The 66734-nt window shown below is 52.0% G+C and overlaps 3 non-coding genes across 3 annotated transcripts; 1 reads left to right on the top strand and 2 right to left on the bottom strand.

The window, feature by feature from the left end:
* Positions 1-20934: 20934 nt before the first annotated feature.
* Positions 20935-21006, bottom strand: TRNAQ-UUG. Its single transcript has one exon. It is a non-coding gene; the product is annotated as a tRNA-Gln (tRNA).
* Positions 21007-24287: 3281 nt separating this feature from the next.
* TRNAL-CAA lies at positions 24288-24369 on the bottom strand. The gene has a single exon. It is a non-coding gene; the product is annotated as a tRNA-Leu (tRNA).
* A 15168-nt stretch (positions 24370-39537) lies between these two features.
* Positions 39538-39631, top strand: TRNAI-UAU. The gene is made up of 2 exons: positions 39538-39575; positions 39596-39631. It is a non-coding gene; the product is annotated as a tRNA-Ile (tRNA).
* Positions 39632-66734: the final 27103 nt, after the last annotated feature.

Below are 66734 nucleotides of genomic sequence, written 5' to 3'. Positions count from 1 at the left end.
GCCCCCAGGGTCACACTTGCCAAAAGCTAAAACTAGGCCCAGCCCATGAAAGAAGCACTCCCAGGAGAGACTGTATAAAGGCTGGAGCATCCAACAACTTTGTAAACCCGAGACAGCTGCCTTGGGGACAATGACAGGGAGAATCCCCCAAAGTGACTCCTTTGATTCTGCTCTTCTCTGGCCTTTGGTTCACAGAATCATAGAACTGGAAGGGACCTTGAGAGGTCACCAGTCCAGTCCCCTGCCCTCAAGGCAGGACTAAGTATTATCTAGACCATGCCTGAGAGGTGTTTGTCCAGCCTGCTCTTAAAAATCCTCAGTGATGGAGATTCCAGAACCTCCCTACGCAATTTATTCCAGTGTTTAACCACTCTGACAGTTAGGAAGTTTTTTCTCTAATCTCCATCCTAAACTGCCCTTGCTGCAATTTAAAGCCATTGCTTCTAATTCTGCCCTCAGAGGTTAAGAAGAACAATTTTTTTCCCGCATCTTTGTAACAACCCTTTATGTACTTGAAAACTATTACCATGTCCCCTCTCAGTCTTCTCTTCTCCAGACTAAACGAACCCAATGTTTTCAATCTTCCCTCATAGGTCATGTTTTCTAGACTTTTAATCATTTTTCTTGCTCTTCTCTGGACTTTCTCCAATTTGTCCACATCTTCCCTGAAATGTGGCACCCACAACTGGACACAGTACTCCAGTTGTGGCCTAATCAGTGTGAAATAGAGCAGAAGAATTATTTCTCATGTCTCACTTACAGTACTCCTGCTAATACAACCCAGAATGATGATTTCTTTTTTTGCAACAGTGTTACACTGTTGACTCATATTTAGCTTGTGATCCACTATGACCCCCCAGATCCCTTTCTGCAGCACTCCTTCCTACGCAGTTATTTCCCATTTTGTATGTGTGCAAATGATTGTTCCTTCATAAGCGGTGTACTTTGCAGGTGTCCTTATTGAATTTCATCCTACTTACTTCAGACCATTGCTCCAGTTTGTCCAGATCATTTTGAATTTTACTCCTATCCTCTCAACCACTTGCTACTCCTCCCAGCTTGGTATTGTCCACAAACTTGATAAGTGTAAAAGAGACTGTTACTTGGAGGGTTTCACGATTTCTCAGAGGGTTACACCCTGGTGCGAAGGGGCTAGGCCTGTACTGGAATAAGGTCACTCTGTGCTTCACAGTGTGGCAGAACCTAGAATGTCCATTATCAGGGAAAAATCCTGGGGGGAATCGGCTTGTGGAATGGATGAAAACCCCGTCTGAATTCTCTCACATTGCCCTTCTCGCCCTGACAGGCTGCAGACTAACGTCCACGTTTGCTCCAGGTCATCCCGTCCTCCCAGGGGGCAGGAAATGGCTGCAATGGAGCTGGCTCAGGTAAGAGATTATCATGGAGCTGATGGTGGGCTCTGCTTGGAGGGAGAGGAGCAGTAAATGCATAGGAGGGTGGGAGCTGCTGGAGGTGGTGGGAAGCAGGAAATATTGAGGGTGGAGAAAGGGAGGGGACAGGATGTGACAAACCCGCTGAGACTTGTGTAATGTAGGGTATGATGGGTTGTCACCCCTGGGTGCAGTCTGGGGGGCTTCTGGGAACCGCTGTGCCCTCAAGCTGGGCTGGCCCTTCTCACACTGCTTTGCTGGAGATTGTCAGCCTCTCCAGGCCCTGTTATCACCCAACACGACAGCAGGTGGCGCCATACACCCAACTAAGCCACTCAAGGACAGATAGAAGACGACAGCCAATTTCCCATCTCCCCAACCTTGCACACTTGCTGTAGTATAAGTTCAGAATTATACCATTTTATAGTGCACAGGGATCTCTATAATGTAATCTCATTAATATAATTCGCCTTCCCCTCAATATGGGAAAGATATGCACAACAAGCTTGTGCTAACCAAGCTCAGATTTTCCCCCGACACTTCATTCAAAATACTTAACACTGGTTAAGATAAAGCACAAAGCGAGTTTATTAACTGCAGAAAGATCGATTTGAAGTGATTATTGTTAGAAGAATAAAGGAGCAGGTTGACGCGCAGGCAGATACGAGTACAGGCTTCTTTATTGCAATACTTGTTCCCCTCGACCCAATAGTTGAGTAAGCACTGGATTAGTTACATCACTCTCCTTTTATCTCAGTTAGAATGTACACACCTACATCCATTACAATACCCTCCAAACCCTTATTAAGTAATAGAAATAGCCATACTGTTAGTATACCCCACCCTATCTATTATTCACAGGATTACACATGTCATACAGGTTTCAGAGTAGGAGCCGTGTTAGTCTGTATCCGCAAAAAGAACAGGAGTACTTGTGGCACCTTAGAGACTAACACATTTATTTTAGCATAGGGAAATAGATTCAATTAGTGTAATGACCCAACCATTCCTGGGCTCTGTTTAAACCTAAGTTAATTGTATCTAATTTGCATATTAATTCAAGTTCAGCAGTCTCTCTTTGGAGTCTGTTTTTGAAGTTTTTTTGTTGCAAAATTGCCACCTTCAAGTCTGTCACTGAGCGGTTAGAGAGGTTGAAGTGTTCTCCCACTGGTTTTTGAATGTTATGATTCCTGATGCCAGATTTGTGTCCATTTATTCTTTTGCGTAGAGACTGTCCGGTTTGGGCAATGTACATGGCAGAGGGGCATTGCTGGCACATGATGGCATATATCACGTTGGTAGATGTGCAGGTGAATAAGCCCCTGATGGCATGGCTGATGTGATTAGGTTTTATGATGGTGTCACTTGAATAGATATGTGGACAGAGCTGGCATCGGGCTTTGTTCCAAGGATAGGTTCCTGGGTTAGTGTTTTTGTTATATGGTGTGCGGTTGCTGGCGAGTATTTGCTTCAGGTTTGGGGGCTGTCTGTAAGCGAGGACTGGCCTGTCTCCCAAGATCTGTGAGAGTGAGGGATCATCTTTAAGGATAGGTTGTAGATCTTTGATGATGCGCTGGAGAGGTTGTAGTTGGGGGCTGTAGGTGATGGCTAGTGGCGTTCTGTTGTTTTCTTTATTGGGCCTGTCCTGTAGTAGGTGACTTCTGGGTATTCTTCTGGCTCTGTCAATCTGTTTTTTTCACTTCAGCAGATGGGTATTGTAGTTTTAAGAATGCTTGATAGAGATCTTGTAGGTGTTTATCTCTGTCTGAGGGATTGGAGCAAATACGGTTGTATCTTAGAGCTTGGCTGTAGACAATGGATCGTGTGATATGTCGTGGATGGAAGCTGGAGGCATGTAGGTAAGTATAGCGGTCAGTGGGTTTCTGGTATAGAGTGGTGTTTATGTAACCATCGCTTATTAGCACAGTAGTGTCTAGGAAATGGACCGCTTGTGTGGATTGGTTTAGGCTGAGGTTGATGGTGGGATGGAAATTATTGAAATCATGGTGGAATTCCTCAAGGGCTTCCTTTCCATGGGTCCAGATGAATGTAACGTAAGTAGAGTAGGGGCGTTAGGGAACGAGAGCTAAGGAAGCATTGTTCTAAGACAGCCATAAAGATGTTGTCACACAGAGGCACTGCTATGGGTACCCGCTCCACCAAGCCTTTTAAAACTCTTGGATACAAGTTATCTGGACCTGCTGATTTAAACATGTCTAACTTTAATAGCTGCTGTTTAACGTCCTCGTGAGTTCTTGTTGGAATGGAAAGAGTGTCGTTGTCAGCATCTTATGATATGAGTGACAGCATCTGTTTTTCTCCAAATCCAGGAGAGAAATATTGATTGAGGACTTTTACCTCTTCTGCATTATTTTTGATAATTCTGCCATTTCCATCTAGTAATTTACCACTACCATTGTTAGGATTAATTTTGTACTTAATATACTTTTAAAAACTTCCTTCGTATTTCCATTGATTTCTTATAGCCAGTTGTCTACAATTCTGACCTTCTCACTTACATTCTTTACTATTGACTTCCCCTTTCTTCCATGTATTTTATTTGGAGAGTGTTGGCATTCCTACCAGGGAGACACCAGCAGGGTCCAGAGACAGCCCCATCTCCTATATCAAGCTCTGGCTAGTGGGTATGTGATAAATGTGAAGACCCTGCCTCCATCTGTCAGCTGGGAGACACAAAGTTTCTCGCCTCGCGGAGCTTCCATTTACCTGGTGCTGCTGTTCTGTGAGTAATGGGACTGTGAGTGGGGCAGCAGGTACTGAGTGTTGGACTCTTTCTCTTTCAGGGGGCGGTGACCTTCGAGGAGGTGGCTGTGTATTTCACCAGAGAGGAATGGGCTCTGCTGGACCCCGCTCAGAGAGCCCTCTACAGGGATGTCATGCAGGAGAACTATGAGACGGTGGTCTTGCTGGGTGAGGAGTCCTGTCCCCTGGGTTATTAGAAGTTGTGGGGTCTCTAAAGAACCCGAGTAGTGATAACTTTATACATTTATTTGTCATACAAGTTTTGACAAGTTTCCTTGCCCCCCTTTTTTGCCTTATCTCCCATACATAAGTATCATTTTTGGACATGTGCCTTTTTTGGTGCTGTCAGTCCTTTTAAAATTGCATTGAATGCATCCTTATTGGCTACATTAGCAACTACATTAATAACTGTAGCTCTGATGCCTTTTCAATAGGAAAATATGCTGACTGTAGAATTCTAAAGTAAATAGGTGTGTGACTCATGCCTGGCTTGTGTGACAGGCAGATGAGCTCCTCTTTTGGTAGGAGATGCAGCTGAAGAAGTGAAGTTTTTTACCCACGAAAGCTGATGCCCAAATAAATCCGTTAGTCTTTAAGGTGCCACCACTGGACTCCTTGTTGTTTTTGATAGGAGACCGTATAATGTTGCCATTCAGGACCCCAGGGGTGAAGGGAGAACAGAGCTATGGGAGGGGAGGAGAAGCGGGGAGTAGATAATTCTGGGGTGCCAGGACATGGGGAGGGGGTGTGCAGGGTTAGAGCTAAGCAGCAGCAGGGAGGGATGAGGTTGTGAGAGACGAGGAGGAAAGGCAAGAAGTTCCCAAGGTGCCGGGAGGTGGTGCCGGCTGAGAGTAATGGGACGAAGAGGAGGGGAGTGTGGAGGAAGGGCACCCAGGACGTGGGCTGGGTGGGTCAGTGGGAGGGAGGAGAGGTTTAGGGATCTGGAGCTGTGGGGAATCCCAGATCTTTAACCCCGAATCCCTACCCAAGCTTTAGAGCCTACACTCCGGTTTTATTTCTGTTCAGTTTCGCTTCATTATAGATTTTTTTCCTAAATATTATTATTTTAACTCTTGACCTCCCTCTCCCGCTCATTACCCCCCTCCCCATATAACCTCCCCACCTCTATGCACAGCGACCCCGGCCACCGATCCGGAGTCCTTGCTGCATCCTCCCTCCCATCGCGGGGCCGCGACCCAGGCACAAATGGGCACTTTGTTCATGATGTCACAGGGTGGTGGTGTAGCCTGTACAATTTTTATGCCTATGAGGGTACGTCTTCACTACCCGCCGTATCGGTGTGTAGCAATCGATTTCTCAGGGATCGATATATCGCGTCTCATCTAGACGCGATATATCGATCCCCGAACGCGCTCCTGTCGACTCTGGAACTCCACCAACCCGAACGGCGGTAGCGGAGTCGACATAGGGAGCCGCGGACATCGATCCCGTGCCGTGAGGACGGTAGGTAATTCGATATAAGATACTTCGACTTCAGCTACGTTATTCACGTAGCTGAAGTTGCGTATCTTAGATCGATTTCCCCCCATAGTATAGACCAGCCCAGATATCAGTATTAAGAGCCCTTTATATCGATATAAAGAGCTTCGTTGTGTGGAGGGGTGCAGAGTTAATGTGATTTAACGCTGCTAAATTTGATATAAAGTCGTAGTGTTGACCTGGTGAGGCTAATCATCTAGTGGAACAAGCTCCGCAAGGGACGTGGTTAATTCCCCATCACTGTCCTGTGTAAATCAAGACCGCAGCTCTTGCTGCAAGACACCTGGTGTGTGGGTGTCCCTGTTCCCCCTTCAGAACCTCTGGTACATGGTGCTTCCCTCCTCCCAGTTCAAGATCCCCATCATGTGGGTGCTCCCATCCAGGATCTCTGGTGGGTGTCTCTGTCCCCCACTCCATGAACTAGCTCCCATGTGTGGTTTCCCCTGCCTGCTCCCATCCGGGATCTGTGGGTGTCTCTGTTCCCCTTTTCAAGATCCGTGTTGCTTGGGTGCGTCCCTCCCCCCAGTCAGAATCCCCAGCGTGTGGGTGCTCCCATCCCCCCCTCCAGGCTCTGTGGGGGGGGGGGGTGTCTAAAAAGAAACCATGTCTCACTGCCTTGCCCAGGCTACACTGCAGGGGCTATTCACAGGTGCAATCCCACTACTGATCCGCATGGGAGATTTGACCTGCTCCATTTCTGACCTGGTCCGGTTCACCGCTTCTTAGGCAACCTGGGGACCCCAAGTTTCCTCAGGACCACCATATTGATGCCAAACTTAGTGCAGACACCTGCTCGGCACAGCCCGCTGCAGCCCAGAACTCCTGAGCTCAAGCGATCCACCGGCCTCAGCCTCCCCAGGAGCTGGGATCACAGGCACCAGCCACGGGGCCCGGCTGGTTACAGGGTCTCCCGCTTCCAATTTCAGTCTTAGCCTGTGAGCTCTGTGCAGGCTGAGCCTGAACGGGTGGAAGTGGAGCCTGGAACTGAGCTGATACGCTGAGGGTTATTTGCACTGTGCGCCTCACACGGAGCACAGATCTTTGAGCACAACCCTCGTCCTGAGGAATGGGGGGGGGGCCTCCATAAAGAGAGACCGGCTCTCCCTGGCGGGGCTGCAGCGGCTCTTCACAGGGGCAGTCCCACTGCCAATTAGTACCAGAGTTTTTCCGGCCTTCCTTCCTGGGCTGACCTGGCTCCCTCTCTCTAAAGGGACTGGCGACCCCAAACTTCCCAGAAACCATCATAGCGAGGCCAACCTGAGCACAGACAGCTGCTCAGCACCCCAGGGTGCAGTGCTGAACTCCGGCAATCAGCTACGCTCAGCTGCCCACCCAACAAGCGTTACACGCAGGAGCCTTCATGCCCCGCGTGTTCAGGTCCCTCCCAGCGCCAGCTTTAAACTGCGCTGCTCAGTTCTAAGCTTTGGCCACACGGGGGCAGCCTGGAGCTCAGCCAACGCCTCCCGTTGCTGGTTGCGTTTCACATCGTGCAGGGAGATCTCTGAATCAGAGCCGAACCGTTCCCCAAATCCAGCGCTTTAGCAGCAGCTTTGCTAGGAAAGTGCTGACGTCCCCAAGTAAAGTAAGAGCCAGAGCGCTGTGTCCAGGATCTTCTATTGGGCCCCTCACCGTGGTGTCTGTCAGGCGCAAGGAGAAACCAGGGAAATGTTTTCATGACGTTTAAGGGCAGAAGGGGCCATTAGCTCAGCTAGTCTGACCCTCGAATAACACAGAATTACACCATGACACATATTGATCCCACAGACCTTAGACAGATCAAAGCGTTTCAGCCCTCAGGAAGGAGGCTAAACTGGGTACCAGAGGCAGCGAACAAGGGGCCCCAAGGCAATGGCAGGGAACTGATGAGGTGAAATATGCCCTGATGATCCCAGCAGGCGACTCACCCCCATGCTACAGAGGTGGGAGTCCCTGTTCCTCCTGCCCTTAAGAATCTCTGGTGCTAAGTGGGTCCCCCCAGTTCCCCAGATAAGAATCCTCCATGTGGTTTCCCTGGCTTCACCTCCAGATAAGAACATTGTGTGGAGGGGGTGGGAGGAAGGTTGTCTGGCAGATATGTAATGAGGCTGCAGTGCCTCCTGGTCCCCTTTTCCCACCCACACAGGCAGGCGGCTGCTGCGGGAGAACACGAGGGACCAAGCCCCTCCACACTGAGCAGAGGCAGGGGAGACAAAGCCTGAGCCCTGCCCCAGTTAGGGGAGGGCAAAATCAGAGCTTGAGGGATTCAGCCCTGGGTGGTGGGGCTCAGACTTTTGGCTTCAGCCCAAGGCACCAACAAGTCTAATGCCAGCCCTGGTGACCCCATTAAAACAGGGTCACATCCCACTTTGGGGTCCTGACTCACAGTTTGAGAACCACTGCTCTATGCTGACGGGAGAGAGTTTTCCTGTGGGTGCAGTTAATCCACTTCGCAAGAAGTGGCAGCTATGTCAGTGGGAGAAGCTATATCAGTGGGTGTGCAAGCTGCGGTGTTTGCCACATTTAAGAAGTTTAATCAAACCCCATTTTTAAAACCACCTGTGATCTGGGAATGGCAAAGGAGCTTGATGAAACAGGGTCTGTCCTTCAAAGTCCTGGAGATCACAATTCCATACTCTTGTCGTCATGGGGGTTTAGCTCAGTGGTCAAGTGCTTGTCTGTAACTCAAGTACTCCTCAGTTCAAACCCCCGTGTTCTCTTATAAACTTTCCTTTTTTTTAAAAAAAAGGAAAACATTTTCATTTCCATTCTCCATTATGTTCAGCGGCTCCTCTATACGGGGGTGCTTGATATGAATATAGACACTCAACATTTCGCTGTCCAAATGCATAAAAACCTAGCAAAGCTGTCCATCCGCTGAAATCAGTTCCAGTCCTCTAAGTGTCTAGTTTATGTTTTCATCAATTAAACAAAGGTATCATATGAATGTACATTTGCAGATCCCTCTTCTCCAGGAGCTATGCTGTGCAGAAGAACAAGAACCACATCCAGCTGCAGTTCAGGAGTCTGATGACAAATGTTCTGAGGGCTGGAGAAAAATGCCTTCTAGTGAGCTATTGAACAAGCTCAACCTTTTTAGCTTATCAAAAGAAGATTGAAAGGTGACTTCATTGAAGTGTTGAAGGGCCTTAATGGAGAGAAAAAGTTGTGTATTAAAGGACTCTTTAATCTAGCAGAGAAAGGCATAACAAGACCCAGTGGCTGGAAGATGAAAAGAGACAAATTCATATTACAAATAAGACACAAATATTCAACAGCAAGGATGATTCACTGCAGGAACAAGCTACCAAGGAAAGTGGTGGATTCTTCATCTCCTGATGTCATTTAATGAAGACTAGATGCCTTTCTGGAATGTGTTTGCCCAAAAGTAGCTCTTGTGTCATACAGGAGGCCTGTGATATGCAGTGGGTCAGATTAGATGCTCTAATGGTCTCTTGTGGACATAAAGTTGACTAATTTCTGAAAAACTGAGTGTAGCATTGAGAGCAGCGTCTGATGTGTTCCTGTCTAACCGGCTTGCTTCCTAGAACGAACGCTCCTTGAGTGGAGTGATCCACAGGGAGTAGCTCAAACCTCCAAAGTGCCTGGCCAGGGGCAGGACATTAGCACAGCAAGGGAGGGGTGTGGCAGTGACATCACAAAGGCCTTTTGCAGGACTTCAGACTATTGGTCAAAGGTTGTGGGGAGGTGGTGACCTCACAGAGAGATGCTGACATCAGGCAGGCAGGACAGGGGTGAGGGGCCAGGGAAACCTCAGAGACCCCTGTGGCTTTGCTTCAGCAAGTCTCCGTCTCCAGGTCTCTCTTTGAGGACTGAGAGAGTATTCAGGTTCACGGATGTGAGCGCCAGGAGGAACCTCTTTCGAGTTTTCTCCTTCCCTTTTCCTGATTTTACTAGAAAACAGCCGTCCCTGTTTAGAAGGTAAGAGCCTCCTCAAGGTTTGAAACCTGTTCAGTCTGATCCATCTGGTGACAGTTGAATTCTAGGCATGGAAAACACGAGCTTAAGGAGGCAGAATTTTATTGCGCACCTGGGATTTTGTCCCATAGAATCAGTGGGGACATTAGGGTTTGTCCTTTTTGTTTCACCTTTTCTCCATCCACCTCTCCCCTCTCCTTTCTCTTCATCTCTTGCTTCTTTTGTCCTTTCACCTGTTCCCCTCCCAACACCAGGAGCAGGATGTGTGTGTGTATGTTGCGGAGGAGTGCTCTGCAGCTCCCACTGTGGGAGGTCCACCCAAAAATGTGGGGCTGAAATAGTGCTCGGGCAGTGATCCCCACCGGTGACCTGGGCCATCCTTTGGGCTCTCTAGTGAGAACCCTCAGCCTCCCGTACTCTGTCTCTACCCTGATTGGCTGAGCAGGGGGTTTTGACAGGGAGGAGACTCAGGTCCTTGTTGTTCTCTTTTAAGACCAAGTAAATAAGTCAGAACCAGTCATATGTTTGACAAATTTTGCTGCTTCTCTGTATTAATGGTCTCTGAGCAGTTCATGATTCTAACCTTGCAGTTCTCCTCAAATACTTGCTGAATAATTACTATGCGCTGTTGTTGGTCTGGAGCTCATCTGAGAGCACTTTATTCAAGTCATTCAATGTGTGAAATTCAAGATCCGATGGTTAGTTTGAAAATCAGGGCTCTTAGGTCCTATTCCCAACTCTGCCACTGGCTGGCTGTGTGACCTAAGACAAGTCAATTCTCCTTTCGCAGCATTAGCTTCTTCCTCTTTCAAGTAGGGATAATAATGATCCGCTCCTACCTACCTCACGGTGGATGGAGGATGGGGATCCATTGGAGAGTGTCACTAGGAGTAGAGCATAATATGAGGTGTCCTATCACATTTACTCAGAGCAGATTATGACATAATAGAAGAGCTGAAATAGTCTATTGCATTTGTATTTTTTTATTTTGCAATTAAGAGCAGCAACTACTTAGCTCAGACTGAAGCATCTTATCTAATGTTTGTGATCTAAGTGTCTCCTCTTTGTGTGTGATGAGACAATTTAACACACTCTGACAAACAGGAGATGCTTTTGTTTTGCAACAAAATATTTTTGCAAAGACCTTTCATCCCACTTGTTTTGATTTCGAGAAACAAACTGGTTTAGTCTGAAGGGGCTTTTCTGACATTGAGCAGGCGCAGTGTGTCCCGTGACACCCGCCCGCTATACGGCGGCCCCTGGTGAGGGCGCCCTTGCTGCAGCTGGTTCTGCTGGCGCCCTGTGGTTGCCCTCATTCGTCCAGGAACAAGCCTCAGGTGAGCTGAAAAGAATCCTGTCCGAGTCTGGCAGCCGCCATCATGTAGCCAGAAGTCCCCACACCTGTCGGGGAAACAAACCAGCCACCAGAAAGTGGTCCATTGTCTCACGCGGTGCCAGAGCCTGACACAGTGCCCATGGGCAACCTTTGCTCTGCACACGCCGGCCAGTTCCCATGAAAGATGTGTCACTGCACGTCTCAGTATTTAAATGTACCTCTGCCACCATAGGCGGCAGGTTTGTATAATTTTTGGTGGGGCCCAAAATGGTGGTGCCCCCCCGCTCCCGCCCTGTAAGCCGATATAAAATGAAGCTACAACGCGTCAGCGCCACAAGATTACAAGGGTCAATTAAAAGTGGAAAGTCAGAAGCAGCACTTGCCTACTTCAATATACAGTATTATATTTTGTTGTACCTGTTGTGATGAAGTGGGAATGTTCTTAATATTTTCTCTGAATACTGTGTGGGTGCCTCAGTTTCCCCTGCAAGATGCCAACTGAAGGTGTTGGGGACAAAGAGATCAGGTGGCCTCCTTGTCCGGAAGAGACACAGAGGCCAGAGGAGGGAGTGTCAGTTTGGAGCTGGCTGGGGAAATGGGGAGAGACTCAGAACTTGGTTCTGGGCTCCCCACCCCGCAAGATGGACCTGACCGAGGGGTTCTGTTTTCTGTACCAACAAGCTCTGTTTAAACTGTGTTCCCATCATCTAATAAACCTTCTGTTTTACGGTCTGGCTGAGAGTCGCATCTGACTGCCGAGTTGGGGTGCAGGGACCTCTGGCTGCCCCAGGACCCCGCCTGGGCGGACTCACTGCGGAAAGTGCATGGTGTGGAAGGGCATGCTGAATGCTCTGAGGTCAGACCCAGGAAGGTGTAAGCTTCTTGCCCTGGAGACAGTCTGCTCAGAGAGGAGGCTCCCCCAGAGTCCTGACTGGCTTTGAAGGAGGGGTTCCAGAGCATCCCAGCATCTCCTTCCACCCCATGCACTTCTCAGAAGTCCACACAGGCACTAACACTCCCTCCTCTGGCCTTTGTCAAGAAGGCTAACATCATTTTGGGCTGTAGAAGTAGGGGCATTGCCAGCAGATCGAGGGACATGATCATTCTCCTCTATTCAACATTGGTGAGGCCTCATCTAGAGAACTACGTGCAGTTTTGGGCCCCACATTGCAAGAAGGATGTGGAAAAATTGGAAAATCCAGTGGAGGGCAACAAAAATGATTAGGGGGCTGGAACACATGACTTCTGAGGAGAGGCTGAGGGAACTGGGATGGTTTAGTCTGCAGAAGAGAAGAATAAGGGAGGATTTGATAGCTGCTTTCAACTACCTGATAGGGGGTTACAAAGAGGATGGATCTAGGCTGTTCTCAGTGGTAGCAGAGGACAGAACAAGGAGTAATGATCTCAAGTTGCAGTGGGGGAGGTTTAGGTTGGATATTAAGAGAAACTTTTTCACTAGGAGGGTGGTGAAACACTGGAATGGGTTACCTAGGGAGGTGGTGGAATCTCCTTCCTTAGAGGTTTTTAAGGCCCGGCTTGACAAAGCCCTGGCTGGGATGATTTAGTTGGGAATTGGTCCTGCTTTGAGCATGAGGTTGGACCTTATGACCTCCTGAGGCCCCTTCCAACCCTGATATTCTATGATATTCTAAACTGACCACCAAATTTAAGTTGTGTGTTTTTCCGGTCAGGTGAGGACTCTGGGGCAGGGCTGGGGATAAGGAACTTGGGGTGCAGACAGGCTGCCCCAGGGCTAGGGCCAAAGAGGACTCCCCTCCACCCTCCCTGGCAGCAGCAAGCTCCAGGGGAGGGACCCCTCCTCTCCCCCGCAGTTCACTGCACATGCTCCTAGGGTCCCTCTCAGGTCCAGAAAGCCCACTTGGCTCCCCTATGGTGGGTACCGAGGGGGGAGGTTGCCATCACGTGTGGCCTCCCCTGCTGCCACCCCTCACCATAGCCTCACTGGGGATGGGGCTGCCCCTTACCCAGCATGGTGCAGGAGTGGGGACTGCAGGGTGGTAGCTGGGGAGGGGCACAGTATCACAAAATTCACCTAAGCCCCAGCTGCACAGGTCTAGGAAGCTCCCCTCCCCAGTGGTGTAGCCAGGTTCTAACATCAGGGGGAGCAAACATATCCAATTACTAATCAGGTAGTTCTGTAACAGGCTGCCATGACCCCATCACCCCCTGAAGCACAAGGTAGGGGTAGGCACCACCATGTTGTGCAACAAACACTTGACAAAATTACTGGACTTAGTGATGGACAATGCGGGCAGGTGGGTATTATGTCATTCAGTCATTCAACCCATAAAATTGCACACATTTTGCCTCAGTGAAATTAAATATCCAGAGAATTACTGGGCCTGTGATGATGATGATGACCAGGGCTTGCTCACCTGTGGCTCCCCCTCCCTGTGCTGTGGAGGCACAGCCAGGCAGGTCTGCATCTGCAGGCAGGCACCCTGCCTCAGGTGCAGCTCCCATGGGCCCTGCTAGCTACTAGACTGGGAGCCTCCCGGCCAATGGAATGGGCTGGGCTGGGGGGCGGAAGGCAAAGGGGGAGATTGTAGGGAGCTTTGGAGGAGGGGAGGCAGTGGGGAAGGGGAGTGGGCTGGCACAAAGGGGAGGGCTCTTTGGAGAGGAGTGACGGGCACAGGGGTCATTGGGAGTCTCTCGAGGGGGCAGAGGGTTGTGTGGGTCTTTGTGGGGCAGGGGGCTGTGATGGGCGGAGCCAGCTGCAACCTGGGTCTGCTCTGTGGGGGGTGTTGCTATAGTCCCCTCAGGAAGCCCCCCTCCCATCCTGTGTATTTTATACCAGCCCCGGGATGCCCATTGCTGCTCCTTTCCCCATCCACGGCTCCATCTGTCTGTCCCCACAACTCCCCCGGCTGTGTCCGTCTGTCTGTCCCCACAACCCCCCTAGCTGTGTCCTGGTGTCTGTCTGTCCCACAACCCCCTGGCTGTGTCCTTGTGTCGATCTGTCCCACAACCCCCCAGCTGTGTCTGTCTGTCTGCTCCCCGCTGTGTGTGTCTGTCCCACAAACCCCAACCCCCTGGCTGTGTCTGTTTGTCCCCACCAACCCCCCCCCCACTCCCCGGGCTGTGTCTGTCTGTCTGTCTGCCCCCCGCTGTGTGTGTCTGTCCCACAACCCCCAAGCTGTGTGTGTTTGTCCCCACCAACCCCCCCTCCCTGGCTGTGTGTGTGTGTCTGGCTGCCCCCACAGCTCACAGGCTGTGTCTGTCTGTCTGTCCCCCCCCCGTGTGTGTCTGTCCCACAACCCCCTGGCTGTGTGTGTTTGTCCCCACCAACCCCCCCTCCCCGGCTGTGTGTGTCTGGCTGCCCACAGCTCACCCTCTATGTCTGGCTGCTGCTCACAATCCCCAGGGCTCAGCTGCTGCCTGTGGCTCGCTCCCGCTCCCTGCTGTGGAGGCGCGGCCAGGCAGCTCCAGCACCACCCCCGGCAGCTCCCATTGGCTGGGATTCCCAGCCAATGGGCTGGGAGTACAGTCGCTCCTGAGGCCCCTCCCGGAAGCTGCCGCTGCGGTGAGTGAGAGCACCGGGTGTTGCAACGGGGGGACCCCCAGCACAGGGCCTGGGGCCCCAACATTGGTGGGGCTGAGCCCAGCTCCTGGATTATTGGTGGGGCCTGGGCCCCACGGGCCCATATAACTCGCCGCCCCTGGGCAGGGGAGGGGATGGAGGGAGGAGAGACCCATCTCCATAAACCCCCAGATGCAGGAAATGAGGGGAGAAGCGGGGAGGGAGGGATCCAGCCCTATAGACCTGTAGGGGCAGGGAGATATTGGGGGCAGGAGGGGAGAAGGGGGGTTGGCAGAGACCCAGCCCGGGGTGCAGTGGAAATGGGGTGGTTTGGAGGGAACTGGGGAGGAGAAGAGACACAGGGCAGGACACATGTTGGGACAGGGAAACTGACTCACTCCGAATACGTGCAGAGCAGGGCAGGGTGGAGGCAGATCATGCTGGTCCCAGGGTAATTTCGGGGGGTTCTGATTCCCCACTCAGCCGGGGGGCTCCCCTCTGTGCTGAGGACCCCTGGGGTGGGGCGGGTGCAGGGGCTGTGTGTGTGTGTGTCAGGCTGGGGGAGCTGCCTGGGCAGAGGGGCTGGAACAGGGGCGGCTCCAGGCACCAGCACACCCAGCGCCTGGTTGGGGGGCAACAATCCTCATTGTTGAATATTTGTGCCTTAGTTGTAATATGAATTTGTCTCTTTTCACCTTCCAGCCATTGGGTCTTGTTATGGCTTTCTCTGCTTGATTAAAGAGCCCTTTAATACCCAATCTTTTCTCTCCATTAAGGCCCTTCAACATTTCAGTGAAGTCACTTTTCATTCATGAAGGACCCCCCGCCGCCGAATTGCCACCGAAGACCCAGAGCTGAAGAATCTCCGGGTGCCCAGGCCCCACGAGAGTTTTCCAGAGCCCCCAGAGTTAGTGAAGAACCCCGCTCCAGGAGCCCCAAAACACTCTTGTGGGGGGCCCTGTGGGGCCCAGGGCAAATTGCCCCACTTACCCCCCGGGCAGCCCTGATGGGTCCTGGAGCTACTGATATTTCAGGACTCCTGTGAGACCCTCAGCTGGTTGGTTTGCACTCTGCTCTCATTGCTTCCCTCTCGGGACTCTCTCTTCTTCTCCCTCTCTGCTGCTCTCCTCCCCTAGACATTGAACCCAGCCCTTGCTGCTGCTAACACCAACTGGCAGAAGGGCCTATAAGCCCCCTGCCTGAGGGGAGGCCAATGCATGTGGGGGGCCATAAGCAATATGATATTTTCTGTCTTATTCTCTAGCCCTTTCTTAATGATTCCCAAGATTCTCTTTGCTTTTTTGACCATCGTTGCACACTGAGTGGATGTTTTCAGAGAACTATCCCCAGTGACTCCAAGATATCTCTTGAGTGGCAACAACTATTTTTGGCCTCGTCATTTTATATGTATAGTTGGGATTATGTTTTCCAATGTGCATCACTTTGCATTTATCAACAAATCTGTCATTTTGTTGCCCTTTCACCCAGTTTTGTGAGCTCTTTTTGTAACTCTTCGCAGGCTGCTTTGGACTTAACTTTCCTGAGTATTTTTGGATCATATGCAAATTTAGCCACCTCGCTGTTTACCCCTTTTTCCAGATCATTTATGAATATGTTGAATAGCACTTGTCCCAGACCCCCTGGGGCGCACCACTATTGACCTCTCTCCATTTTGAAAACTGACCATTTATTCCTACCTTGTAACCAGTTATTTACCCATGAGAGGACCTTCCCTCTCATCCCATGAGAGTGTAATAGAGCAGAATAGGGCTTCCTTGGAAGGGGGAGTGAACTGAGAATATATCAGGGGGTCGTGCACATTTACTGTCCTGGTGAAAAAGTGTGTCTGATACTCAGTCTTTGCTGCTCCTGCTGGCTGTAACTGCTGAGGACATTTTCCTTCTCTCCTCCAGGGTCTCCCTTCTGCCAGAGTCTCAAAAAGTCAAGCTGCCCTGCAGACTATGGCAGAGCAGTTTGGTAATAGGCTGCAGGACTCACCACGTAAGAATGTAGCTGCTGTAGCACCTTGACTGTCCATGGGCTAAATCCTGCAGCCCAGGATAACCTCCCACTGATGGTGATGGGAATTGAGCCTTTGTAACTAGCTGCTGGTACCTGCGGTCTCAGCTATGGATTAAACTGGGGGCAAACACAGCTTCAGCCAAAGCAGTGAAGGATGTAAGGGAAAGAGCAAAACTGGCCATCCGGGGAGCTGCTGCAATCCCATCACCACAGCTGGAAAGGAGAAGAGGAAAAACTCCCTAAAGTGCTGGGAGCAGCCCCGAGAAAAGGAAGTTTGTCAGTGAGATCAGTAGCAATAACTGTGAAATGAAGGAGTGCTTTCTCCTCTGTGCCGACATGGCTGAATTGTGTTACTTTACTGTGAGATAAAGCTTTAAAATATCCTGCTCTAATTTCAGGATGGGTCTGTAACCATAATCAGTCTCTGTAGGAAGTGGCCTCTGGATAGTGATCTTTGGGAAGAGCTGGCTGAAGAGCCTTCCTACTCACCAGGAGATCCTGGCTTGGCCTGCCAGTTCTTCCTTGCTGAACCTGGCTTTTCTGTCAGGCTCCTTTCTTTTATTTCTTCTAATGAAAAGAAAAGACCTCACTGCACAATCCTTGTAAGTGCTTGTTCAAGACACAGAGAACCTTCCTTGCAGCTAAGTCTTGGAAAGTGTTAAATGGCAAGTCTGGACCTGATGGAAAGGTTACCATGACTCAGAGTTGAGCTGAAGCTGCTGTGACTGAAACACAGAGCACTAATCAGTATCAGATTACAGCAGCTTGTGGGAGAAGTGCATCTTAGAAGCCCTTTGTCAGCTCAGCTGTAGCTTTCTGTGCACTGAGCCAGCCTGCTTAAGGTTTGCAATTCTTGACTGAAATGAGGAACATTTTTACTTTGGAATTTGAAGGTGTAGTCATGGACCATCAAGTGTACTGGTTGCAAATGTCCTGTTGTGGAAGGCATCATGGCTTAGTAGCAGGGGCGGCTCTATAAATTAGGCCGCCCCAAGCAGGGTGGCGCAGCCGGTCCCGCGGCCAGGGCAGAAGTGTCTGCGGCAGGTGCAGTGGTCCCACGGCTCCGGTGGAGCTTCCACAGGCATGCCTGCGGGAGCTCCGTCCGAGCCGTGGGACCGGCGCACCCGCCGCAGGCATGCCTGCGGGAGCTCAACTGGAGCCCGCGGGAAGAGGGGACCCGCCGCAGTCATGCCTGCGGCAGTCCGCTCGTCCCGGGCTCCGGTGGACCTCCCGCAGGCATGACTGCGGAAGGTCCGCCGGAGCCAAATGCCGCCCCCCCGGGAAAGGGCCGCCCCACGTGCCTGCTTGGCACGCTGGGGTCTGGAGCCGGCTCTGCTTAGTAGGCTAAAGCACTTTTCTAGTAAGCAAGAGATCCTGGGTTCAACTCCCAGTGGTGCCTTGTTCTATGGCTTTTGTCTCCTCTGCTCACATTTTCCTGTGTCTTCCTAGGAAACAGAAGAGACCTCCCTTGACAATCCAAGTAATTGCTTGTGAAGGAAAAGGGGTAAACACTCTGCAGTGTCTGAGCTCATAGACTCATAGACTTTAAGGTCAGAAGGGACCATTATGATCGTCCAGTCCGACCTCCTGCACAACGCAGGCCACAGACTCTCACCCACCCACTCCTGTAACAAACCCCTGGCCTATGTCTGAGCTGTAGAAGTCCTCAACTTGTTGTTTAAAGACTTCAAGCTGCAGAGAATCCTCCAGCAAGTGACCCATGCCCCACGCTGCAGAGGAAGGTGAACCCCCCGCCCCCCAGGGTCTCTGCCAACCTGCCCTGGAGGAAAATTTCTTCCCGACCCCAAATATGGGGATCAGCTAAACCCTGAGCATGTGGGCAGGACTCACCCGCCAGCACCCAGGGAAGAATTGTCTGTAGGGATGTGGGGTAAACGCTCTGCGGTGTCAGAGCTGGGAAGCAGGACACTGGGGAACAGACTCTGTCGGTGTATAGAGATAAGCCCGACTGGTGTGAAGGGCTTCGGAATCTGCTTGCTTGGAAACTAACCCCAGTAACCATCCCTTTGTCTGCGCTTCCGACTTCTGGTCTTTTGCTGCTTGCTGTCTGGGTGACAAGAGCCAGGGAAGTGGGTGGGGGAAGGGAAAGCCCTCTAACAATGGCTCCTTGCTCCTCTCCCTCCAGGCTCAGTGGTCAAGGATGGGCAGGACTCCAGGCTCTGCTTGAGGGATCCTGGCACAGGGGCTGGGGCCAGGGCAGGAGAAAGGATTGCAGGTTCTGACCTGTGCTCTGGAGAGGAGGTAATAGGTGAAGGGGGCATTTTTGACTCCTCCCCTGCCTCAGTGTCCCCAGGGCTAGAATTCTACATTCCACAGGGCCAAATAAGGGGGTGAAGACATTTGGCTAATGAAAACCAGTGCTCTAGGTGCAGTTTGAACTCACAACCTCAGCAAAGCTTCTCTCAGCACTAGCCCTCTAAGTACTGTGCACTAACCAATTGCACCACTGGAGTATCTGTTAATGCTGATTCTCCAAAACCCCTAAATTGATAAAGGCGAGGAGTGACCCCAAAACATTCTCAGTGGGGTTGAGAGCAGGTAACGACAAGTGTTGGTACTTGGTGGGGTGGATTCTTCTAGAGGGTTCCAGGCACCATTTGACCCTTTTGTTCTTCCCTGTGTAATAACAGAGCTGGTTAAGACTCAATGGAGAGTCTTGCTGCAGACCAACAGATCTGAAATCACTGATAACCAGCTCTAAGCATTAGTCCTGCTTTGGGACAGTGTCTCTCATGCAACGAACTGCCAAGTCTGCGCTAGCAGTGAGGGTCCCTCACTAACAGCTGAAATCAGGGAGAGCTGTGTGAAGTGCAGGGCCCCAGGGGTGCTTGAACAGGGGGGAACAACACCCCAGGGCTTTTAAAAATGGGAGGGCTCTGCCTTACCACTTTGTAATGACCGTAAGGGCGAGTGAGGGTGGGGAGGGGACGGAGATCAGTGAGCGGGAAGTGGGGTCTGAGGCAGCATTGGAGCGGGGCCTTGGGGAGAAGGGGTGGGGCAGGGGCGTGGAGTTGAGTGGCAGGGATTGGGGTAGTGTTTGGGCTCTGGTGGCTGCTACTTTTAGGGAGCCTGTTCCGCTCCTGGTGGGACCACAAGACGTCCCAGAGCAGAGAGGGTGGCCAGCAGAGCGGTGACAGGGTGGAACAGCAAGTGGCCGGCAATGTGGCCAGACAGCGGAGGGAGAAAGGGGCTTTCCCCCCCGGAGGTGAGAGGTGAACTCTGGGTTTTCACTGACCCAGGGCAGCAGCTGTGGGTGAGGTGCAGTGAAGGGAGGGGCACATCCACAGAGCTTCTGGTGTCTGGATTTAGGAGCCCGAGGCAAAAGACCACTGCCCAGTGCACTGTGGAGGGGTGTTTTGCTCATAGTGTTGTGTTATGAATCCTCATTGTGGCGTTTTCCCAAGTTAATACAAGGTGATTTTCCTTCTTTTTCTTAAAGTTTCTTTTCTACACTCAGTGTGTGTGAGTGGAGAAAGTATCGCCTCTTAGAGGCACCCAGTGGCCAGGGTTAGTTTCCCCAGGTTACTGGGTGGGGGCTTAGGGAGACTGTGTGTTGTATTGTTGAAGAGGAGCCCCAAGCACGCAAACAGGGAATTGTAACTTCAACCTTCAGAGTAAGAGCCAGAGGTGCTGCCAGCTGAGCTAGCCAGGCCGCCTAAACGTATTAACCCCTTTCACCACAAGAGCAAACAGCGGGTACTTCTGTGCTTCTCAGCAGCTGGGAAAAAGCCTCTTGGGGGAAATATCTCCTGCCCCACTGCCAAAAGGAGCCCATTGAGTGGGAACAGTCAAAGGCCCCACTCGGGGGCTGGCCCTGCTTTCCAACCACCTTGTGATGCTGGCCGCAGAATGAATGCTGGTCTGTGAGTGGCCTTCAGTGGGGGTTTGGCATGGCAGGGAGCAGGGAGCAGGCTGGTCGGGTGTCTCTGTGGCTGTCTGCTGGCCACGCATAGGCATGGTTCTCCCCTCCTCTTGCCCTGATCTTGGTTGCTCTGTGGCTTTTAAGCCTTCCCTTGGAGCTGTCAGCACCAGCCGCCTCTGCTCCAGGTGCCCAGAGGAGGAGAGGTGTGCTGGGCTCCAGCCTGGGACTCTTCCTCCCTCCTGCCTAGCCCTGACTGTGAAGCCTGGCCCTGGCCCTCCTTCCTTTAAATGCCATGTGGGCAAGAGGAAGAGTGTGGCAGCTGCAGGGACCAAAGTTGTGGGCATCAGGTGAAGCAGCGAGAAACAACCATATGGTCAACCCGCAGGAATCTCTAGCCAGACTGTTAAGTTCTAGGACCCCAACCTATAGCCGCCAGCACATTGAACCAGCCAGACCAAAGACCTATCTCCAGTGGGCATCAGTCACCCAGCGTGAGGAAAAAACTCACTCTAGTTCACTCTGAGAAAAGGTAGCCAAACACATTGAGCTTCAGGGACTTGTAGTAAAGCAACATATCGCTACAAGGTCCCACTGAGATTTGAACTCAGATTCCAGGATTCAAAGTCCTGAGTGCTGCCCATTACACCATGGCACCTGCTGCCATTTCATTTTCTAGACCCCTGTGACTCTCAGCTGGCTGGTTTGCACTCTGCACTTATTGCTTCCCACCATCAGCTTCCTCTCGCGGGACTCTCTCTCCTCCTCCAGCGACTATAGTCCTGCACTACCGGATCTGTGGCCCTGAGACCCCACATCCCCCTGCTTTGTCTCCATTCCCTGCAGGCTGCAAAAATGTCAGGGGAGGCTGCTCCTCCCTTCACTCGGTGCTCCCGCTCATATCGGCCAGCTGCAGCCTCATCTCCTGGAACTCGGCCAGCTGTCGCTTGATCCGGTCGTACAGTCACACGCTGACTGGCTCCCCTGCCTGGATGGTCTTGTGGAAATCCCACAGGCGATGCTGCAGGACTTGGAACCACTGGTTTCTTTAATGTTGCGGTGTTTGCATGACCACCAAACAAAGCCGCCAACTCCTCCCTCACCGACTCCCACCAATCCCCCTGGTTACCATAGAACCCTCTGATGCTTTCCCGTTCTGCCAACACCACCAGGCCTCGCCCCCCTGCTCCTTTATCTTGCAAGCTCTGGATGTTCAGCTTCCAATATCCTCTGCTGTGGGTCAGCTAACTGCCCACTTTGAGCACATGGTGAGAGCTGCGTGATCCGAACTGTCCATTGGCACTACCCTGCACTGGGCTGTCGACGTGCTCTCCTTCACGGAAATCTGGTCAATGCGACTCCTGGCCTGTCCCCGCAGAAAGGTGTATCCCCTCTGCAGCTGGTGTGAGCTCGGGTCAGAGGAATAGGAGGCTACCACCCGCCCTCCACTGGTTCCACTGTGGAGAAACACATTCTCTAAGCCAACCTCACTACAGACCTGCGCCAGGTAGTGCTCATCATAGAATAGTTTCCTCTGACCGTCAGGAAAACAGGACCAGCAGTCCTCAGGCTGGCTGCAACAATTGAAATCCCGCCCTGATGCCAACACCGTGCGGTCCAGAGAGAGGGTGTCAGTTCCTTCACAGAACTTTCCTTTTAAGCCTTAATTGGGGACCATAGGGGACCATACACACTAATATAGCCAGAACCAGTGCCATGGAGCACAAAGCCCACCAGTAATGCTCTCCCTGGTCGGCGCTTCAGCACCTTCTGTACTCGCACCATGAATGTGAAGAGCAAGACTCCAACCCCATCATTCTTCACTGGCCTGGAGGACCAGAGAGATGGGCCCTTCCACCAATCACCATCAAGCTGCTCTAGAGTTGTTAATGTGTATTTCCTGAACACCCACCCTGTCCAAGTCCAGCTGCTCCAAGGCACTGAACATCAAGCATCTCCTCCTAGGCCCCCAAATCCCTGCCACTTTCCTCATGGCCACTTTTACAGATGCCCCTTCCAGGGCACTGCCCTCGCTATGCTCGACAGAGGAGTTTTCATCCCCTATTTCTGCCTGTCACTGCCCAGCAGCCCTCTGGCACCATTCCTGAGGGGCCCCCTGCCTCACTCTCTTCCTGCCACATTGGGTCCACCAATAACTCATGTAGGAGAGACAGCTCCCATCCCTTGTTGTTAAAGATGAGTCCAGCAGCTCACAGTTTTTTTTCCTTATTGCAGAGCCCAAGCTCAGGGACTCATCTCGGGTGCAGGCACTGCTGTGCTCCCAGAATACAAGCCCCCACTGTACAAAGAGGGAGGAAAGGGCCTGTTAAAGACTGGGATTGAACCAGCAACCTTTAGATCTTCAGTCTAACACACTCCCAACTGAGCTACTATGGCAGCTTTATGGTACTATTTTGGCCTGTTGCTTCTCTTTCCGGCAGGTTTTTGCAGCAGTTGCACACAAAAAGGACGTCATTGTGAGCGGCCCATGAAGACAAGACTCGCTTTTGCCTGCCTTGCTCAGCTTGACTTGCTGCCTCACCCCGTTCCTGCCCTAGTGCCCGGGTTGACCTGGTGGAGGAAGGGGACTGGGGGCCAGTGGTGCGGGGAGGAAGTTGAGCTGGACCCTGAACTAGACTAGACCCTGGCAGTGAGAGTCTGGCCACCACTTGCCGCCCCACCCTGTTGTCCTGGCTTCCCCCACTGGGCGTCATTTCGGGAGGGAAGTGGGGCTTCTGCCTCCCCTCCCCGATTTTCACACCGCAGAGGAGTGCGAACAGGAAAACGAACGGCTGCTCCACACCCCCACTGGAGGAACCTGGCGCCCTTAGCTGTGGGGAGTAAGAAGTGGCTGTTGGCTGACAGGGCCTGTCCCCAAGGACCCGGAACAGCAGCTGCCGCCTCCCCCTCGGCTCCAGGCTGTGGGAAATGCTCATTGCCTGGCTGCATGGGCGGATGCTGCTCCGTGCTCTGGAGAGCGTCTGTATTGCTCTGTCAACCCCCCGTCTTCACTGAGCCAGTCTGGTAAGGTCCCAAGTGCCCCCTCCGGCCTGGCAACTGAGAGTCTGTGCAGACATCAGCCCCCCTGCCAGCCCCACAGGCAGCAGCAGCGCCAGCCCCCCAGCACCACAGGGGCACTCAATGCACTTCCTGTGGGGAAATGGCTCCTTGGCATCCAGCTGCTAGAGTGAGAGCCAGGAGAGAGCAGTGTCTGGCTCACCGTGGGGGAGAGAAGAGACCTGATGAGTGCGGATCTCCCTCAGCCTCCCCCGCAAGGCTGGTCAGTTGTATTGTCACTGTGATAGTCGGTGCTTCCCTTCAGGGCCGGCCCTAGAGGGGTCTGTGACAAAGCCCCCCCTTTCCACCCCAGGCCCTGCCCCCACTCCACCCCTTCCCCCAAGCCCCCACCCCTGTCCCATCTCTTCCAACCCTGCACCTTCGTGCCCCATTCCTCTCCCTCCCCCACCTCTTCCTCTCCCTGCTCCTCCCCCTCCCCCACCAGCCCCTCCTGCACCCCACTGAACAGCTGATCACTGGCAGGTGGGAGGTGCTGAAGGGGAAGAGGAGGAGCTTGTCAGCAAGCCCTGTAGTGGGGGGGGGGGGAGCTGGCTGCCAGTGGGTGCTGAGCACCTATTTTTCCTCTGTTGGTTCTGCAGCCCCGTAGCTCCCATGGAGTCGCTGACTCAGCTCCTTTCGCACTCTAGAGAGAGGAGCAGAACCAGGGCTATGGCTGATCTATGGGGCACCTGGTGAGTGGCAGAGGCTTCAGGCGCTGAGAGTTTGCCTGACCCCTCAGGGACACAGTGTGAGGTGGTGTCCCAGGAATCTCTATGAAAGGAGCAGAACAGGATTTACTTGGGGTGGGGAGAGAATTGAGAGTGTCTCAGGGGGTTGTACAGAGGTGTTGCCTGGGTGAAAGACTGGCTAAAACACAGGCCTTGCTGTGAGCAGGATTCAAATCTGCGCAGGGGAACCCTATTGGATTTTGATTCCAACACCTTAACCACTCAGCTATCACAGCTGTGAGCACAAAACTGCCCCAATGCCAGAGAAACTGGTAAAGAATCCCAATGTCCAGGCATGAAGTCATCTGAACTACAGAATTCCCACCGCAAACCTGGCTCCCAAAGCACAGGGGGGATTGGGGGTTTGTTCTCTTTGCTTAGCCATGTGCCGTCGCACAGAGAGCGCGTTTAAAAGTCTCCCCTCCCACAGAGCAGGAAGGGGAAATGATTCTCAACTTGAAGCCTGATGTAGGGTGACCAGACGTCCCGATTTTATTGGGACTGTCCTGATATTTGCTTGTTTGTCCCACGTCCCGACTGATGTTTGGTCGGGACACTGGACAAACAAACAGTTTTGCCCTCTGCTCCGGCACACAGGCAGAGCCTGGAGGGACACTCGCCCCCCCCCCCCGACTCGGCCCCCTACTTCCCCCATTGGATCCCTCCCCAAATCCCCACCCTGGCCCTGCCCCCAGCCCCACCCCCTCACTGCCCCATTGGATCCCTCCCCAAATCCTCTCCCTGGCCCTGCCTCTTCCCCAAGCAGGCGGCATTCCCCCTCCGTCCCAGGTCTGCACACGGGCCATGGCCATGGCCGGGAGCGTAGCATGGAGGCTGCTCCAGCCCTGGAGCCTGCAGGGCAGCGCAGTGGGGCTGGGGGCAGTGCGGAGCGGGCAGGACCCATGTGGGCGGGGGGCGGAGACACACGTGGGACAGACACGATCATGCCGGGAGGGCCCGGGCCCAGCTGCCTGGTTTGCCCCTTGCCCGGGAGCTGCAGGAGGGACCTGGACCGTGGCTCGGCTGCAGAGCTCGGAGCCCAGGCTGGGCCCAGGAGCGAGGGGATGGGGGAGCTGGGGGTGTATCGGGGGTGGGAGCCCAGAGTTGGGTGGAGACGGGGCTGTGCCTCTGCTGCCTGGTGGGGGGGGAGCCTCCGGCTTTTTTTTTTTTTTGGTTCTGCTGCCAGATTTTTTTTTTTTGCGCCGCCTCCCGTGTCCCGATATTTCATCTTTGCCATCTGGTCACCCCAGCCTGATGTGAGTGAGGATGTCTGGCCCAAGGGGCCAGGGACTGGCCTTTGCTAGAGAAACCACTGTCAAGTTTGAGCCAATTAGGACAAGGCAGCAAAGAAGAACAACCTCAGGTCTCAGTAACTGCTGCAGGTAGCAAAGTCCTACAGGGAGCAGTTTCTGGCACTACACCTGCACAGCTCTGCTCCCCGGCTCTTCTCGGGCTCCTGCTCTCTCCTTAGCTCCGCCACACTCTGGCCCAGGCAGTTCCAGCTCCCACGGAGGATGGGACCCCCTGGCCTGGTGACTCCCTCATTACACTGCGTGGCCTGTCAGTGCGGCTAACTTGGAGCTTTGGCCTCTCCCCATTGCCCCTGGGGACTGTCAGTCCCTGGGTCCTAATTTCCCATTGGCCCTTCCCCCGTCTATTGGTGCTGGGAACTAGCCAACCAACGCCCCCGCCCCCCCCCCCCCCACACACACACTAAGTTTTAGTAAAGGGCCAAGAGCCCCTTACACAAGCCAGCCCCGTGAGGGTCACTGATGTGCAGAGAAGGCAGCATGAGCTGGTCCCATGGTGTAACGGGCAGCACTCAGGACTCTGAATCCTGACCTTTGAGTTCAAATCTCAGTGGGACCTTGTGCTGGTTTGTGGTAAAGCCCTGGAGCTCCCAGTGCTCAACTTCCCTCTCTCCAGTTGTGCAAGAGCCAGTCTGTCCCCTCCTGCTGGGTGACACACCTCCTAGAGCTGGGTCTCTGGCTGGGGTGGCCACAATGGGTTGGGGCTGTAGAACTTGCTACCCTGATGGTTGGGTTTCTTGCTGCTTCACCTGATGCCCACATGTTTGGCCCTGGTGCTTCCTGCCACACTTTTCCTGGGGCCTACATGGCGCTTGAAGAAAGGAGGGCCAGGGCCGGGATTGATAGTCAGGGCTTGGCAGGAGGGAGGAAGATTCCCAGCATGGAGCCCCACACACCTTCCCTCCTCCTCTGGCCACCTAGAGCAGAGGCGGCCCAGCTCTGTCTGCTGGACACCTCAGCAGAGTAGGTGAGTTCATGTAAATACAGTCTGGTCCCAAAGCCTCCCCCAACCCTGGCTCGTCACTAGCTGTCAGGGGAGAGCTCATTCACACCTTGCTTCCAAATCATCATTTGAAATTCTGAGGTTGGCCAACATTGCCGAAGCCAATGCACCGACATTGTCAGCAAACACAACAGCTGGGTGAGGAAACCGAGCTTTGTCCAGACTTTTCAAACCTATTTTACTTTCTCAGGTACAAGTATTTTTCACACGTTGTATCTGCTTTTAAAGTGTGTGTTAACGTTTCAATTTCCATTAAGATTTGCAACCAATGACAACATTGGCAGTGCTGCATGTAACTACCTGACCACTGGGGGGGGGGGGGTTGGGGAAATTCAGGGGAGGGGGTGCACAGCCCCCTGGCTGGGGGGGCGTATAGGGAATGCCCGGTTTCACTGAACTGAGTCTCCTACTGCAGCACCTCAGTAGGTTGCATCAGAGAGGAGCTGCAGTGTCTAGGCAGTGGGATGCCTGTGCCTTTAAGAGCCCAGCCCTGGGAAGCCCATTCTGAGAGGTGCTGCCTGTGGGAGGGGAACTAGAAAAGCCCCTCTGCTTCCCCCTGCATCTTTGCAAACACTGGAGTCTCAGCCCCCCGGGGTAACTGTTACCCCTCTGCCCCTGCCTGTGCCGGGGTTTAACCCTCTGGCAGCACCTCCCCCCCCCGGGATGAACTCCGGCTCCTTCCCCACTCCCTGACTTTGCCCTTCAGTCCCTGTCAGGGAATGGGAAGATCTCCCCTCACAGCGGGTGCATCTGTCTCCCCTACCTGCAACTCCTCCCCAGCCCTACCCCGGCCCAGCTACCAGGGTTACATTTGGCCTGGATTCCCCAGCTGCTGTGGGAGGGGTGTGGGGCTGGGGGGCATGAGCCTCTACTCCCCCTTCCCCCGACACAGCTGCATGGGAACTGACCAAAGGAGCCTGTAGCACTGCTGCCTAGAGGAAACTGCGGCACCAGCCAGTGACAGACACATCATGGCTCTCCTCATCCTCATCCTCTTTTCCAGATACAACCCGGGGTGGCGGGGGGGAACTCAGGGCAGTTGCATAGTCAACCTGTGGAACTCCTTGCCAGAGGCTGTTGTGACAGCCAAGACTATAACAGGGTTCAAAAAATAAGAACTAGATAAATGAACAGAGGACAGGTCCCTCAGTGGCTATTAGCCAGGGTGGGCAGGGATGGTGCCTGTAGCCTCTGTTTGCCAGAAGCTGGGAATGGGTGGCAGGGGATGGATCACTGGATGATTCCCTGCTCTGTTCATTCCCTCTGGGGCCCCTGGCACTGGCCGCTGGCAGAAGACTGGAGGACACTGGGCTAGATGGACTTTGCGTCTGAACCAGTCTGGCCGTTCTTATGTCTCCCTTGGTGCAGCAGTGACACCCACGGACCAATCTGGGTAATGCACAGAGCATGTTTCCCATGGAGCAGCAGTGACACCCAGTGACCAGCAGGTGGCATCAGACTCTTCTCGTTTGGTGGGGGACTGAGGTGGGCTAGACAAAAAAAATTGGAGGGGCTGCTCCCCCCATCACCTGGCCCCACCCTTCACGGGGGCCATGCCTCCCATGCCTCTGCTCCTTCTCACTTAAAGGCCAGGCTCATCTCCTCTCCGCCCGGCCAGGGTTTAGAGCAATACAACCTTTATTAAAATAAAATAGTAAATAGGGTTTGCTGTCCAAATTTTAGTATTAAATCCAAAGTTCTTAAAGATCCCATCAATAACCAAAGCCAAAATAAAAAATTGAAACCAAAAACAATGCTTAATTTAAAACCCAAACACTAACAAAAACTTTGTTTTAAAAAATAAAAACTAACAAATACCATAAATTAATAATTTCATCAAAAAGGTGTGCTACAGCAGGATGAGAAAATAACATAAAATAAATAAGCCTGACCACTAAAACCTCCTATAAAGGAATCGAATCCTTGAATACTGGCCAAATCTGTATAAAATATGCAGAACAATGTCAAAACTGGTGTTGCAGGTCAGCCATTCGAATCCATCAAATGTCAATTAAAAGCTCCATTCCAACTTAAAAAACAAAACAACCCAATAAAGTCACAGCCTGAAACAAGCCTACACAGAAGCAAAATTAAACCTGTGCCAACACTGGAACAAATGATGTAAAATTCTAATTCTAACTTCTTGTTTCTCCCAGGAGGAAAGTGTTTTGCACCCCAGTAACCAGGCTGTCACTGCAGCTTTCCTTTCACTAAATAAGATTTTTACCAAATATAAATTGCCCTCCGATTTCTCTTTGTCAAATTGAAATTGTATCTTTGCACTAATATCCCAAGTGTGCAAGTCCATCCCCTCAGAGCAGCCCCACACCCTGAGTCCAGGGGAGAATCCCAACTGGTTTGTGCATTTGTAACCCTGGGGCCTGAAGCGAGAGAAAGGGAAGTGAGCCATCTTGGAGCTTTCCGATACCACCTGCTGGGAGCATAGGGAATTGACTGAGTCATGTCCTGGCTAATTTTCACCTTGTTCTCTGCCAGCAGGCTCCACTGGAGAGCTCGTGAGTGACTTGACCATGGCAGCACCCTATGTACATTTTGGGGCCATTGGGGTGAAATGTGAGTACTTTTGGGGTTGGGACCCACATGAGAAGGGAAGTGGACAAACTGGAGAGAGTCCAGCAGAGGGCAATAAAAATGATTAGGGGGTTGGGGCACATGACTTACGAGGCCCTACAGGACATATCCTGTATCTTAAGCTAAGGCAAAGTGAGCATCTCTATAGTGTGACCTTTTACTCAGAAAGGAAACTTGACCTTTATCTTGTTACTTAAATAGAGAAGTACCCACGCCTGTCTAAGACCTTTACCTAGACCAATCGACAATGGAGAATGGCATAAGGGGTTTTTCAGTGTTGTACCCACAGAATTAACAGGTACACCACAAGGGAACTTATGTTCATATGTACATGTCATCAACACGCACAAACATACTAACCTATGAAGTAAGCGTACCCTAATGTTTTGTGGGTAAGGAATGAAATTTGGGCATAGGAGGAAGGATTTCTGGCACTTGTGCCCTATAAAAGAGGTAACTCACCTCGCTAGAGCACGTCGCTCTATCATTCTGACTTACTTCCTCCACTCTCTCTCTATCTATATCAGTAGGCTGTACTTGTTCTTAAACTTTAAGTTTCAAGGGAACTAGGCTAAGCTTGGTTTCCCTAAGTTTTTATTCTTTGTTTATTAGGATTTGATTTTAAGTTTAACTTATTCAAGTAAACCCAAAGTAACATTAGCTTTTTCTAAGCACTGCATCTTTCACTCAAGAATTGAGAAACCTGAACTGCAAGGCTGGTCCTGTGTCTCTTACCACCAGGTTATCAAGGAAGGGTGTGAGTATATTAACCAAAACTTTGTTGCATATAATGCCATATGTATCTTTTGAATAGCAGTAATGCAACTGTAACTTTGTAACTCAATTCAATTAAATTAAATGTAAGCTAATAAATTAAATTTTCATCATATTTTCCAAATTAATATTATTAGTACACCCTAAATCAGGCTGCATGGGACAGAGAGTTGGAGTGCAGGGGGATGAGAGCACTGGCTCTGGGGGTGCAGGCTTTGGGGTGGGGTTGGAATGAGAGGTTCAGGGTGCAGTAGAGGGCTCAACATTAGGGCAGAGAATTGGGCTGTGAGGGCTCTGGAACAAGGCCAGGAAAAAGAGAATTGAGGCATGCAGGGCCATCCTTAGGATATATGATGCCCTAGGCGAGATTATTAAACTGGTGCCCCTGTGCCTGATCTGCTCTTAGCAACACAAATATAAGCATACAGTATTGGAAAACTTGCCACATTCACGATATTAAAACCAGTTTAACTTAATTAAGCACACTGTAATGCTGATGCACTAGCACTAAAGAAGTAGCACTATAGAAAAAATTCTGATTTGACAGAATGATGCAAATAATATAATTTTTTTAATTTGTCAAACTTTTATTGGAAATTTATATGAAGAGGTATTGAAACAAAGATTCTGCTCACCCAGGCTGGCAGGAGGCAGAGTGGGGCCGGTGGCTGGGCTCCTGACTGGCAAGGGGCCGGCAGCCGGAACCCCGGAGTAGCAGTAGGCTGAGTGCTGCCGGCACCCCAAATATTAGTCTCTAAGATGACACAAGGACTCCTTATTCTTTTTGCTGATACAGGAACTCCTCACTTAATGTTGTAGTTCTGTTCCTGGAAAATGCGACTTTAAGCGAAACAATGTTAAGTGTACCCAATTTCCCCATAAGAATTAATGTAAATGTGTGTGTGTGGGGTAGAAAGATTCCAGGGAAATTTTTTTTCACCAGACAAAATGCCACTCAACACCCCACCGGCCCTGCTCAGCCCGCCACCAGCCCACTCAGCCCGCTGCCGGCTGAGTGAATGGAACCCCAGGCTGACAGCAGGTTGAGTGGTTCAGCCGGCCTGCTCAGCCCGCTGCCAGCCTGGGGTTCCTTGGGGGTCCCCAGGCCAGCAGCAGCTGCTGAGTGGGGCCGGCGGCCGGTATCCCAGCTGGCAATAGGGCAGCAGCCGGAACCCCAGAGCAGTGATGGGCTGAGCCGCTCAGCCTGCCGCTGCGTACCATCAAAAATCAGCTCACCTGCCACCTTTGGCGCGTGTGCCATAGGTTGCCGACCCCTGCTCTATACACCAGTAACGAGATGAGCATATTACAGTTGTTGGAGGGCTCTTATCAGAAGTAACAGGCTATAGGAAAGTCAGTCAACATTTTTTGTTTCTCTGATGAAAACTGGCCCACTCCCTGCCTCAAACCAAACCTGTCACTAATAATTGTCAACAACTTAATTTTCTGTTTTTGGCTAAGATATTGATTTAAAAAAAAATATTGAAATTGGATTCAGGATTGTTAGCAAGCATTTTTGGCAAACAAAGTTGTTAAATGACAATCTAAATGGCAACACAGCGCTGCTTTCATGCTTGGCTCACCCCCAAGCCTGCTGGTCCAACAGCTGCAGTAGACCCCAAAATCCACCTCTTGGGGTGCAGAGTGGCAACAGCAGCAGCAAACCCTCAGGTCCAATCACACGCCAATGGGCACCACCACCAGCCTTACGGACCATGGTGAAGTTAGCACAACATCTGATCTCAGGGACAGGTCACCCATGGAGCCACAGCAGCTCATCCTGCCCTGTGCAGCTCCCCCCGGATGAGATGGATCGCTGGCAGCTGCCAGCCCGGGGAGAGGCTAGGTCCCCAGCTAGGGTGACCAGATCCAGATGTCCTGATTTTATAGGGCCAGTCCCACTATTTGGGGCTTTGTCTTATATAGCCACCAATTACCCCCACCCAGAGTGACCAGACAGCAAGTGTGAAAAATCAGGACGGGGGTGGGGGTGGGGGGTAAAAGGAGCCTATATAAGAAAAAGACCCCAAAATTGGGCCTGGCCCTATAAAATAGGGATATCTGCTCACCTTACCCCAACCCCCTGTCCTGAGTTTTCACACATCTGGCTAACCCCAGCCCAGCCCTGTGTGACATTCCAATCCTGGCTCACTGCCAAGGAAGTGAGTTACTTTCACTTTCATTCCTCAGCAGGCATCCAGCCAGCCTCCTCCCCCCACCTACCCCCCAGCACCTCACCCAACCCAGCCCTGACGGAGGGGAGGGAGGAGAGAGAGGGATGCTCCTGGGGAGGAGGGAGAAAGGAGGGGGTGCTCCATGGGGCAGGGGGGAGAAGAATGGATGTTATGGGGGACAACAGAGGATACTGGTTCCAGAGCCGCAGAGCCTGCCTCACCTCACCTCAGCTGGGGGGAAAGAGTCACACTCACAGGTGAGCTCCTTCCCCAACCCCAACCCCCTCCCCTTCCCAGAGACCCCAGCAGCCAATCCCCTCCCTCAGACTGTGCTGCATTCGGCTCTCTCTAGGACCCAGCAGCCCGGCTCTTACATGCTCCACTGCTTCCCATCTGTCCAGGCTCCCAGCAGAGCAGTGCCCCCAGACCTAGTGGTGCCCTAGGCGACTGCCTATGGCTAAGGACAGCCCGGGAGATGTGAGAGAGAGATCAGGCTAGAGTAAAAACTGGTTGGGGGAGAGGGTGTGAAGGGTTTGAAATGCAAGGAGAAGAAAAATCTTCCTCCTGCTCCCTCTCATCAGAGCATTTAAAAACCAGATGAGAGATATCTCTCCCCCACTGCAACATCAACTCTGGTGCGCTTGGGCTGAGGAAGGATCTTCTCTCCCCAGCAGCTCCAGCACGCCTGGGCTGGGTCATGGACATCTCCCCACACAGATCTGGTGTGCCTGGCCTGGGACAGGGGAGGGGCTCCTCTCCTCTCCATTGGGGACATGGTGGGATGAGAGATGTGACAGGGCTTTACGGGAAATCATTATTTGCCTGATTCATGTGCCAGTCCTAGTCCTTGCTGACCCAAACGAACGTTTATCCTGCATGCTGATGCCAGTTTGGAGGGTCTGGAAGCACTCTCCTACCAGGAAGTGGAAGGTAAATGTAAATCTGTAGCCTTTGCCAGCTGAGGACTGTCTGATAGCGAAACTCGCTATCCCATCCACCGGCTGCAGTTCTTGGCCTTGAAATGGGCCATCACTGAGAAATTTCCAGACTACTTGTCTGGTGCTCAGTTTCAGGTATGGACAGAGAACAATCCACTGACTTCTGTGTTAACAAGGGCTAAGCTGGATGCTACAGGGCAGAGATGGGTGGCTACTTTCGCTAGCAATAACATCAGCATTCAATACCAGTGAGCTGGTATAATAGGGAGTGTGATTTATCAGGATCACCAATTCCTAGCTCGGGGGAGGATGTAAGCAGGGTCAGAATGAACTCTACCCTGCCATCTGTTGGTGATGTGTTGTAAAGGCCTTTTGTTGCTGATGTGCATGGTCACACCCACCCCACATTGCATGATGGGGGTGCTTGGCCAAATGGTGATTTTGGCTGCTGTGGGATCCCCAAACTCTTTCTTAATAGGGCAGGAGTAATAAAGTGTAGTAATCCTGGTCATATGAATCAAAAACAGTAGAATGGTACTTAGCAGTTCATGATTTCGGGTCTCACCCGAACCTACATAAAAATCGTTAGACAAGGGACATGGGTTCCAAAGAATAACAATTTAAGAAAGATTGAAAATAAAAATTTGTGATTAATCTCATGAGATTCTTCTGAACTCTCTAAATGCACATTTTATGGTTTTCTTCTCTCTTTAGTTGAAAAATAAAATTATTATCCCATTACAAATAATGTGTTATAGCATACACCTAAAATCTTAGACAGATAAGTAAAAAATTTAGTTATAGTGAAGCAGGTGTTCTCTGATGCTACTTAAAAGCTTAAGTTTGTAGGAATTTAGTGCAGAATGAGAACCTGACAGAAAAGTGGACAGGAGCGGGGGGGGGGGGGGAGACACACGACTTCTGTGGCACATGCACCATCTCTGCAACTAACCTTTGCTACCTCACTCCCTAACAACACACCTTTTACCTCTCAGGACCAAAATACACCGTGAAAGAGACATAAGCTTAGGGTGAGCAACTGCAGCACTAACAACAATTTGAAGAGATTCAAAACCGCCTCTGTCTTTCCACACCAGGGACAGCAGAAATGACATCAGCAGCACCTGCGAGAGACCAACAAACATCCATTTCTATCTCCCTCCACGGGCTGCCGTTAGGAACCCATACCCCTTAATGGTGAGTACTTTTCAGGCGAGGGTGACGCTCTCAGGCCTCAAATGCCAGGTACAGTTACTCTGTCCTTGATCCAAAATCAACAGGAAAATACACTGGATTACTCCTGTCCCAATAACAAAGAGACTGGGGATCCCGCAGCAGCTGAAATGACCGTTTGGACAAGCACTCCCATCATGCAATCCGGGGTGGGTGTAACCATGCAAATGACATCAGCCCCAAAAGGCCTTGACGACAGATCACCAACAGATGGCAGGGTAGACTTCATACTGACCCTGCTTCAACTAGATTGTGGCAAAGATTCCAAAACACCGAACGTTAAAACTCACCAAACGCGGGTCAATCCATCCTCATCGTCGTAACCGCTCGTTATACTGCACACCCGAACGTAGCCCTCATATGGACAACATACCCTCCTAACTCAGTATCTGTACGTTAACCTTTTACCCCCAGGCAGGGCTATTGCAGATTATGTATTCCTTATGCCACCCCATTTTAAACCGAACTTTGTACCCCTTGGGTAAGCTGTACGTTGTTCCCTGAGCACCAGAAACTTCTACGCCGAAACTCTGTACCATACGCTTTTTTTTCTTTGAACCTCATCTTAATAAAATGCTGACTTTTGTTCGAGATCCCGGCTCCTGTTCCTTTGCAAGGCGTGTGCATTCGCTCTGCGTTTTAGACTGCTAATACGGCGGGGGGCGATTGAGCCAGAGGTGCTTGCCTGCTGCAGACACGGATCCAAGGCTGAACCTCGTCCCCCACAAGCATCAGAGGGGTATCCGTGTTAGTCTGGTTCTGTAGAAGCAGCAAAGAATCCTGTGGCACCTTATAGACTAACAGACGTTTTGCAGCATGAGCTTTCGTGGGTGAATACCCACTTCTTCGGATGCAAGTGGTGGAAATTTCCTGGGGCAGGTATATATAAGCAAGCAAGAAGCAAGCTAGAGATAACGAGGTTAGATCAATCAGGGTGGATGAGGCCCTGTTCTAGCAGTTGAGGTGTGAAAACCAAGGGAGGAGAAACTGGTTCTATAATTGGCAAGCCATTCACAGTCTTTGTTTAGTCCTGAGCTGATGGTGTCAAATTTGCAGATGAACTGGAGCTCAGCAGTTTCTCTTTGAAGTCTGGTCCTAAAGTTTTTTTGCTGTAGGATGGCCACCTTAAGATCTGCTATTGTGTGGCCAGGGAGGTTGAAGTGTTCTCCTACAGGTTTTTGTATATTGCCATTCCTAATGTCTGATTTGTGTCCATTTATCCTTTTCCTTAGAGACTGTCCAGTTTGGCCGATGTACATAGCAGAGGGGCATTGCTGGCATATGATGGCATATATTACATTGGTGGAAGTGCAGGTGAATGAACCGGTGATGTTGTGGCTGATCTGGTTTGGTCCTGTGATGGTGTTGCTGGTGTAGATATGTGGGCAGAGTTGGCATCGAGGTTTGTTGCATGGATTGGTTCCTGAGCTAGAGTTACTATGGTGCGGTGTGCAGTTGCTGGTAAGAATATGCTTCAGGTTGGCAGGTTGTCTGTGGGCGAGAACTGGTCTGCCACCCAAGGCCTGTGAAAGTGTGGGATCATTGTCCAGGATGGGTTGTAGATCCCTGATGATGCGTTGTAGGGGTTTTAGCTGGGGACTGTATGTGATGGCCAGTGGAGTCCTGTTGGTTTCTTTCTTGGGTTTGTCTTCCAGTAGGAGGCTTCTGGGTACACGTCTGGCTCTGTTGATCTGTTTCCTTATTTCCTCGTGTGGGTACTGTAGTCTTGAGAATGCTTGGTGGAGATTTTCTAGGTGTTGGTCTCTGTCTGCGGGGTTAGAGCAGATACGGTTGTACCTTAGTGCTTGGCTGTAGACAATGGATCTTGTGGTGTGTCCGGGATGGAAGCTGGAGGCATGAAGGTAGGCATAGCGGTCGGTAGGTTTTCGGTATAGGGTGGTGTTGATGTGACCATCACTTATTTGCACCGTGGTGTCTAGGAAGTGGACCTCCCATGTAGATTGGTCCAGGCTGAGGTTGATGGAGGGGTGGAAGCAGTTGAAATCATGGTGGAATTTTTCCAGAGTCTCCTTCCCATGGGTCCAGATGATGAAGATGTCATCGATGTAGCGTAGGTAGAGAAGGGGCGTGAGTGGACGGGAGCTGAGGAAGCGTTGTTCCAGGTCGGCCATAAAAATATTGGCATATTGTGGGGCCATACGGGTGCCCATAGCGGTGCCACTGATCTGGAGATATATATTGTCAGCAAATTTGAAATAGTTGTGTGTGAGGATAAAGCCACAGAGCTCAGCAACCAGGTGTGCTGTGGCATCATCAGGGATACTGTTCCTGACAGCTTGTATTCCATCAGTATGTGGGATGTTTGTGTAGAGAGCCTCTACATCCATGGTGGCCAGGATGGTGTTTTCTGGAAGGTCACCAATGCATTGTAGTTTCCTCAGGAAATCAGTGGTGTCACGGAGATAGCTGGGAGTGCTGGTAGCATAGGGTCTGAGTAGAGAGTCTACATATCCAGACAGTCCTTCAGTGAGAGTTCCAATGCCCGAGATGATGGGGCGTCCAGGATTTCCGGATTTGTGGATCTTGGGTAGTAGATAGAATAACCCTGGTCGGGGCTCTAAGGGTATGTTGATTAGTTCTGGTGTTAGTGTAGGGAGTGTCCTGAGTAGATGGTGCAGTTTCTTAGTGTATTCCTCAGTGGGATCTGAGGGAAGTAGCCTGTAAAATTTGGTATTGGAGAGTTGTCTGGCGGCCTCCTTTTGGTAGTCAGACCTGTTCATGATGACAACAGCACCTCCTTTATCAGCCTCTTTGATTATAATGTCAGGATGGTTTCTGAGGCTGTGGATGGCATTGCGTTCTGCACGACTTAGGTTGTGAGGCAAGCGATGTTGTTTTTCCACAATTTCTGCCTGTGCACGTCGGCGGAAGCATTCCATGTATAGGTCCAGACTGTCATTTCGACCCTCAGGAGGAGTCCATGTGGAGTTCTTCTTCTTGTGCTGTTGGTGGGAGGGTAACTGTGTATCCGTGCGCTGCTCAGTGTTGTCCTGAAAGAATTCTTTGAGTCGGAGACGGCGAAAGTAGGCTTCCAGATCACCGCAGAACTGTATCATATTGGTGGGGGTGGCAGGGCAGAAAGAGAGTCCCCGAGATAGGACAGACTGTTCTTCTGGGCTGAGTGTGTGGTTGGATAGATTGACGATATTGCTGGGTGGGTTAGGGGTACCACGGTTGTGGCCCCATGTGGCAGGTAGGAGTTTAGACAGCTTACAGTCCTTTTTCCTTTGTAGAGAGGTGAAGTGAGTAATGTAGATCTCCTGTCTTATTTTAGTGAAGTCCGTTTGTATGGAAGTTTGGTTATTGATGAGAGTCTCCAGGTTGGAGAGCTCTTTTTTGATGTTTTCCTGTTTGCTGTATAGGATGCTGATCAGGTGGTTCCTCAGTTTCTTCGATAGAGTATGGCATAATCTCTCACTGTGGTCTGTGTAGTATGAACAAGCATAACTGAAAACAGTTTAAGAAGTGCTCCCGTCTCCGGCACTCAGCTACCCAGCTCCCAATGGGGTCCAAACCCCAAATAGATCCTTTTTACCCTGTAGAAGCTAGCTGTAAAATCCTGTGAGCAGGGCAGCTGCCTAGCAGCCTGTGCATCTGCCTGCCAGAGCGAGGGCGTGTAAGGCATTAATCCGGATAGTGGCGGCTAGGTGGCAGGGGGAGGATGTGAAGAAACAGCAGAGTGGTGCAGCGGGAGCGTGCTGGGCCCATAACCCAGAAGTCAATGGATCGCAACCATCCTCTGCTACGCGTGCGCTTGTTTCTTTTCCCTCTGGGCCTTCAAGCGAGCCGGTGACCAGCAGAGCACCAAGAGCCTAGGCCATGAGGCAAGAGGTGGCTGAGGCGAAGCGGCGGCCTGCCAGGGAGCTCCCTGGCACCTCTGGCTGCCTGGGCTGAAGGCAAGAGGCAGGCCTGGGCGTGGCGAGGGCCTCCTGTCCCGGAATGAGGCTGCAGTGCTTCCTGGTCCCCTTTTCCCACCCACACCGGCAGGCGGCTGCTGCGGGAGAACACGAGGGAGGCTCTGGGGGCGCTAGGCAGCGCTGTGTGTGTGGCTGTCAGGGGAAAGAGCCAAGGCTCCTGACTCGACCTGCCATTGACTCGCGTGGCTCTGCGCGCCGTCAGCCGGGGCGGGCCAGGCTGCGGACGTGACTCAGGCTTGGGCAGCATGGCCGCGCTTTCCTGACGAGGCATGAGGCAGGCCAAGAGCTTTGCACAGCGTTCAGGGAAGTGGGAGGGAGGCGTCTTTGAGCCGGCCTGTCTCCTCCGCTTCTCCCTTGCTGCTTGGGCGGAGGCGGGAAGGGAGCGAAATGTTCCCGGTTGAAAGTTTTTGTGCTCGGCTTTGAGGATTAAGCCTGAGCCTCCGGCACGGCTGCTGGGAGATGGGTTTCTGAATGGCATCCAGCCCGCTCTTTGGACCACCAGCTGAAAGCACTGAGGCCAAGAGGCAGCAAAAAGGGACCTTTGAGGCTCCCCCCACAGGCCTCGGGGAAGCAAGGAAGTAGCACGGGCTTAGCGTCATCCCTGTGTGGGCTCAAACCACCATCCTTGCGGTTAACAGCCGAACGCTCTGACCCATTGCGCCACAGAGACATGGAGAAGTAAGGCTGTATTGAGCACAAAAGCCGGGAATCAGCTCAGGGTACAGTATAGCACATGCATGCAGTGGTTAGCCAAGCAACAGCAAGGAACTGGACTGCTATGGAGGGTTTTTTGCCCCACTTGCCCCCCCCCCCCGGGTGGCCCTGCCTAAAAGTGGCGGCCACCAGAGCCCAAGCAGTAGCCCCACCCCTTCCACTTGAGGCCACGCCCCTGCACCACCCCCTCCCCAAGGCCCCGCTCCTACACTGCCTCTTCCCCCAAGATCCTTCCTCCCGCTCACTGCTCTCCGTCCCTTCCCCACCCTCACTCGCCCTTACGGTCATTACAAAGTGGCAAGGCAGAGCCCTCCCATTTTTTAAAGTCCTGGGGTGTTGTTCCCCCCTGTTCAGGCACCCCTGGGTCCGTGCACTTCACACAGCTCTCCCTGATTTCAGCTGTTAGTGAGGGAGCCTCACTGCTAGCGCAGACTGGGCAGTTCATTGCATGAGAGACACTGTCCCAAAGCAGAACTAATGTTTAGAGCTGGTTATCAGTGATTTCAGCTCTGTTGGTCTGCAGCAAGACTCTCCATTGAGTCTTAACCAGCTCTGTTATTACACAGGGAAGAACAAAAGGGTCAAATGGTGCCTGGAACCCTTAAGAAGAATCCACCCCACCGAGTACACCACTTGTCGCTACCTGCTGTCAGCTCCACTGAGAATGTTTTAGGTTCACTCCTTGCCTGTATGAATCTAGGGGTTTTGAAGAATCACAATTATCAGGTGCTTCAGTGGTGCAATTGGTTAGCACACAGTATTTATAGTGCAGTGCTGAGAGGAGCTGTGCTGAGGTTGTGAGTTCAAGCCTCACCTGGAGCACTGGTTTTCATTACCCAAATGGCTTCACCCCATTATTTGGCCCTGTGGAAGGTAGAATTCTAGCCCTGGGGATCCTGAGCACAGGTCAGAACCTGCAATCCTTTCTGCCCCCCTCCCTCCTGCAGCCCCTGTGCCAGGATCTGTCAAGCAGAGCCTGGAGTCCTGCCCATCCTTGACCCCTGAGCCTGGAGGGAGAGGAGCAAGGAGCCATTGTTAGAGGCCCACTTCCCCTGCCCACTTCCCTGGCTCTTGTCAGGCAGACAGTAAGCAGCAAAAGACCGGAAGTCAGAAGCGCAGACAAAGGGATGTTTAGTGGGGTTAGTTTCCAAGCAAGCAGATTCCGAAGCCCTTCCCTTCACACCAGTCGGGCTTATCTCTATAGACCGACAGAGTCTGTTCCCCAGTGTCCCCCTTCCCAGCTCTGACACAGCAGAGCGTTTACCCCACATCCCTACAGACAATTATTTCCTGGGTGCTGGCGGGTGAGTCCTGCCGACATGCTCAGGATTTAGCTGATCGCCATATTTGGGGTTGGGAAGGAATTTTCCTCCAGGGCAGGTTGGCAGAGACCCTGGGGCAGGGGGGCGGGTTCACCTTCTTCTGCAGCGTGGGGCACGGGTCACTTGCTGGAGGATTCTCTGCACCTTGAAGTCTTTAAACAAAGAGTTGAGGACTTCAACAGCTCAGACATAGGCCAGGGGTTTGTTACAGGAGTGGGTGGGTGAGAGTCTGTGGCCTGCGTTGTGCAGGAGGTCGGACTAGACGATCATAATGGTCCCTTCTGACCTTAAAATCTATGAGTCTATGAGCTCTGACACTGCAGCGTGTTTACCCCACGTCCCCCTTCCCAGCTCTGACACCACAGAGCTTTGGCTGTGTCCCTGTTCCCCGTTCCCTAGTCCCATCCCCCCCGTTAGCATGATTCCAATTTCCTCTTCCACTTCCTGTCTGACCCCAGTTTACACAGTAATATTCTCAGCTAGACCTTAACCAATCATTGTAACTAACCAATTCTAACCTATTGTAACAGAATTCTCTAACCAATTACATCCTACTCCCCTAATTAACTTACACCCAGCAAAATTAATTCGGCAGCAGCCAGAAACAATTAGAGAACCAGACAGATTGACAATAGAAAAGTGGGGGCCAGAAAGATAAACCCTACAGAAATGAGGGTTTCACAACCACAACCATTGAGAAGGGATTTCGTGCCAGACCGGATGCTCCCTTAAGATCTGTTTCGTTATCTGGTGGTGATGGGCACTATCGGGACAGGATCGTCTTCCTAACAGCCCAACCCCACCTTAGTTCAGTGTGACGGGTTTGGGAGGTGAGGATGGGACCGTTCGCTTCCCAGCTTACGGCTGCCCCTGCTGCTTAGCCAAAGGCCTTCGCCTACGAACAAGGGCTCAGACTCTCCGAGGGAGAGAAGGCCCAGACACAGGCAGACTGGGATTTTGGGTCTTTGTTTTATACCCCTGTCACTAGCTAAGTGATAAAAATGCACCTAAGTTCTTAAAGTCTAGGCCTGTACAGGCAGCCTGAATATTTCTATTCTAACAGCCATCGGTCCCTGTGGGAAAATGATCTATTCAGGGTTGTCCCTAGACATTTTGGTGCCCTACAGGGCACCCCTGTCCCCCAGCCTGAGCTGGCAGAGCGGAGCAGGCTGGGGCCAGGTCACTCCACTTCCCGCCGCCCGGTAATTGCAGGGCAGGCCCGACCCCACACTCACGGGGCGGCGGGAAGTGGAGTGATCCGGCCCCAGCCTGCTGCACTCTGCTCCCAGCCTTGGAACTTGCGGGGGGGGGGGGGGGAAACGCCCCCCAGCACTCACCAGTGGCGCGGCTGGGAGCTGGTGGAGCAGAGCAGGCTGGGGCCAGGTCGTTCCACTTCCCACCGCCCAGTGAGTGCAGGGTGCGCCTGATCCCTCCTGCCGTCCACCGGGATGTAGCTCAGGGGAAGGGGCGGAGTGGCGGGGGATGGGGTGGAGCAGGGGTGGGAAGAGGGGGGTGGGGGCAGACCAGGGATGGGGGCTGTGGGGAAGAGGCAGAGCAGAGGCAGGGGCAGCTTTCCTGGCCAGCTCAGCCAGCCAGGGAATCGGGCTGGCCGCTGGAGCAGCACGCAGCTGCGTAGGGCACCAGGAAATTTGGGGCAATTTGGTGCCTCAGATTTCCTGACGCCCTACACAGCTGCGTAGTTTGCGTCTGGGTAAGGACGGCCTGTATCTATGTAGCTCACTGAGGGGTTGGTGGGCTGAGCTTCCCCCCTGCTGGAGCTTTTCAGGGATGAGATTTTGATGAATTGCAACAAGAAGAAAATCTCCCCTGTTCCTGTTTGTCACCTTGGCCCCTTCTTGTGCCCCCCTCAGCCTCTGTTCTTCCTGCTAGGGGAGATGCAGAGCCAAGCCCCCATCTTCCTGCATCACAGAGTCTGTGGCCACCTCTGAACTATTGCCACTGGCAAGTGTGGCCCCCACTGCTTCCCCAGAGGGGCTGCAACAGCAGCTACCCAGTTGGGTCTGGGGGTGTCAGAGATCCAGGCTATGGGGTGCAGGGGATCCAGGGCCAATAAATGCCCTGCCTGAGGGGAGGCCAATGCATGTGGTGGGCCATAAGCACCACAGGGTTTAACCCTGTCTGCTTCCTTCCCCACGGCTCTGATTGCGATGACACTGAAGTCCCCCTGTGGCTGGGGAGATGGATTTGTGGACACAGCACAGTGCAGTGGGCTTCCAAGACAGCCTGTAATTCAGCAAGCGCTTTGCAACTGGGCCTTGGGCTGGGGGTGATTTTCTCTCCTCACAGCGGATGGGGGATGCACTGGGACCAGCTCCTGGCTCTGTTTCTGGGAGCTGGTTTCCCGTGAGGACACACCAGCCATCACTGCTCTCTGCCTAGGGGAGAACCACCTGGGAATGTGCTCCTGGCCCAGCCGATTTGGAAGGTTAAACGGGATCGTGGACTACACAGCAATGTGGGGCTAGGTCCATGAGAAAACAAAGGGGGTGGGGTGAGAGCAGAGACGAGAACTAGAGATGGGGGAGGAGACAGGGTCTCGAGGGAGGGAGCAGCTGGAGAGAACCAAGGAGCGCAGTGGACAAGTCTGCCATGTGAATACTAGTGGTCACAGGTGTTCTGCAAAAAACCCACAGCCAGCTGGTCCCATGGTGTGATGGTCGGCCCTCAGGATTCTGACTCTCACAGTCCCAGTTCGGAGCTTGGTAGCATCTGCTGGAGTTGCGTTGTATTGCTACCAAGCCCTGGAGGCCCTACTGCTCAGCATCCCAATTGCACAAAAGTCTCTCTTTTCCCTCCTGCTTGGTTACTAATGCCCGCTCAAGGGAGATCTTTGGCCCCATGCTATTGAACCTGAGAATCCAGCTAGAGATGCCTTCCACCCTTTGGGCTGACTTATAGCTGCATTCCTGGCTGCCTCAGCTGATGACCACAGGCTCTTCGGCACCCCGGCCCCTAGCCCAGGGCAGGTGGAGGGTTTGGAGCTCCCCATAGTGGCTGGGGCTCCCTAGGTGGCTTTTACCATGGCCCGGCTTCAGCGTCTGTCCTGGCTTGGAGGCAGGGCCTCCAGGGGAAGAGGAGAGTTGGGGCCATGGAGAAGGGCCGGGCCTCGGGGCTCCCCGACTTCTACCGAGGTCCCGGTGCTTTTGCTCAGGAGCAGAGGCTGCATCGTTGTTTAAATCTAAACCAACTCCAGATGAGGATGGAGACATTCCCCGGGGATCTCAGTCCGAACCTGCAGCCCTCAGCTGTTGCTGCTGGAGGGTGTGAAGCCGTTTCACTCGTATTGCCTAGTGTCCCTAGCTCTGAGGCCTTTCTCTCGCCTCGCCTCATCCTGAGGGACCTTCCACTCCATTCCCAACCCACCTCCTAATTATCCAGGGGCTCTTCTCCCAGAAGAGGATCACTCGGGGGCTGGATCCCTCTTTGCCTTTTCTCTGTGTCTAGCACAGTCCGAGGTGCCCATGGGTGGGGTGTTTGATCACAATGACCCTACGTCGAGCTGCCATTCAGCTTCCCTCATTTGGTCTCATCTTTCACTGAATCCAACATTTTTTCAATCCCTCATCACCATCCTCCCAAGCACATGTCAATTGCCTCCACATCCCTTAACCAGGCAGTGTCCCTGTAGTGTGGGCTGTCTTCATAGGTCCTTTATCAATCTTTCTCACCCTCTTGTCTTGAGTCTCCTGTGTCTCTGCTTCTAAGCACAGACTAACTCTGGCTGTTCAGAGGAGGGGAGGACCATGCCTATGCGTGGCCAGCAGACAGCGACAAAGACCCCTAGCCAGCCTGCTCCCTGCCATGCCAAACACCCACTGAAGGCCACCCACAGACCAGCATGTGGGGCGGCTGCTGATGCTCTGTGGCCAACATCACAAGACGGTAGGAAAGCAGGGCCAGCCCCCCTGGTGGGGCCTCTGACCGTTCCCACTCACGGTGCTCACTTTGGCAGTGGGGCAGGAGATTTTTCCCAAGAGGCTTTTCCCCAGCTGGCGAGAAGCAGAGAAACACCCAGGCTCCCAAGGCGCTATGTAGCAAATACCCTCCAGCACAGGGACAGGCGCACACTTGGAAGAGGGAAACTGCTCCACACGCTAGCCCGGGCAGCCGCCCATTTTCTTTGGCCAGTCAGGAAGGGCAAAGGCAAGACTGGAAGCACCTGGGGCTCATGCCCCAGCCTTTGTGATGCCCAACCCCCAACTCCTTCCCGGGGCTCTAGCTGAAGCCAGAGCATTGGCCTGAGCAGCCAAGAAGAGGTTCCAGCCCGGAAGGGAGCAGGACATTCAGCACAAAGGTAAAAATGCACAAGCACAACGGGACTCGAACCCTCAATCACCTGATCTGAAGTCAGACGCCTTATCCATTAGGCCATGTGGTCACACAATAAAAAAAAACCTCTCCAAGTACTTCTTTACAGAAGACGGACACTGTGTTTCTCAGACTCAGGTCATCTACTGAGGGGGGCCGAGACTTTCTGGGCACAAGAAGTCGAGTTCCCAGCAAGATGTGAGACTTAATTCTATGGAGCCAGGTGCAGGGCTTTGGCAGGGAGGCTCAGGCATGGGGGAATGAGGTGCAGCGGATGGACCAGCTGTCTAGGTACAGAGATTTAGTCACACGAGGCACAGAAGGGAGGAGAAGGAGGAATCCCGCTGATGGTCAGTGGCTGTGCAGAAAAAAGGTTGTTGATTCCCCCATCCTAAATGGGCTGGTTGGCTTGACCCTTCTCCCCTCTGCAGTGCGTGGTGGGGACTGCAGCTCACCTCTTGTGGGGTAGGAGGGCACAGATGCAGGGCGCTGGGCTCCGATGCACCTGGAAGGCAGCTCTGGTGGGGTGGGGCAGGGCAGGGCCTGTGGTTTACGTTCTGCTTTGCCTGGTGCTGGGCCATTGCACAATCCCCAGCCACACCACACAGCGCACCCCGAGAGGAGGTGGGGGGCCGAGCAGATGATCCAGCACGAGGGGGGAGAGGATGTGTGGTTGGGGGGAAGAAAGGCCTTGGGCTGCACTGGGGGAGCAAAGAGGTGACACCCCAGAAACCTGCAGCAAAGGGATGGACAGGTGGGCTGGGTGGATAGAAGAGACATTGAGCCTAAAAGGGGAGTGGGGTCGAGTGGTCATAGCAGGAAGGCAGCTGGGCACCAGGACCTCTGGGTTCTATCCCTGGCTCTGGGAGCGGAGCGGGGGTCTAGAGGTGAGAGCAGGGGAACTGAGAGTCAGGACTCCTGGGTTCCATAGTGGTGGCTGTTTTTTCCTGTGTCTCCCTCCCTACAGATCCCAGCCCAGCCCCCTAGCAGAATCTGACTGGGGGAGGGGTTTGCCCTGCCACTCCAGACTATGATTCGATCCCCTCCCCCCACGGGCTCTGACATCACGGAATCTCCCCCACCCAAATCAGAAAGTAGGAGCCCCTCCCCGCATGCGGAGGAAGCTAGTGAGTCTCTTGGGGGTCTCTGGTGGAGGTAACAGCACCCACCAGACACCCACTCATGATTGCAAGGAGACCCCCCTGCACCCTCCTGCACAGCCCCCTGCTACGAGGGGCCGGGGGCGCCCAGCCAGGGTCAGGAGGTGAGATGGGGTTGCAGTGGCAGGAAGGGGGCAGAGCTGGGGGTGGTGCCAGGTCTGGTGCTGGCTACACGGGGAAAAACCACACTGCTCCCCCGCAACACACACACACACACCCTCCTGGTGTTGGGAGGGGAACAGGAGAAAGGACAAAAGAAGCAAGAGAAGAAGAGAAAGGAGGAAGGGAAGGATGGATGGAGGAAAAGGTGAAACAAAAAGGACAAACCCTAATGTCCCCAGTTAGTGATTCTAAGGGACAAAATCCCAGGTGCGGAATAAAATTCTGCCTCCTAAAGCTCGTGTTTTCCATGCCTAGAATTCAACTGTCACCAAATGGATCAGACTGAACAGGTTTCAAACCTAGAGGAGGCTCTTACCTTCTAAACAGGGACGGCTGTTTTCTAGTAAAATCACTAAAAGGGAAGGAGAAAACTCGAAAGAGGTTCCTCCTGGCGCTCACGTCCGTGAACCCGAATACTCTCTCAGTCCTCAAAGAGAGACCTCGAGAAGGAGACTTGCTGAAGCAAAGCCACAGGGGTCTCTGAGGTTTCCCTGGCCCCTCGCCCCTGTCCTGCCTGGCTGATGTCAGCATCTCTCTGTGAGGTCACCACCTCCCCACCGCCTTGGACCAATAGGCTGAGGTCCTGCCAAAGGCCTTTTTGATGTCACTGCCACACCCCTCCCTTGCTGTGCTAATGTCCTGCCCCTGGCCAGGCACTTTGGAGGTTTGAGCTACTCCCTGTGGATCACCCCACTCAAGGAGCATTCGTTCTAGGAAGCAACCCGGTAGTTTTGGACCATCTGCACATTTTGTCAGCTCACTGTTTAGCAGATGGTTTATGAATATGTTGATTAGTCCTGGTCCCAGTACATGTGACTTGTGATATGTGGCTTTCACTGCACTCTAGTTCTGTTCTCATGATCAATTCCAGTTGTTTCCTCAGACCAGCTTCCACAACACACACGCTGCTGTGCCCTTGTGTAAGTGTGTCCATGGCTGAACTGCAAGAATTCCTGCTCCTTTCCCTTCCGGCTGGAGCATGAGGAGAGTGCGTTTGTGGCTAATGACGTTGCTGTAGCTTGTTGTCCATTTCCTGCCTCGATCATTCAGACAGTCCCTTTCCCGCCATATCCCCAGCACATCAGTGATTGCGATAGCAGGGGGCAGGTTTTCTCTGGGGCACTGAGCTTTGCCAGGGGCTTGGTGACTCCTTTCTTTCCTCACCCTGGAGTAAACTCAGCTTTTTATTCCATCCTTGATGTTTCAAGGAATAAGAACAGATGACCAAAGAAAGAGGTGGACAGGGTGGGCCTCAGGGGAGGGGGCAGAGAGGTGTGGGCAGGGGGCAGAGAGGTGTGGGCGGTGGGCAGGTCTGGGGAGGGGGGAGAGAGGTGCGAGCGGTGGGCAGGGTGGGTCTCGGGGGAGGGGCAGAGAGGTGGGGGCGATGGGCAGGGTGGGTCTCAGGGGAGGGGGCAGAGAGGTGGGGGCGATGGGCAGGGCAGGTCTCGGGGGAGGGGCAGAGAGGTGGGGGCGATGGGCAGGGGGGGTCTCAGGGGAGGGGGCAGAGCGGGGTGGGAGATGGGCAGGGCAGGTCTCAGGAGATCGGGCTGAGAGGGGTGGGTGATGGGCAGGGCAGGTCTCGGGGGAGGGGCAGAGAGGTGTGGGTGGTGGGCAGGGTGGGTCTCAGGGGAGGGGGCAGAGAGGTGGGGGCGATGGGCAGGGCAGGTCTCGGGGGAGGGGCAGAGAGGTGGGGGCGATGAGCAGGGTGAGTCTCAGGGGAGGGGGCAGAGCGGGGGGGGCGATGGGCAGGGCAGGTCTCAGGGGATGGGGCAGAGAGGGGTGGGTGATGGGCAGGGCAGGTCTCGGGGGAGGGGGCAGAGAGGTGGGGGCGATGGGCAGGGCAGGTCTCAGGGGAGGGGGGAGAGAGGGGTGGGTGATGGGCAGGGCAGGTCTCAGGGGAGGGGCAGAGAGGTGGGGGCGGTGGGCAGGGCGGGTCTCAGGGGAGGGGGCAGAGAGGTGGGGGCGATGGGTAGGGTGGGTCTCGGGGGAGGGAGCAGAGAGGTGTGGGCAGCAGGCAGACCTTGGGGTAGGGGGTGGAGAGGCGCGAGGAGGCCCTGGGGGAGGAGAGGAGCCAGCGACCAGCAGGCCTCAGCCAAAGAGCAGGGGTGGGAAGTGGCCAAATGGGAGTGAGGGCGGAGCACAGGTGGGGCCGCGGAGGGAGGAGAACGAGGGGAGGGGGGGACAGCACCACGGTCTGGGAAGGGGCCTCCCACAGGATTCAGGGGGCCTGGGGCAAAACAATTTCAGGGGCCCCTTCCATAAAAAAAAGTTGCAATACTATAGAATCCTGTATTCTCCTGGGGGCCCTGCAGGGCCTGGGGCAAATTGCCCCCCCTGCCCCCCCTCTGGGCGGCCCTGCCCTCAGCCTCTCCTCGTAAGTCCCCTGCCCCCTCATCATTTTTGTTGCCCTCCCGTAGACTCTCTCCAATTTGTTTCTGTAGTGGGGGGGAGGGGGAGGGGAAACTGGACCCAATGCTCCAGATGTGGCCTCACCTGTGCTGACTAGAGGGGAATAATCACTTCCCTCGATCTGCTGGCAACGCTCCTACTAATCCAGCCCAATATGACCAGTTACCCATATTGAATGCAGACACAGCAATATTTGATACATTGGTTCCTGTCCAGTCAGGAGGTTATTTCCCACCTGTTCATAAATAATGAAGCTGCTCTAAGCGGAGGGGAGAGAGCTGTCCTGTCCATGCAGTTAACCCATCTCCCCGAGAGGTGGTAGCTATGTCAGTGGGAGAAGCTATGTTGGTGGGTGTGCAAGCTGTGCTGTCTACATGTGTATATAAAGTTTAATCAAACCCCATTTTTAAAACCCCTGTGGTCTGGGAATAGAAAAGGAGCTCTCTGAGGCAGAGCCTGTCCTTCAAAATCCTTAAGATCACAAACTTGCCAATGCAAATGTCATGGGGTATAGCTCAGTGGTAAAGTGTTTGACTGCAGATCAAGTAGGTTTTGGTTCAAATCCAAGTATCTCCTTCCAAGCTTGTTCCTTCTACAAAAATAATTGCTTATCCCCTTCCATTATGTTCAGGACTTCCACTGAAGAGGGATGCCTGAAATGAATAGACACACAATGTTTTCCTGTGCAAATGCATAAACACCTAGCAAACATGTCCCACAGCTGAAATCAGTTCCAATCCTCTTAGTGTCTAGTTTATGTTTTCATCAATTAAACAAAGGCACATGAAGACACATTTGCAGGTCCTTGGCCTCCATGGGCTACAATGTGCAGAAGAACAAGAACCACATCCACTTGGGAGGCATGGACTAGTCTGTATTACATTTGGTAAGTAAGTTGCCATTGGGACTGAAAATTCTACCAGAGATGGACAGGAACCTCTTAGAAAAATAAAATAACCAAGATTTACCAAACTCCCTGTTACACATTCAATCCTCTCTTTGTGCACACAGTATAAATTGGGCCTCTAATAAATGGAAACCTTCCTTTAACACAGATCGTTGTTCCTTGTGACTTTCAGATACATTCGAATGGCAGCTGTTCAGAGGTCATGTGCTTCTAGTTCATGAGCAGCAGCAGAGTCTCTGTACGTTTACCAATGGTAGAGCTGTGTGTGTCTGCATCCAAGTAACTGTAGAGTCAGTGTAGTCCCAAACAGTTAATTGCACAGTCTCACTTTCTGGTCTCATTGATCATTTGAGTAGAAACAGCAACAGTTTGGTGGGTTTTGGGTTTTTTCCCCTTCATTTTCTCCTAAGGAATGTGTGATCTTGAGCATGTTAGTTTAAGTTCCCTGTGGGTCAGGAAAATTCCATCTCCTTGAAATAGCTGGGGAAGTGACCTGTTTGTATAACCTAGAATAAAGGAGCTTTTGTAAAGCAGTTTCATCTTTAAATATGCAGGATAAAAATAATAAATAGTAAATTCCACAGCCAGACACCAGGCCAGGATCAATGGATGGGGCCAGGATCAATTAATTACAGAAGACACTAACTCTTGGGAAGTAGATGTAATTTGTCCTCAAACCTTTCCTTGTTCTCATATGCTATCACGGATTCTCTTCTAGAGGGCAGAGTTAAGGTTATCTGGGAATGTACCCTCACTCTGTATTCCCTGTTTCTCCAGAGTTTGAGTTTTACTGAACTCGATGTTCTGGAAGGTAAGAGATAGTCACAGTCAAAGTTAACTCTCTGTTAACAAAGGTTTTGTTAGTGGCAAATAATGAGACTAATCCCTCATTGCAGTAATTCCACTGACTTCAGTGTACTCTTTCCTCATTTCTAGTTCAAAAAAAATAAGCAAATTAAAACAACCTTGAGACGCCAACGGAGACATAAGAACGACCAGACTGGTTCAGACGCAAAGTCCATCTAGCCCAGTATCCTCCTGTCTTCTGACAGTGGCCAGGGCCAGGTGCCCCAGAGGGTATGAACAGAGTAGGGAATCATCAAGTGATCCATCCCCTGCCGCCCATCCCCAGCTCCTGGCAAACAGAGGCTACAGGCACCATCCCTGCCCACCCTTGATGGACCTGTCCTCTGTTAATTTATCTAGTTCTTTGTTTTTTGAACCCTGTTATACTCTTGGCCTTCACAACAGCCTCTGGCAAGGAGTTCCACAGGTTAACTATGCAACTGCCCTGAGTTCCCTTCCCCCCGACCCCGGGTTGTATCTGGAGGATGAGGAGAGCCATGATGTGTCTGTCACTGGCTGGTGCCTCAGTTTCCTCTAGGCAGCAGTGCTGCAGGCTCCTTTGGTCAGTTCCCATGCAACTGTGTTGGGGGAAGGAGGAGTAGAGGCTCATGCTCCCCAGCCCCACGCCCCTCCCCCAGCAGCTGGGGAATCCAGGCCAAATTTAACCCTGGTAGCTGGGCCAGGATTAGCCTGGGCTGGGGTAGGGCTGGGGAGGAATTGCGGGGGAGACAGAGGGAATGGGAGGCTCTTCCCTGTGTGAGGGGAGAGCCTCCCATTCCCTGCCAACTCCCCTCACTCCTTGCAGCATGGCGCCCCCCTAGCACTTCTTCCTCTGTTTTGGGGGTGTCTGCTGCCTGCTTCTCCCTTAGCATCATCTCTCCCCTGGGGCACTGGTGTTGCCCATCCTGTGCAAACAGGCAGCCCCTGGTGTGCCCCATGGAACTACCCTGCAATTGGGGGGGCAGCTGTTGGATGGAATGTGGGTGTGGGCAAGACTGGGGACCAGGACTCCTGGGTTCTCCCCCCAACTCTGGGAGGGGAGGGGGGTTAGTGGGTAGAGTGAGGGAGGGGCTTTTTTTGGTTTTCTCCACCTCCTGCAGCTGCCTTGGTCCTTTCAGTGCATTTCCTGTTCCAAATTCATTTGCTGACTTGTGCAACCCACCCCAGAGGTGGCTGCATCTCAGTGTTGGGTGAGGCACCCTTGGCTGCATCACCTCCTAACTGCGTCTCGCTCTCCCTGCAGGTGACCCTGCAGCACTCGGCAAACATCCGCAAGATCGTGGGGGGCGCTTTGAGCATTGGGCAGGCAGGAGCCAGGCGCCCAGCCCCCACCCCAGAGAATGGGACCCAGCGCCCCCTACTTCTTACAGGGATTAAAGAGGGGCAAATCAGAGGAGGGGGGTGGCCAGGGTCTGAGCAGGGGGTGGAAATTTACTGGAGCCAGAGTTAAGCCCAGGGGGAGGCGCTGCCAGAGGGTTAAACCCTGGCACAGGCAGGGGCAGAGGGGTAACAGTTACCCCGGGGGGCTGAGACTCCAGTGTTTGCAAAAACAGGGTCGGGGGAGCAGAGGGGCTTTTCTATTTCCCCTCCCACAGGCAGCACCTCTCAGCATGAGCTTCCCAGGGCTGGGCTCTTAAAGGCACAGGCATCCCACTGCCTAGACACTGCAGCTCCTCTCTGATGTAACCTACTGAGGTGCTGCAGTAGGAGACTCAATTCAGTGAAACCGGCATTTTCTATACGCCCCCCAGCCAGGGGGCTGTGCACCCCCTCCCCCGAATTTCCCCAACAACCCCCCCCCCAGTGGTCAGGTAGTTACATGCAGCGCTGCTAATGTTGTCATTGGTTGAAAATTTGAATGGAAATTGAAACGTTAACACACACTTTAAAAGCAGCTCCAACGTATGAAAAATACTTGTACCTGAGAAAGTAAAATAGGTTTGAAAAGTCTGGACAAAGCCGGGTTTCCTCACCCAGCTGTTGTGTTTGCTGACAATGTCGGTGCATTGGCTTCGGCAATGTTGGCCAACCTCAGAATTTCAAATGATGATTTGGAAGCAAGATGTGAATGACTCTCCCCTGACAGCTAGTGACGAGCCAGGGTTGGGGGAGGCTTTGGGACCAGACTGTATTTACATGAACTCACCTACTCTGCTGAGGTATCCAGCAGACAGAGCTGTGCTGCCTCTGCTCTAGGTGCCCAGAGGAGGAGGAAAGGTGTGTGGGGCTCCAGCCTGGGACTCTTCCTCCCTCCTGCCAAGCCCTGACTATCAATCCCAGCCCTGACACTCCTTTCTTCAAGTGCCATGTGGGCCAGAGGAAAAGTGTGGCAGGAAGCACCAGGGCCAAACTTGTGGGCATCAGGTGAAGCAGCAAGAATCCCAACCACCAGGGTAACATGTTCTAGAGCCCTAACCCATTGCGGCCATCCCAACCAGAGACCTGGCTTTAGGAGGTGTGAGTCACCCAGCAGGAGGGGAAAGACTGGCTCTTGCACAACTGGAGACAGAGAAATTAAGCACTGGGAGCTCCAGAGCTTTACCACAAGGTTCCACTGAGATTTAAACTCAGAGTGCAGGATTCAGAGTCCTGAGTGCTGCCCGTTACACCATGGGACCAGCTCATACTGTTTTCTTGGCACATCGGTGACCCTCACGGGGCTGGCTTGTGTAAGGGGGCTTTTGGCCCTTTACTAAAACTTTGCGTGTGTGTGTGTGTGGGGGGGGTTTGGTTGGCTAGTTCCCAGCTCCAATAGAAGGGGAAAGGGCCAATGGGAAATCAGGACCCAGGGACTGACAGTCCCCAGGGCAATGGGGAGAGGCCAAAGCTCCAAGTTAGCCGCACTGACAGGCCAGGCAGTGTAATGAGGGAGTCACCAGGCCAGGGGGTCCCGTCCTCCGTGGGAGCTGGAACTGCCTGGGCCAGAGTGGGGCAGAGCTAAGCAGAGAGCAGGTGCCCGAGAAGAGCCAGGGAGCAGAGCTGCGCAGGAGTAGTGCCAGAAACTGCTCCCTGTAGGACTTTGCTACCTGCAGCAGTTACTGAGACCTGAGGTTGTTCTTATTTGCTGACTTGTCCTAATTGGCTCAAACTTGACAGAGGTTTCTCTAGCAAAGGCCAGTCCCTGGCCCCTTGGTCCAGACATCCTCATTCACACCAGGCTTCAAGTTGAGAATCATTTCCCCTTCCCGCTCTGTGGGAGGGGAGACTTTTAAACGCGCTCTCTGTGCGACTGCACATGGCTAAGCAAAGAGAACAAACCCCCAATCCCCCCTGTGCTTTGGGAGCCAGGTTTGCAGTGGGAATCCTGTAGTTCAGATGACTTCACGCCTGGGCATTGTGATTCTTTACCAGTTTCTCTGGCACTGAGAGAGTTTGGTGCTCACAGCTGTGATGGCCGAGTGGTTAAGGCGTTGGAGTTTGCCTGAGGTGTCAGGCAAACTGTCAGCACCTGAAGCCTCTGCCACTCACCTAGTGCCCCATGCCCCATAGGTTAGCCATATTGATGTGCTCTCCTTCTCGTAAATCCGGTCAGTGCGACTCCTGGCCTGTCCCTGCAGAAAGGTGTATCCCCTCTGCAGCTGGTGTGAGCTCGGTTCAGAGGAATAGGAGGCTACCGCCCGCCCTCCACTGGTTCTGTTATGGAGAAACACGTCCTCTAAGCTGACCTCGCTACAGACCTGCCCCAGGTAGTGCTCATTGTAAAAACGTTTCCTCTGATGGCTGAGAAAACGGGACCAGCGGTTCTCAGGCCGGCTGACACAATTAAAATCCCCCCCAACACCAAACACCATGTGGTCCAGAGGAAGGGAGCCAGTTCCTACCATAGATCTTTCCTTTCACACCTTAACATCAAGTGCCTCCTCTTGGGCCTCTGAATCCCTGCCACATTCCAGGTGCCAGATGCCCCTTCCCCAGCACTGTCGTCACTCAGCTTTGCAGAGGAGCTTTCCTCCCAAGTCCCTGCCCCCTCTGGCACCATCTCCGAGGCCCGTCCTGCCTCACTCTGTTCCCGCCATTTTTGGTCATCAAGTAACTCACGTGGGAAAGACAGCTCCCATCTCTCATTGTTATAGGTCAGGTGGGCCAACTAGGGGGAGAAGCCCATGCTCTCTGTTGTCCTGCTGGGGAGCGCAAAATCAGGTACTTGCCTCAGGTAAAGGTGCTGCTGCCCTCCCAGAAAACAAGCCCCACCCCTGCACAATGAGGGATGAAAGGGCCTGCCAAAGCCTGGGATTGAACCAGGGACCTTTAGTCTAATGCTCTCCCAACTGAGCTACTTTGGCAGCTGTGGAAGTTTGTTGTGTATGATGCTTTTCTGCCCGGGATGTTTTTGCAGCAGTCGCACACAAAAAGGATGTCATTGTGAGTGGCCCATGAAGACAAGATTTGCTTTTGCCTGCCTTGCTGCCTCACTCCATTCCTGCCCTAGTGCCCGGGTTGACCTGGTGGCAGAAGGGGACTTGGGGCCACTGGCGCAGGAAGGAAGTTGAGCTGGACCCTGAGCTAGACTAGACCCTGGCGGTGAGAGTCTGGCCACTTGTCGCCCCACCCTGTTGTCCTGGCTTCCCCCACTGGGCGTCATTTCGGGAGGGAAATGGTAATAAAGGTAATAATTGGAGATATACCAATCTCCTAGAACTGGAAGGGACCTTGAAAGGTCATCTAGTACAGCCCCCCTCCGCCGCCACCTTCACTAGCATGACCCATTTTTGCCCCAGATCGCTAAGTGGCCTCCTCAAGGATAGGACTCACAACCCTGGGTTTAGCAGGCCAATGCTCAAACCACTGGGCTATCTCTCCTGCCCTCCAAAAGGGAGGACAAAGTGGAGCTTCTGCCTCCCCTCCCCGATTTTCACACCGCAGAGGAGTGCGAACAGGAAAACGAACGGCTGCTCCACACCCCCACCGGAGGAACCCGATGGCCTTAGCTGCTCCCCTTGCTCCCCCCCAGCTGTGCTACTGAGTGGAAGCGTCCTGTGCCCATAACACAGAGGTTGATTAATCAAAACCCTCTTCTGCCAGCACCAGGCCTCCTTCTTCTTACACTGGGCCTGCAAGCGAGGGTGCGGCTGGCACAGCGCCAAGAGTCTAACCTGTGTGGCAGGAGGCGGCTGACGCCCGCAGCCTGCTGGGGAGCTCCCAGAAGTTATTAAGGGACAGAGACTCCTCAATGCCCTTAGTAACAAGGGTTTGGGGGTCACCGAGGCCGGTAAGGGGGTCACTATGTCGGCCTTATAACCCTGGGTGTCAGGTCAATGTGCAGCTTTGATCTAGAGCTCGGATCCCAACAACCAACCAGCAGCCCACAGCCTCCCCCTGGGTCTGCCCCACCTGGTTACTCCTTACAGGCCGACCTTACCCCCTTCCAGCCCCGGATTCACCCCCTAATCATCCTACTGCCACTCAGAGCCACAGCCGTGGAGGTGCTGAAGGAGGGAGGGGTGACTCTAGGGTGGGGTTCTTCTCTAAAGATGGCTGGCAGAAAGGTGGTGCTCAGCTCTGTCAGCCACCTGCCCAGTAGCCTCGCTGCCAGGGGATGCAGACGTTTCTGTAAGGCCATTAAATGGGTATTTGGCTTCTGAGTGAATGTGAGGAATGTGCAATCCTGAGAGGGAATTTCCATCCTTCTTTTTACTGCTCTTCAGGGCCCCAGTGGCCTAATGGATAAGGCATTGGCTTCCTAAACCAGAGATTGTGGATTCAAGTCCCATCTGGGGTAGAAAAACTCTTTCCTTCTTGTATATTGCAACAAAGCCTTGGTGTTATTTTCCCCAAGGAAGCTGGGAGACGTTTGAACCCAAAGTACTGGATCTTGGGAGCAATCCCCCAGAAACAGCATCTTCCACTTAACAAATCCTTTCTAGACCCATCAGTAGCAAATAGTTAATACTAGTGTTTGCCTGAGAATAGAAGGAAGGGGAGTGTTTTCTCTGACACCTCAGTGAGTGAAACAGACAGAAAGAGCAAGGCCGTCCTGAAAGAGAATGGATCTGTCTGGAGACAAAGCAGAACCTGAGAATGAGCAACAGCGTGAAAAGAAGAACTTCAAATGTGTGTGAGGTGTTAGTTAGGTTGGTCTGACAAATTTCAAGAAAATACCAGTGCTCATATACTGATGCGGACACTGGCTGCTTCTGATCTTTTACTGAGAATTCATTGAGAAATATTTTCCTTAACTATGTTATGGAATATTAGGTGGGCTATGAAGGCACCATTCCTCCTGCTTTCGCCCTTTGAGACAACACGGCTACATGGCATGCGGCCAGTGCTCACCTTCCAGTCAACTGCTAGAGAAGACAACACAGACAGGGATGGCACCAGGGCAGACTGGAGCTCCGCGGAGACGGTGGGACCAGGTCTCATCAATTGGGAGGTGGCCACCCCACCATGCACAAGGCTGAGCCAGCAAGTGCGGCGTGTGCTCCACGGTGCCCCTACTCCCTGCATGTGGTGGTGGAGGGCAGTTACTGAGTTCGGTTGGTCTGGGAAATTTAGGGCTTGGCTACACTTGCAGAGGTAGAGCGCTGGGAGTTAAACCACAGCAGGGAAACCGCTGCCGTGTGTTCACACTGACAGCTGCAAGCGCACTGGAGTGGCCACATTAGCAGCTCTGGCAATGCCACAGAGAGCAGTGCACTGTGGTAGCTATCCCAGTGTGCAAGTGGCTGCAACGTGCTTTTCAAATGGGGGACGGGGTGGAGTGTGACAGGGAGTGTGTTGTGTGTACGTGGGGGGGAGCAACAGTGTGTTTGGGGGGCTGAGAGTGTGTCAGCATGGTGTCTTGTGTGTTTGGACAGCAGCAGACCCCCACCTCCCCTCATACACACTCACAACAGCAGCAGCATTCCACACTAACGGTTGCTTTGTCCCAGAGCAGATAAGCAGCCGGCTGTCAGAAACGGAGCTTTGAAAGGGGATATCCGCATGCCTGCAGCCAATTTCAAAACAATGACCAGAGTGGGCACTTGACTTCAGGGGATTATGGGACATTTCCTGAGCCCAATCACAGTGCAGTGATGCAACACGTCGTCCACACTGATGCCAGGGCGTTTCAGCAGGGCTCAGTGAGCTTTATACTTCTCATGGAGGTGGATTACCAGGAGAGCTCCAGCTGCAGAGCCCAGGTGCTGCATGTGCCTTGCCAGTGTGGACACCTCAGGAGTTAGGACTCCTGGGGCTGCTTTAGTGCGCTCAAACTTGCAAGTGTAGCCAAGCTCCTAGACTATGTCACTTGTGTGACTTACTTGTGCTATTGTAATAAATACAATAGACGTGCAATGGTCAGAAATCGCACCAGCAGAGAAGTATATTGCAGGGAAACCATAAGGAAATTAAGAGTTTAAATTATCCTCCACATGTCCCACGTCCCACTAAAATGAATCCAACCCACAGGGCACATGGGCAGAAGTATCGGTGTCAGGATGCTACATTGTTAGCACAGCAAATGAAGCCGCAAAATAAATGATGTTTAAATGACCTCACTCTATTTTTTACAATCCTGTGTTAAAAGGTAATAGATACAGATGGACACCAGGCAGGGTCGTTTGGAGGATGAAGCCTTTATGCTTCCATCGCCCACCACTGTCAAGTTTTAGCCAATTAGGACAAGTCAGTAAATAAGAACAACCTCAGGTCTCAGTAACTGCTGCAGGTAGCAAAGTCCTACAGGGAGCAGTTTCTGGCACTACACTTGCACAGCTCTGCTCCCCGGCTCTTCTTGGGCTCCTGCTCTCTCCTTAGCTCTGCCCCGCTCTGGCCCAGGCAGTTCCAGCTCCCACGGAGGATGGGACCCCTTGGCCTGGTGACTCCCTCATTACACTGCCTGGCCTGTCAGTGCGGCTAACTTGGAGCTTTGGCCTCTCCCCATTGCCCCTGGGGACTGTCAGTCTCAGGGTCCTGATTTCCCATTGGCCCTTCCCCCTTCTATTGGGACTAGGAACTAGCCAACCAAAACCCCCACTAAGTTTTAGTAAGGGGCCAACAGTCTCTTACTTGAGCCGGCCCCGTGAGGGTCACCGATGCACAGAGACAGCAGCATGAGCTGGTCCCATGGTGTAATGTTCCATGGGCATCCTACTAGATTGCCAGCTGCCTTTCAAATGCAGTGCGGAGACTGTTTGTGTGGGGGGAGAGACAGTGTGTGTGTTGGGGAAGAGTGAGTGTGTTTAGGTAGGTAGGAGCGGATCATTATTATCCCTCCTTGAAAGAGGGAGAAGCTAAGGCTGAGAAAGGAGAATTGACTTGTCTTAGGTCACAGAGTTGGGAATAGGACCCAAGAGCCCTGATTTTCAAACTAACCATCGGATCCTGAATTTCAGACATTGAATGACCTGAATAAAGTGCTCTCAGATGAGCTCCAGACCAACAAGAGTGCACAGAAATTATTCAGCAAGTATTTGAGGAGAACTGCAATGTTAGAGAGAATCATGAACTGCTCAGAGACAATTAATGCAGAGAAGCAGAAAAATTCATCAAACATATAAGTGGTTATGACTTATTTCCTTGGTCTTAAAAGAGAACAAAGACCTGAGTCTCCTTCCTGTCAATAACCCCCTGCTCAGCCAATCAGGGTAGAGACTGAGGACGGGAGGCTGAGGGTTCTCACCAGGGAGTCCTCCCTGCCTGTGAAGGGTCCGCTGGTCCTGCGACTTCGGCGGACCTCCCGCAGGCAAGCCGCCGAAGGCAACCTGCCTGCCATGCTTGGGGCGGCAAAATGCCTAGAGCCGCCCCTGCCCACAGAGTCCTCCCTGCTGGAAGTCTACAGTAATCAACAGGTGCTCTGCTGGTCCCATGGTGTAAGGGCCAGCACTCAGGACTTTGAATCCTGCAATCTGAGTTGAAGTCTCAGTGGAATCTGAAAACAATTCCTGTGCCACAAACCCTGCTGGGTCTTCCAAGGCTCTGTCTTGCTTTCTCAAAGGCCATGAAAGCCACTACACTACACATTTTTAGCACCTACAAAGGATAAATTCAACAAAACTCCACTTCTATTTCCTCAATATCTGCATCATGAAGGGCAGCATCTCCGATACAATAAGATTAGCTAGGAAAGATCTTCTGTAGGGCCTGGGTTACAAAGGCTTTGGAACCAAATACATGGGCATTGTGCCTAGTTCAAAATCACTTACCATGGAATTCTCTCCCCAGAGCATCTGGGACCATATTGACTTAAACAATTGAACTACACTGTGATCATATGCACTTCCTTCAGTTAGTTGGGGTTTCGCTATTATTCACCATTTCTGAGTGGAGATTTTAAATCACTGCTGTTTCTTTGTTAGCCTGTCCAGTAAATTGGAGAGTTCTCTAATGCTGACAGAACTGCACTTCAACCTTCTCCATGACATCATGCAGGGATGGGGAAAAAGCAAAGCTGAAGTGAGAAATGATGACTTTAGCAAATAGTCATTTGTCTTAAATTCTCCAATAAATCTGAGCTACATCCTATCAAACTAAACTAATATCCAACAGAGTGACCAAACAGCCTTCAGGAAAGATAGAAACCCACATCACAGAGAGATAGAATACACAGCAATGAAAGTGTGAAGTGAAATTCCAGAGCAGGTTACATCTGATTATTCAGAATCAGGACAAGAGATTTTCCCATCACATTCTCCTCTGATCCATTCAAACATACTTCACTCAGCACTGTCTCAATAGCCAGTTATGTTATTTACAAATTTTTTAGTATCCGAGCATTGCCTTAATGGGGGACAAAACCACTCACCTTGCCAGAAGTGGCTTTACCAATAGATGGAACCTGCGATTTAAACTCCCAATGAGCACACTGCGTTTGGGATCCATTTGAATTCCCCTTCCAGGTCTTTGACACTTTCATCTCCAGTCAGAGCGACTCTGACATAAGATTAAAGAAGTCAAAGCATCATCTCCAAGCACAGACAGCTGAGAACTGTTCCTCACAGGACACTTTGAGAAGTGGATGGATAGAATGTGATGATGATAACCTCTGCATGGCTCAGACAAAAGGTAACAGTTCTGCAGTGATGGGGAAGGAGGGAATCTCTGCATCTCCCCATCTCCTTCCAGTGTCACAGAGGCTGAAATTACATTTTTTTTCCTGCCCCTGCTCCTCTTCATTTAACTATAATTTGAAAAATTCCCATTATATCTGCACTTCAGGACAACCCAGAGCAACGTGAGAACAAGTGGCAATGATACAATCTGTATCACTGGTGACTAACAATAATTTTGAAATAGGAGGAATAGTATAAATGTGATGCTCCCTGGTTCCTGATAGGAAGGGCACACTAGAATTACTCATGGGATAATGGAGTTGATAGAAAGGACAAATGGGTCCACCTCAAAACAGGGCAAACAGCAAAAGGCAAAAATGGGCCACTCATCTGGTCAAACTGAGGGAGAACCATGCTGCAAACAGCTCAATCAGCTTTAAAAGTTACTATGTGGGAATCAGGAAAATTATTTAAGAAAAAAAGTATTGATAGCCCTGGAGGTGTTTATGTTGTAGATCTCCCTTGCAGATTCTCTGATGACTAACATGGGCGAAGTGCCCACAGAAGGTTTTCCCACACTCACTGCATTCATAGGGCCTCTTCCTGGTGTGGATTCTGTGATGTCTAATAAGGTTTGAGCTGCGACTGAAGGTTTTCCCACACTCACTGCATTCATAGGGCCTCTCCCCTGTGTGGATTCTCTGATGTTGAGAAAAGGCTGAGCTCTCAGTGAAGCATTTTCCGCACTCACTACATTCATAGGGCCTCTCCCCTGTGTGGATTCTCTGGTGTTTAGAAAGGTCTGAGCTGCTAGTGAAGCTTTTCCCACACTCACGGCATTCATAGGGTCTCTTCCCTGTGTGGATTCTCTGATGTTTAATAAGGTGTGAACTGCGACTGAAGGTTTTCCCGCACTCACTGCATTCATAGGGCCTCTCCCCTGTGTGGATTCTCTGATGTTCGGAAAGGGCTGAGCTGTTAGTGAAGCATTTTTCACACTCACTGCATTCATAGGGCCTCTTCCCTGTGTGAATTCTCTGATGGGTAAGAAGGTTTGAGCTGCGATTGAAGGTTTTCCCACACTCACTGCATTCATAGGGCCTCTCCCCTGTGTGGATTCTCTGATGCCTAATAAGGTGTGAACTGCAACTGAAGGTTTTCCCACACTCAGTGCATTCATAGGGCCTCTTCCCTGTGTGGATTCTGTGATGCTTTATAAGGATGGTGTAATCACATACGTTTTCCCCAAACTCAGTGCATGTATTTTTTCTCTTTCTGTTGAGGATTTCTTGTTGTGTTTTGGTTTCCTTGAGGTCCTTCTGAGTTTCCTGACAGGAAATACATTTACCCACTTTCTCCCCTGGCTGGTTTCCCTGCTCTCCTTCTGGTCTGTGCTGAATGTCACGGGATTTTCCCTGCTTATGACTCCAGGACACACTCCTTTTCGATCTTTGTGATAATTCTCTGTGTTTATCCACTTGCTCAACATTTTCCTGCTGAGAATTCTCCTCCTCTTTCTCACATACCATTGCGTCACCTGCTGTGATAGAGACAGAAACCTCAAACAGGGATGGAAAGGGGAAGGCCAAACCAATACAAGTACTGGAGAGAGGTCAAATAAAAATCAGGAACTGAACTCCCCCAAGTTCTTCTCCAAACAGGAGAGAGGAGGGGATCAATTCAGGCTTCACATCCCATCCAAATTCACAGGGGGAAGGGAGGAAGCTACTGCCTGGTGTCTGCTAGGGTCTACAGGAAGCCATGAGCTATATTTACCCTAAGGATACGACCCCTGCTAGGGACAATATTGAACTGAGAGACCTCCCAAGGGCATTGTAGGGCATCCCAGATGATTCCTTCTGGCACTTACAGATTCTGAGTTGGTTTAATATTTCCTCACCTGTGCAGGGAGCTCTCAGGATCTCTCTTTCCTCTGAACCCTGGAGGTCTGGGACCCATGGCTCTTCCCCTTGTTCCAGATGGGAGATCACATCAGGTTGGGAAACTGGAAACCCTGCTCAGATGAAAGAAAACAAAGGAGTTCAGTTGATTTGATAAGACTGTCATAAAAAAACCCCACACTATTAATTTAACTTCAGTGCTTAGTGTGAGCTGGTGTGCCTGGGGCAGTCCACACTGAAAATGCCAGGGTCAGGGCAGGCTGAAAAAGGGAGAGCAGATGCTCCCAAAACTGGTGGTTAACACTGAAGTTAAACTCACCGACCTGTCACAAACTGTGCTTCTGATCCCACACATGGGTTATCGAGAAGCTGAAAAAAGAAATCACACAGCCCCTTTTATTGCATTCCAGTTCTCCGACTCCCAATCAGCACCTAGGTCCAGTACAGTGAGAGGTTATTTAAAAACTCTGCTCATATACAAAATGTTTTTCTGACCCCTAGGGTCAGCCACATTACAAGATCACTATAGGTTTGGATCTTACCCAAAAGACCACACTGCCAGCCAATCCTTTAGCATGGAAAGACAAGACACGACACAAAAAAAGTTGTTAAATGGGAAAGTAGTGAGATGCATTCAGAAACCTATATATCAGGTTCTTAGCAGTATTGGTGAGTTGCTGGCTTGAAAGTCCGTCTGGAACAGATCCACAATTTGGATGGGTCATTCAGTCCTTTGTTCAAGGCTTCAGTTTGTAGAGAAGTTGCTCCAGAGGTAGGAAGAGGGATTGAAGACAAAATGGAGATGATGCAGCTGCCCTTTATATTCCTTTTGCCATGTGGCTTGTACTTCCTGTGTCCCAAACAGACGCTTCACAGCACAGGGCATGGAAAAGCCTCGGAGTTCTCAGCACACAGACATACCCCTGCATGTCTTGCTGACTCAATAGGTTTATGCCCTTGATCAGGGATGGGCAAACTACGGCCCACGGGCCACATCCAGCCGACAGGACCGTCCTGCCCGGTCCCTGAGCTCCCGGCTGGGGAGGCTAGCCCCTCCCCCACAGCCACGCCACGGCGCGGGCAGCGCTCCTGCAGGGCGGGGCTTTGCGCTCCTGCTGTGCAGTGTGTTTGGCTCTGCGTGGTCCACGTGGCTGCCAGACACGCTGCTCTGAGCGGCATGGTAAGGAGGTGGGGGTGTTGGATAAGGAGCAGGGAGTCCCGGGGGGCAGTCAGGGGACAGTTGGATGGGGCGGAGGTTCTGGGGGGATGGGGGTTGGATAGATGTGGGAGTCCCAGGAGTCTGTCAGTGGGCAGGGGGGTGGATAGAGGTCAGGGCAGTCAGGGGACAGGTAGCAGCAGGGTTGGATAGGGGCTGGGGTCCTGGGAAGCTGGGGGGGGGTCTCTAGAGGGGGCGCTTACGGGACAAGGAGCAGGGGGGGTTGGATTGCTCGGGGATTCTTAGGTGGGCAGACGGGGGCGGTAAGTGGGAGGGGGCGGATAGGAGTGGGGCCAGGGTGTTTGGGGACCCCAATGTGGCCCTCGGGCTAAAAAGTTTGCCCATCCCTGCCCTTGATCCTTGCCATGGTCTCACTGTACAGCTGATGGGCCATCAAACAGCCTAGGCAACGCTGATGCCAATATGTCTCACCCAGAAACACTGCCCAAGTCTGGAAATACAGATATACTCTACAAATCTATAACTCACAATACAAAGGTGATACAAACATAGAAACAAAATTATCATACTTGGAAAAGTATAACATTTTCACTGACACCTGTCATGGCATATCTAGCACGAGTCATTTCAATTGTATCAAACTGGTATTGATAATAAAAAAAATAACATAAAGTGTCTCACAATTCCATACAGTGTCACACTTGGTAAAGCAGTGAATTCCCAGGACCAGCTCCCCCGGTCCTTGAAGATGCTGAACACTGTGCTTATGATGTATTGAAATACCCACATATCTGCTGGGAACACACACAGACAGACACTGTGTCAGTCTGTACACTTATGTTCACTCTTCTTGAAAATTATGATCAATTTTGTACACAGAATGGCATTTTGAAAACACATAATCTACTGACTATTATCCTGTTAAAATGTGTAGCAACACTGTATGTAAAGTTTTGAGATTTTACTGTATGATATTACTGAAAAAGTTACAATTCCGGGGAACACCCACAGACCAGTTCCTCGGAGACAGCAAGACAAACAGTTGGTCAAACAGCCATTCTGCGGCAGGGGGAAGGTGTGGAGACATTTACATTCCATCACAGGGACACTTGAAGCTCATATCAACAACAGACAGCCTGGCCCCATGACTCAGTTGAGAACTGAATTTGTTTCTAGTACAAAGGACTGAATTATAAAAAGAGGTGAGGAAAATACTTGAGACTCTCTCTCTCCCCTTCCCCTCTGCTCATGACAACTTCTGAAGAACTGAACTTGGGCAGCAGGGGCGGGTTAGGGGGACAGCGGGGGCGAGGGGACAGCAGGGGAGGGGGGAGCCTCCCCGGCCGGGAGCTCATGGGCCGGGCAGGCTGGGCCCGCGGGTCGGATGTGGCCTGTGGGCCGTAGTTTACCCACCCCTGATTTACAGGTTAGTTTGTGTTTTATCTTGCATTTCTTTTGTAAACAATTCTGACTTTTATGCCTCGTTACCTGTAGTCACTTAAAATCTTTTTTTTGGGTAATTTTGTTTTATTGTTTTATCCAACTAGTGTGTTTGGATTAAAGTGTGTTGGAAACTGCATTTGGGATGTAGCGGGGTGGACTCCCGCTCCTGCCCTGAAGGGTTAAAAGCAGCCCTGGGAGGGGGTTGTGGCTGGAGAAAGCAGCAGCTTTTAGGCTGGGCTGATTGGGGGAAGTGGCTGCAGCTGGGGCCACGCCCCAAACAGACTCAGCTGGCCCTATAAAGGCAGAGAAGCCAGGGGCAGATAGAGTCTCTCTCTGTTTGTAGAGGGAGATGGGCCTGGCTGCAGGGAGCTGGACACAGGGTACCTGAGTGGAGCAGGGCTGGGGAAAGGCAGAGGAGCTGGGGAGCTCCAGCCTGGAAAGCCCCAGGCCGAGGCCTAGCAGAAGGCAATAGGTACTGGGGGGTTGCAGAGGGCAGCCCAGAGGTAGGCAAAGGCAGCAGGTCCAAACCCTCCTTGCCAGTGATGAGTGGCTGATACCGCTGTCTGCCACAGGGTGTGGGGCCAGACGATGACTGGCCTTATACTGAGCCGAGGTGGGAATAGAGGGTGGGAGATCCCTGGGGAGGGGAGACCCTAAGACTGAGGGGTTACTGCCAGAGGGCAGCACCCCAGGTAAAAGGGGCACCAGGTCCAGGGAGGGACACGGGGGGCCAGAGGACAGGCAGATCACCGGCCTGCAGAGGGTGCGCTGGAGCTGGAATGAGCTAATTCCCAGAAGTCACCAGCAGGGGGTGCCGCAGGGGTGAGTGCACTCATCTACATGGGATAACAAGGCTGGTGCATGTCATTTTCCACTGATGAAATGACAGACTTCATATGAGCTTGCCTTGTTCAGTAGTGTGCTGGACAGGGAAAGATGCACATTTCTGGGGGAAGTCTGGGAACAGAGACTTTTCTGGGGTTTTCCTGTGCTGCACTGTAACTCATGAGTCGCTGACTAGCAGCACTAAATACTGTGTAGCTGGGAGTGAGTTACATGCTGGAGACTGTGTGATACCTGCCCAGGAGTGGCTGCTCTCACAGTAAAGCAGTGTAAAAGTCACCCCAGCTTGGGAAACTGAGGGGACACAGCTGTTCAACACTCCAGATTGCACTGTGGTTAATGTCACAGACACTCAATTTCAAAGAGGCTCCCAAAACACAGAGAAAGTAAATCCATGTCCCAGAAATCCAAGACTCCAGAGAGAGGGCAAGTCTCCCTGCCACTGCTTCTTGCTGACGGAGAGGTCCAGAGACAATGAGAGAGTCCTGGGGAAGCTGCGAACTGGAAGCATGGGCTGGTGGGGTTCAGTGGAGAAAGGGAACAGGAAGGGAAGGGATATTACTGAATGCAGGATCTCAGCAGTACTAGATGTCAGGATAGCACATAGTGCAGCCCATTGGAAAACATAATCCCAACTAGACATACAAAATGATGAGGTCTAAATTAGCTGTTTCCACTCAAGAGAGAGATCTTGGAGTCATGGATAGTTCTCTGAAAACATCCACTCAATGTGCAGCAGCAGTCAGAAAGCAAACAGAATGTTGGGAATCATTAAGCAAAGGGATAGAAAAGACAGAAAATATCATATTGCCTGTATATAAATCTACGGTACGCCCACATCTCGAATACGGCTGTAGGAGCTGGATTTTATAATGTACTGTGAGAATTTAATGTATGATTTGATTTCATCCTATCAGCCACCCTGTTTGAATAGCAGAAAAGAATGATAGACCAGAACAATCCTTCTGACTGATTATGGTCACCTTTTCTTTTAGGATAAGTTACACTGTCTACTATGTTTCCTCTATGTATTACAAATTAGGCACTCTAGTTAAATCTACATTTCTTTGTTTTAAGGTTTAGTAAGTAAGAAACAGGATTCTCTATTGTGTCTATGTTAAGTAGATTAGAGAAACATTGAAGGCAAGGTTTCATTTGCAATGCCTTTTATAAAATACTACTGTTTGTATTCTCAGTGGGTTTGTGTGAATGAGGATGTATGCATCAGGAAAAGAGAAGGTGTAAAGGCCATTGTTATAGCCAAGGTCAAGGAAGAAGGAGTCAAGAGACTTAAAGAACATCAAAGAATCATCAATGCGCATCCATAACGAAGGGCAGATTGATGACCCTGAGGTAAAGGCTGTCACCCCTGAGGACAATTGATTAAATCAGAACAAAGGACAGGCTGACCCTCTCAGAGGTGCACTGGAACGTTTACTCCCGTTAAGAAGT

The sequence above is a fragment of the Mauremys mutica genome, unplaced genomic scaffold, assembly GCF_020497125.1.
Source record: "Mauremys mutica isolate MM-2020 ecotype Southern unplaced genomic scaffold, ASM2049712v1 Super-Scaffold_100466, whole genome shotgun sequence".
Lineage (NCBI taxonomy): Eukaryota > Metazoa > Chordata > Testudines > Geoemydidae > Mauremys > Mauremys mutica.
This window is presented reverse-complemented; position numbering and strand designations above follow the sequence as displayed.